A 72,089-nucleotide genomic window follows, 5' to 3' on the forward strand; every position below is an offset into this window, starting at 1 on the left:
TTGCTGACGGGCAGAAAATTTCTTGAGCGGAAACGGAAGAACTTCGTTCTGTAATTTCCATTTTGCCCTCTTGCTCTTGCCTCAGAGCTGTTACGTAATTTCATTCATTACTATGTCCGGCTTCGTGGCTAAATTGTTGGTATAAGGGGTGCCGGGTTCGTAGCCTTCGGTTCAGAGGAGCCTGGTCCCCCTGTGGGTATCCCCTGCCTGTCGTAAGAGGCGACTAAAAGGAGCCCCAGGGGCTCTGAAATTTGGAGTGTGGGTTGGCGACCACGGGGCCCTTAGCTGAGTCCTGGCATTCCTTCCACTTACTTGTGCCAGGCTCCTCACTTTTATCTATCCTATCCGACCTCCCTTGGTCAACTCTTGTTCTTTTCCGACCCCGACGCTATTAGGTTTGCGAGGGCTAGGGAGTCTTTCATTTCACGCCCTTCGTGGCCCTTGTCTTCCTTTGGCCGATATCTTCATTTTTCGAAGTGTCGGACCCCTTCCATTTTTCTCTCTGATTAGTGTTATATAGAGGATGGTTGCCCAGTTGTACTTCCTCTTAAAACAATAATCACCACCATCAGAGGAGCCTGGGTTCGATTTCCACCCGAGACGAGGATTTTACCTGCTTATAGTAAAATCCTCTAGCTCGGGGACTGGGTGTTTGTGTTCGTCTTGATATAATCTTAATTTACATAGAACACATCACATTACAGAAACACACAATAGTGAATACATCCCTCCACTTGTGACGTACCCACTCTGCCCACAGTTGTGTGACATAATTGTGACATGTTGGGTCACCTTAATGTTAATATAAATAAGTAATATATCATTGTTTCTCCATAAAAAATATCCCATGGGCGCCAGCTTCAAGCTTTTGGTTTGAAAACGAAAGTTGATAATTAATAATAATAATAACAACGCGTAATGAGACTAAAAACTCCCAGGGGTGGGGTGACGGAACACTAACCATTAAGTACACTAACTTGGAAGTTAAGGATCATTAATAATAATTTCATAAAATACAAATTAAAACAGCTATTTATTAGGATGAAAAACGTGACGTAACGGAGTATTAACGAAATCTGAACTTACGGAAAAAAAGAAAAATTGAATGAAATAAACTGTAAGAAAATCAACTGTTGCGCGAAGACTTGCAGTAATTTATGCCATTAGCTCACCATTTGTAGACTCTGTTATGTAGAAGCTTATGATTGATGGATCTCTCGTACAGGTGGCGTCATCTCTTGTGGATTCCAGTCCTACTTCTGCTTTGTGCATAGTACACTAGCTTACTATGGCTTTCCTGCCTTTAACACTTCCCACTGTACTCCTTACATAAAGTCGTAATGAGTCCTAATTTTAATAGCAAAACCACCATGGTTTCCGTTCATGGAGAGAATACACTTGTATTTTTCCGTATTACGGAAATGTAGCGTAACTAAATTCATAACAAAATCTCTACCTTGACTTTACCTCTCGTCGTTGAGACAACAGGTCCCAATGAGAGAAACTTTTGAGTAGTATACTACTCAGATGCGAAGTTAACTAAGTTAAAATCTTCTCCGATGTCAAGACGTACAGCCCTCCTCCGATGATAAATTAGAATCGTAGAATCGTCGTAAGAGCGTCTTTCAAGAGTACGAGTCTCTTCTTCTGTGAGTACGATTCAGAGTAAGAGAGTCTCTCCAGCCCTTGTCATTAATGCATATAGCCTACAAAATCTCCCTCCATCAACCACATCACATGGTCCAGTAAGATTTGAGGTCTTATCCCTTCTCCTATGTATTGCTGTGAATCCATCACGTTGCTTCATTACATCTATTAACATAGGCTGAACTTTCCCGCGGAAATAAAGCGTCAGGTAGCGAACTTCGAAAAGTAGGCGTTCATGAGGTTTCAACTGTCTCCTCAGAGTATGGAAGGGGTGCGGTCTCTCGTAAGCTTGATGACGTACATTTCCTGGTAATGGGCTGAAATTAGCCTGCTGACTCCGGACACCTCACTACGGCTATTGGAAAATTTACTGCAAACTATTAATACGAATGATGTTGAAATACTTTACACAATAAGTTGTTCGTTCAGAATACGTTATAGCCACGATACAAAGAAATGAAATGATGATGTGAAATGGATGATTAAAACCCTATATATATATATATATATATATATATATATATATAGTAATTTAAAAGTCCGACTCGTTGGCTGAATGGTCGGTTCTGAGGGTCCCGGGTTCGATTCCCGGCCGGGTCGGGGATTTTATCGGTTGTGATTAATTTTTCTGGCTCGGGGACTGGGTGTATGTGTTCGTCCCAACACTCTCCTCATCATATTCAGACAACATACTACACTACCAACCACCACAGAAACACGCAATAGCGATTACATCCCTCCATACAGGGTTGACGTCAGGAAGGGCATCCGGCCGTAAAACAGGGCCAAATCCACATGTGCGACCCAGTTCGCACCCGCGACCCCACAGGTGTGGAAAAAGCGGTAGAAAAAGAAGATATATAGTAATTTAAAAATGACCTACCAGTGATTAAATATATACATATTATCAATTAATTATATAGTTCAATAATGTAATACATGCAGTGATGTCCCAAACATCACACACTTAGGGTTGGCGTCAAGAAAGGCATCCGAGCGTAAAACTGGGTTAAATTCATATAACATGCCGACCCCAAGTAATTGGGAAAATGCTAGGAGGAAGAAGAAGAAAAACTGTATCCAAGAACTTGTTTATCGCCTTCCTTGTAACGATTTTAGATGCCAGTGTAGTAACATGCCACTGAATTATACGACCGAGCTCGATAGCTGCAGTCGCTTAAGTGCGGCCAGTATCCAGTATTCTGGAAATAGTGGGTTCGAACCCACTGCCGGCAGCCCTGAAGATGGTTTTCCGTGGTTTCCCATTTTCACAGTAGGCAAACGCCGGGGCTGTACCTTAATTAATGCCACGACCGCTTCCTTCCCACTCCTGACCTTTTCCTGTCACATCGTCGCCATAAGATTTGTCTGTGTCGGTGCGACGTAATCTGTTTCTATATATATAACTTATATATATATATATATATATATATATATTTTAGCTTTAGACCACGGGGCCCCTAGCTGAGTCCTGGCATTGCTTCCACTTACTTGTGCCAGGCTCCTCACTTTCATCTATCCTATCCGACCTCCCTTGGTCAACTCTTGTTCTTTTCCGACCCCGACGCTATTAGGTCTGCGAGGGCTAGGGAGTATTTCATTTTCACGCCCTTCGTGGCCCTTCTCTTTCTTTGGCCAATATCTTAATTTTTCGAAGTGTCGGATCCCTTCCATTCTTTCCGTATGATTAGTGTTATATAGAGGCTGGTTGCCTAGTTGTACTTCCTCTTAAAACAATAATCACCACCACCACCTTTTAGCTTTAGTTTCCTGAAAGTCCTCATTTTTACTGCTCTCCCCCAAATCAAGATGGCGGCACCATCTGCCAGACGAGGTAGAAAATTGAAATTTGGGAAAATGACAGGCTTTAGCCTGTAACCGACGGAAAAATTCCAAGATGTTTAATTCACTTTTTATCCCCCGCAAAATATCGAAATGTAGAAAAAATATTAAAGACGGTGCAGACCTTCGTTTCTAGAGATTTCGTGACTGAACGGTAAGTCGTATCATAAAACGGATGGCGCTATCTATGTTCAATTTAGAATAATCTACAACTTTGGTCCTACGCCTTTTTGTCCTATTTCTATCACGTGTGCGTTAGATTTGGCTGTATTTCTCGATCTACGTAAATTTTGCCGTTTTTATCACGTTTAATTCATAGTTTGACAGACTTATAGGAAAGACAGAATCGTCACATTAGGCACGAAAACTGGTCCTTTCAGTAGCCATATGTGAACCAAATTCTATGTTTCTAGCTGTCACATGTATCTGAAAAGTAACGCAGGGTGTGAAACACCCAAATTTCTCCCTATTCAACGTTTCTAACTCAATCCAACCCATAAATAGAGGAGACATGAGAAAATGTCATACGATCACCCATTTAGACTGCTAAAATAGGTGTCTTATGGTGCAATCCGTTTGTCCATATAACGTACCGTTGAGCAGCAGTTAATCTGTAAATGAAGGTTTGCAATATTGTAAACATGCATATACTTCGTATACCGTTCTACTGTATATATATTGATTGAAGTCAATTTGTTGTGTAGAAAGTGTGTGTCTGTCATTCTAATTAATACTTGACAAATCGATAGTGACTCTCAGCTGGACGTCTGGTATTTTAATCATTACTCTCCACATCGACATTGACTGGCAGTAGGAATGTAATCGTTCTCCAACTCATGTGTAACTGGCATTAGTAAGGAGGGCCTACCATGGTAATTAATAATTTCCTTCTCGATTTGACTGGCAGAAGGTAAGGGAGTATGAAATTTTCTTCGAAACTCCCCTACCCGACTGTGCCTGGAATTAGGAATGGGGGCCTGCCATTGTAACGAAAACTCCACAAATCGATTGTGACCGCACAGTAGGCAAGGAGGCCTTCTATTATAATGAAAACTTCCCAAGACGATTGCGAATGGCACTAGTCGAGTGAGCATGCCGTTATCATCACAACTCCGCAACTCGCACTTGATATTGGAAACGACGTATGGGGGCCTCTCCATGCTGTTTCTTGGATAACGTTAAGAGACATGCAATTTTTAAACATCTTATTCACTGATTTTGCAGTAATTTACTTCGATATCCGTATACAATGTAGAATACCGTAGCGAAGCACGGGCACATTTGCTAGTCTGTCTATATATATGTTACACTGAAGTCGATTTGTAGCTTTCTAGAAAGGGGTGTCTTCCACTATAATACAAACTCTACAAATCGAGAGTGACTATCAGTAGGAGGAGCGTCTGCAATTTTAATCATAACTCCCCACATCGACTGTGACTGGCGGTGGGAAAGGCGGTCTGCCATTATAACGGAAACTCCCTAACTCCGCTATACCTGGCATTAGTAACGAGGGCCTGCTGTTGTAATAAAAAAATCTCCTTTATTTGACTGGCAGAAGGGAAGGGAAGGGAGCATGCAATTTTGGTCAAAACTCCCCTACCCGATTGTGTCTGTCAGTAGGCAATGGTGCTCACCATTATAAACAAAATTCCCCAACTAGATTGTGACTGGCAGAAAGTAAAGTGGCTGCTATTATAATAGAAACTCCTCAACTCGATTGTGACTGGCAATAGGAAAGATGGCCCGCCGTTATAATGAGTAGTCTATTCCCCAACACGACTGTGACTGGCATCACGAAAAGGGGCCTGTCATTGTAATGATAACACAAAACTTAATTTTGACTAGCAGCAGGAAGATGCCTGCTATTATAATGAAAACTCCCCAACTCGATTGTAAATGGCAGTAGGCAAGTGAGCCTGCCGTTATAGTAGAAACTACCGAACTCGACTGTGAATGGCAGTAGGAAAGGGGGCCTGCCGTTATCATCACAACTCAACAAACGGCACCTTACATGGGAAACAACGTATGAGGACCTCGCCATGGTGTTTCTCGGTTAATGCTAAGAGACATGCAATATAATAAAATCTTACTTGCTGCGTGTACAGTAATTTACCTAGAAATCCGTATACAATGTAGAATACCGTAGCGAAGCACGGATACATTACTAGTAGAGGATAACACATGTACAACCTGATTGTTCAAAATATATTTTTCGAGATTCATGAATGCTAAAAAAACACAGCAAATTTGTACGCATTGTATAAAACAAGTTCGCAGGTACAAATAATAGTGTTAATAATTTTACGTCTCACTAAACGGTTTTTGGAGACACCGAGGTGCCGGAATTTTGTTCCATAGGAGTTGTTTAACGTACCAGTAAATCTATCGACACGAAGCTGACGCATTTGAGCACCTTCAAATACCACCGGACTGAGGATATATCGCTTGGGAGCATAGGGACCTTTCGGCGAAATATCCGCCGTTAATCGCCGATAGATTAAGCGACAACTAGGCTTTGCTACCCATGGACAAGAAAATGGAAGGGATTATCTGTTTCAAACAATACATGAGGTCTAAACAACGGAAGCAGCAGGATATAGGTCAAGTGTCCACAGAGTAATATTTTGCATGTTTTGTGAACTATACGTGTGACTCAACTATTTTTTTCCACTACTTTACGAAGAAGCGTACCGAGACTAGGGCTTGTCCAATTGAAATACTCAAGTTTATGACTCATTTTCCCCACTTTCTTAAAGAAACTGTTATCAAATGGATCGCATGCAATTACTTTTTTGGCGTCGTCTACAGTATAATGCTCGGACACTTCATTTATGACTACCAAAAATAATAAGCGCCGCTTAATCAAAATAATTAATGATTCTGTCCCCGCCTTTGAGGTCACTTTGGGTCAACAGGGTGACTAGATATCTGCAAGTTTAATTGAACTTCATTTTTATAAAAGGACCATCCGAACTCTTGCTCCATCAGTTTCAGGAACCCACCAAGATCCAAGATGCCAGTGCGAACGGTGAGTGTTTCATTTTCGATCTCAGTTTGAGTGAACAATGAATGATTGAATTTCAAGGGAAATTTATCTTTTTTTTTATCGTTTTACTTCTGTTTATAATGGTACTGGAATAGAATGGATAAAGAAAATATGTGTATTCAAAGAGCATGTACCAGTCAGCTAACTCTGTGAACATTAACCAATGTGTGTCCGTAAATGTCAGACTAGTGATATTGCTTCATTCTAAAGCAACGTACCGGGTACGTACTCTAGCTACCAGGCGAGTGCCACTTATCACATATTTTCTCTCATTGACTATTTGATGGAACAAACTCTCTTACACCGAGCTCGATAGCTGCAGTCGCTTAGGTGCGGCCAGTATCCAGTAATCGGGAGATAGTGGGTTCGAGCCCCACTGTCGGCAGCCCTGAAGATGGTTTTCCGTGGTTTCCCATTTTCACACCAGGCAAATGCCGGGGATGTACCTTAATTAAGGCCACGGCCGCTTCCTTTCCATTCCTAGGCCTTTCCTGTCCCATCGCCGCCATAAGACCTATCTGCGTCGGTGCGACGTAAAGCAAAAAAACAAAAAACAAAAACAAAACAAAAAGCAACGCTTCTGCCGGGCTGAGTGGCTCATACGGTTGAGGCACTGGCCTTCTGACTCCAACTTGGCAGGTTCGATCCTGACTCAGTCCGGCGGTATTTTAAGGTACTCAAATACGTCAAGGGGCCGTCTGGCCGAGGCGGTAAAGGCGTGTTCGGTTCACCCGGAATGACCTGGGTTCGATTCCGGAGGTGCACATAGCCCTGAGGTGCACTCAGCCTACACAAAAAATGAGTACTAGGTTAATTCCTGGGGGCAAAGGCAACCGGGCGTAGGGCTAACCACTCTGCCCCATCAAGTGCCGAGGTTACGGATAGTGGAAGCCTTTACCTTCCACCCCGCTATGGGCCTTCATGGCCTGTACGTAGAGACTGGACTTGACAAATACGTCAGCCTCGTGTCGATAGATTTACTGGCTCGTAAGACACCTCCTGCGCGACTAAATTTCGGCACCTCGGCGTCTCCGAAAAACCGTAAAAGTAGTTAGTGGGACGTAAATCAAATGGCGTTATTATAATTATTAGCATTGCTTCTACTTACTTGTGCCAGGCTCCTCATTTTCATCTATCCTATACGACCTCCATTGGTCAATTGTTGTCCTTTTCTGACCCCGACTCTATTAATGTAGAGCATTCGAGGCCTACGGAGTCTTTCATTTTCACGCCCATCGTGCCCCTTGTCTTAGGCCGATACCTTCATTCGTTGAAGTGTTGGCCCCCTTCCATTTCTTCTCTCTGATTAGTGTTATATAGAGGATGGTTGCCTAGTTTTGCTTCCTTTTAAATAATCATTACCACCACCACCACCACCACCACCACCACCACCACCAGTCTTATCGTAGTCAGTACGGTAAAACTGAATAAGACATAAATGATCGGAAATTCTATTCTCTATGACTTATGATATGTAGTACTTTTCGATAGGACCAATAATATACTGTAGGTAATTAAAACTTACATTTAGGCGCATTCCCCTAAAGTACCATTTCAACCAGAGTGGATAACATTATTTATAGCGTAGATCCCCTTTCCCCCGACTTTACATACCGATTTTCATTAATTTCTATCTACCCATTTTTTCGTGGCTCGGCGTTGATATGGATTTCGCAATGAAAATCCAAATTCATGAATATCTCTGTTATCATAGCCGGTACGGTAAAAATATAAAATACATAAATGATCGGAAATTTAATACTATACAACTATTGTTATGTAGTATTTATCGATAGGACCACTAATAACAAACATTTGAGAATTACATTTTAGGCCTTCTCCTAAACTACCATTCCACTCAGAGTGAATACAATTATTCATGGTCTAGATTTTAGCGACTTATTCCCCGACTTTATATACCGATTTTCTTTAAATTCTCTTCAGCCGTTTTCTCGTGATGCGCGTACAGACAGACAGACAGACAGACAGACAGACAGACAGACAGACAGACAGACAGACAGACATTACAGAAAATTAAAAAGTGCATTTCCTTGTTACTGTGGACACGACCGATACAGAAATACTAGCTTCAAAAATTCTGAGTAATGTACAGACAAAGTATTTAAACAGTTTGATTTGTTATCACTAAGAAAATGAATAACATGTACAAACTTTGTCATAATTTTAAGTTTAGTTATCATTATTTCATGTCTTTACATTAATAACTTAGGCAACTGAAATTTGCGTTTGAAGGAGGATTAGTTTTAAACTATAATTTTTACTATCAAGTAGAAATTTCAACAATTTAATTTCTTTAACTCGATGATACGTTTTTGCCCCTATATCAAAACCAATTCCTTTCCAAACTGTAAAAGCAACTATTAAAAGGTTTAGAAAGCAGCTCTGCATATTACTTACTTTGAAATGTCGGACCTCTTCCATTTTACTCTCTGATTAGTGTTATATAGAGGATAGTTGCTTAGTTGCACTTCCTCTTAAAACAATATTCTTCATCACCACCACCACCACCACCACCACCACCACCACCACCACCAGTCTCATCGTAGACAGTACGGTAAAACTGAATAAGACATAAATGATCGGAAATTTTTTTCTGTATGACATATTATGTACTACTTTTTGATAGGTCCAATAATATAGGTAATTAAAAATTACATTTTAGGCTCATAACTTTCAACGCATATTTAGATCACTATCAATTTTTTCTTCTTCTTCTTTTAATTCACATTTTCTCGTTGGTACGGTGTCTGTTTTCTGGATCTACAGTAACTGCGCCACGTAATACGGTCAACTGCATCGTCTGGTTGGAAATTGACCGTTTTCAGATCGTTATTTTCTGTACCCTGCCACCTTTGTTTACTGAGACGAAGAACTTCCCTTCTTTCCACACTGAGCAGCTCGCTAACATTTCCAACCCATTTCCTAAACTATACTTTCTTCAATGTCCTCCGGCAAAGAGCTCGTATCCCAACTGTCCCGACAGTGAGAGTAAGAACATAGGGAAACATAGGGAACATATTCTAATCCGTGATCGCTCGTGTCTTGCAGGACGTCCAGGCAGCGAAGCTGAAGAAGATCCTCGCTTCTGTCAAAGGAAGTGATCTCTACTGCGATCCAGACTTCCCGGCCACTAATGACTCTTTATTTCAAGATCCCGAAAATGAGCTGCCTCTCTTAGTTTGGAAACGACCGCATGTAAGTATTTAATAGTACTTTATTGTAATTCATTTTTTAATGAATCATAAAAAGACAAATCTCATGTTTTACCTGGAAGAATACATAAGGATTGATAAGATATCTATAGAAAAATATGCTATTTTGATCAAATTGTTTCAGAATCAGGAACAATAACACCTACTAGTCAAAGATGAGTAAATGTAACATTCAAATTATTTGGAGTATATATATAATTTCATTTTGTTTCGTGCGGCTGTTGCTAGCTTGGTTCATCCCTTGTAAGCCACGGTCTCAGACGAGGGGATGGGAAACAGTGTGTGTTTTGGTGGAGGACAGTGTTGTGGGTGGTGTATGAGTTTCAGGGATGATGGGAAAAGCACAAACACCCAGTCCCCGAATCGAGGGCATGTGGAGTGGCAGGGTTTCTTCAGTACATGATGTAGGGCACAGGTGTTGTATTCCTCCGAAATCTATGTTGAAGAATCTATTGAGAAGGCTTAGAAAAGTCCACTGTGATACTGAAGCAAATTACAAATTATATCCTCATAAATCAACAGTTATTTCATACTATAATGCAGTTGCCTTCTATCCGCACTCTTTTTAGTTTCATGCCAACGGCCGTAGCCGTGTTGAAACACCGGATTCCGTGAGATCTCCGAAGTTAAGCAACATTGGGCGTGGTCGAGAAGTGGATGGGTTGCCACGTGCTGTTGGTGGGGGTAGACCTGGGATTTTAGGCTCTAAAAAAATAGTTTTAGGCGCCGAAAATAGGCTTTTAAAAGAGAAAATAGGCACTTAAAACATGTTTTAAAAATGTGTGGATAGGCAGGAAATGGACGTTAAAATATTACAATATACACTTAAACTGTAACGTGATACATTTTTACTTTAACAAACGTGGTGTCCCTATTCTTAACCGAAATAATTGCAAAATTAAAACAGAATAAAAAAGACATTTATCAAAAATATAAAAAGTCATGTGTCAAAAAGAGTTATGGATTATATGATATGTCATTAACAGTACTGATCTAAAACCTTAATACCAAATTCACTGTACACAATTACAGCACTGTAGGCATCCAATAACGGTGTAAACGCGAAGGGAGTGTGTGTTTATTATTTGTGAGGAACAGTCCTACAGTACTTTCATTCGTAGTTTGCTTTACAGCACATAACAATAATCTTCTCCACATTTTCCACATTTAGGCTGTGTCTTTTGCCTGTTAAGATCATTTTGAAAGCAGAAGAAGAGCGCTCCACACTCACAGGTGTTAGAGGGGCATAGGAAAATTCACCTACATTTTTCAATGGAATTTCACTTGGTAAGTCTACCGTTTCCCCATCCATTACCTGATGTACCCTTTTCAGCACTGAATAACCTGGGTTCTTCTGCAGTACATTAGAACACTTGTCTCTTATTTTATCCCCTACCTTAACCCTAGCACTTGTCTGTTATTCTCAGCTTCCTCGATTACAGAAAATTGCTGTTTGAGACTATTTCTTTTTTTCCATCGTATTTGTAATGGTGACTGGAAGAAATGAAAAAATTGCCTGAATATACGCATGTCTCTCTGAATACTGGAGCAATCATTTAACAGCTCTTTGACAGACAACACACATGCAGATTTGTCCGTTAAAGGCAAATTGTCTATCACAGTCATGATTTCCTCAAGATGTTCTGCATAATACAGGGCAGCTTCCATTCAGGAACCCCAACGGGTGATGATTGGCTGTGGTGGAAGGGTATAGAGGGGAGTTTCTCTCGAAAGTTGGCTATTCTTGATGGAGCCTTACAGAACACTTTCTTCATTGTTGAAATGAAAGTATTTACTGCAGGAAACTCGGCCCTAACTGTTTCTGCGAGTCTATGCAATGCATGCGCCATGCAAGTACCATGAATTAAAGAAGAATAGACAGTTTTGAGGAGAGGTGCAGTGGCAATCATGTAGGAAGCAGCATTGGGGACAAGGAGAAGGACTTTAGAATCATCTACACTCCCAGGATACAACAGTTGCAACCCCTTGGTATGCAATGCTTAGACTATTGACTTTCTCAAGCTGTTTAGAGCAAAGAAGGTGAGCGGTAGATGCCTGATTGGGTTCCAGTTTTCCTACTATAAGGTTAGCAATGTACCTGCCCACAGAGTCGGTGGTTTCGTCCACACACAGCCATATGCAAGACTCAACAATATCCTCCCTGATTGACAAAATGACCTCATCGTAACAAATATCTAAGTAGTTTTTCTTTAATGTAGATGCTGATGGGATGTGCTGCTGGTGTATTTCTGTAAAAAAAATCTCTTAAAACCAGATTATGCACAGTATTCCAGGGTATATTTGGTGCAACTAGGACTCTACACATATCAGCATAGAAACCGTTATGGGTTATAGGAGATATAGTTTGTGTGAGCAGAGTCTGTCTAATATTACTTTTCATGGCTGCTTTCACTTTGTGACTGGCAGTATCTGCATGCTGCTGAAGGTGGCATTTTTTCTCGTGTGAAATCTAAAACACATTAAGTGATGTCAATTAGAGACTAAGATGAGGAATAGAAAAGGTGAGGCATTGAATAAAATTTGTAATTTTGAACTATTTAAATTAAGCCATTATTACTCTAAAGTTAATTAAGAACAAGAACACTACAGTCCCCAAAGGGCCTTGGCTTTCAATAACGGTTGCTGCCCAGCTCATGGCCTGCAGATATTGGGTGGCATGTGGTCAGCACGATACATCCCTCAGCCGTATTGCCTTGCCTCCGTGACCCCTGCCCACTGTAGCTTCTCAATTGTCCTCACGATGCTGGGTCAACACCGTTCCAGACCTCATAGATTTCTAAATTACTGCCGGTACTGAAAATCGAACCCAGGTCGCCTAGACTAGGTCTCTACAATTAATTAGAGGAGCCAATATCAAATCCTTCCTTTAAGATTAATATGAAATTTCAGATATATGCACATACCTGTTTATTGCAGTACTGGCAGAAAATAATCTTTCCAACAAAAGTCATCTGTGGAAATTGTACAAGCCATTGTTGTATAAGCGCACTCTTAGATGATTTCGTTTTAGGCATGATGAACTATATGTACTTATAAAGGTGTTCTTTCACTGGCGACTTGACACAGTATGTCCCTTCTTAATACCTGCTCATTGTTCTTCCTAGATAATCCTCCCCCTCACCCCGTCACTCGACACAGTACGTCCTTTACTACCTGCTCGTTGTTCTTCTGAGCTAATCCTCCACCTCCAAACTTCACTTAGTATTCCTTTGGTGACAGTTGTCTGGGAAGAGCACATTTCTGTGAAAAACCCACCCTCTGTTTTTCTGCTCGTTCCAGAGATGTCCATTGTGTGATTGTAAAAATTTCATAAGTTGAATTTTAAATGTAGAAAATAGGCAATTTTAGGCACTAAAATAGTAAAATAGGCTCTAAAGGTCCAAATAGGTATTTTAGGGCACTATAAAACTACATTAATTCTAAGGGATTTGTCATGAAACGTCAACATTTTTTTAAAACATCATGTTATCTCGTAAGGAACGAAATAGGCATTTGCCTTAAAATCCTAGGTCTAGTGGGGGGTAAGGGAATAGAGGAGCGGAAAGGAACTGGCCACTCTACCGTACGTAAACTCCGGCTCAGGCACAACTCTGCGGAGGTTCGGGCCTGCCTTCGGGCAGAACACACCCTCACCTTACCTTTAGTATCATGACACTTTACTACAGTGTAATTAGGCCTACTTGCTACACTCTTTTATTAGACATAGTTTTGGTTGGTTGAAATCCGCCTCACAGTAATATAAACACGGATAGAGTGAAAGAATATGCATTAGCGAACACCAAACCTCGTTGAAATTTTTCTCCGCCTGATTTGCAACACGATGTTTCCGTACCCATTTACACACGCCCCTGCCTGTCGTAAGAGGCGACTAAAAGGGGCCCCAGGGGCTCTAAACTTTGGAGCGTGGGTTGGCGACCACGGGGCCCTTAGCTGAGTTCTGGCATTGTTTTCCACTTACTTGTGCCAGGCTCCTCACATTCATCTATCCTATCCGACCTCCCTTGGTCAACTCTTCTTCTTTTCAGACCCCGACGCTATTAGGTTTGCCATGGCTAGGGAGTCTTTCATTTTCACGCCCTTCGTGGCCCTTCTCTTCCTTTGGCCGACATCTTCATTTTTCGAAGTGTCTGATCCCTTCCATTTTCCCCTCTGATTACTGTTATATAGAGGATGGTTGCCTAGTTGTATTTCCTCTTAAAACAATCACCACCACCACCACCACCAGGGACTCTGAACTTTGGAGCGTGGGTTGGCGACCACGGGGCCCTCAGCTGAGTCCTGGCATTGCTTCCACTTACTTGTGCCAGGCTCCTCACTTGCATCTATCCTGTCTGACCTCTCTTGGTCAACTCTTGTCCTTTTCCGACCCCGACGCTATTAGGTTTGTGAGGGCTAGGGAGTCTTTCATTTTCACGCCCTTCGTGGCCCTTGTCTTTCTTTGTCCGATATCTTCATTTTTCGAAGTGTCGGATCCCTTCCACTTTTCCCTCTGATTAGTGTTATATAGAGGATGGTTGCCTAGTTGTACTTCCTCTTAAAACAATAATCACCGCCACCACCACCCATTTACACAAAAATGGCGTCTTTGAATCGAATTGGTGAAAGGAGAACGATTTGACAAAATCTGACCAGAAGAGGAGAAGGAATGATAGGACTCATCTTAAGACACCCAGGACTTGTTCAGTTAATATATGAGGAAAGCGTAGGCGGTAAGAACACTAGGAGTAGAGCAAGGTATGAATATGACAAACAGATTAGAGTAGATGTAGGATGTTGTAGTTACGCAGAAATTAAAAGGTTAGCAGAGGATGGAAGGCACGGAGAGCTGTATCAAACCAGTCTATGGACTGATGACCCTAAAAACAACACCGATTTTGAACAGACCACTTCAACTATTTAGTATCTTTATTTTACAAAATGGTAGCAGAGTAAGCGAGATTAAATCATGGTGCGGCAAGAGCACCCAGTTTTGATGAACAGTATTCTTTAAGAAAAAAGTCAGCTCCTGGATGATATGCAGCTGTATAGAAATTGAAGTGATTCCAGTGCGAACCTATGTACATAGGTCAGACTGGAAGGAGTTTTATCACCTGGTATCAGGAATATATTAATGCCAAAAAGATTTACGCTATGAGTGTTCACAACAATAGATTTTGGCCATTCATTCTTGTCTTCAGATCAAGACGTTGTTATACACGTAGTTAATGACAGCACTCTTCTAAATACACTTCCTGGCAAAATATAAAAAATAAAAATTGAAGCACCAGAAATGATCGGATGTCAATGTAACTTCGTATACGTACACACTATCGGCGGGTATGTAATCTGCCGCCATAACAATCTTCACTAATGTATAGATTAATCCATTTAAGACATAATATCGCATACAGGATGAACCATGTAAGTTGAGACTGTACAATATCTCACAAACTAAGCGTTCTATAAAGAACTGTCTGGAGTAAAAAAATGCTTGATATTAAGGAGGAAAGAACATGCTATTTGTCGAGTTTTCTTTGGAGAACGTATGGATGGTCATTTGAGGGTCACTTGACTTTTTTGAAATGGGAAGCGATATTTTAATTTTATTTTCGCATTCCTCACACAAAACTAAACAGCTGTATAAGTACAGGGTTCTCTCGTTAATGCAGACAATGCAACATTTATGACAGTTAGGTACACAGAGTAATACTAGGTATTGCATACGCATCGGAGCTTAGCGTGATAAATGTTAAAATTGATGCCCTCCTACCTCAATGAATTTTTCAATTCTGTGATTGAACGATGTGTCTGTCAATACTGGCACGAGCATTTCGTCCAGAGTCGTTGGTTTTCCACAATCCACTCGATCCTTCAGGTAACCCTATAAGAAATTGTCCGGGGATGTAACGTCAGGAGACTGAACAGGCCCACTGACGGGACCTGCGTGACCTGTCCAACGACCATGGTTATTTAAAACATTTCGAGCAGTACGTGCATAGTCCGCAGGACATCCGTCGTGCTGATACCATATTTGGTTCCTAGTTTCTAATGGTATATCTTCCAACAAAATGGCAACACCTCCGTTAAAAAGTGTCTATACTTTGCACCTATTAAGTTGCCATCAATGAACTATGGCCCATTTATCTTGGCACTCAAAATTCCACACCACACATTAACCGACAAGGGTCTCCGATATTCCACTTCTCGTATCCAATGAGGATTGTCCACAGCCAAATAGCGCATATTGTGTCGATTTACTTCACCATGATCTGTGAACGTACCCTCGTGACTAAACAATACTACCTGAAAAAAGTTAATATTATTCCGCAGTCTATCCTGTTATCACTTACAGAACGTCAGTCTATTCACAAAATCATCACCCGTGCAGTTCTTCATGTAATGACATGGTAGGGATGGAATTTATGCCGTTTCAATATTCTGAGGACACTGTTTCTTGACATTCCTGCAATGGTATCTAATGCGCGAGAACTCACGTGGGGTCGTAATCCACTGTAACTAGCACCGCAACTGCCCTATTGTCGTCCGTAGCGCTTAGTCTGCGCCTCCTTTTCTTTGGCTGGACACTGCCTCCTTCGGTGAATTGTTTCATCACACGATAAAATGAAGCACTTAATGGAGTTCTTCTATCAGGAAACCTTCCCGCGTACACATCTCTCCGTTCCGCATCTCTCCTAGATTCCCTGTAAATGAGAACCATTTGCACTTTGTCTTGTTGTGAAAGTCGATCCATTTCAAAACACAGACAACTGGGTACGCTTCAAATGTTAAACGACTTGCCTGGAACTGATGGTTGTCACTCGGTGATCACTAATTGTAGTAAGTACGTACTACCAGATGATCCACCTCGCAGGAGGTTGCAAGTACAGTAATGACAGATACCAGGAAACAGTCCTACCTCAGAAAGTAAACAAAACAACGGACACAGTGTCTCATGGCATCCTCACCGTAGTGTTATGCTAAACTGTGTCGAATGAGTCCAACCATTCATTGCGCTCTTCAAACATATTAATGTAATTCGCTCATACTTTTCGTTGTTGTGTACGTTGGTGTACGGACAACTGGAAAGTGCTTTATACAAAAGCTGTTTGTTTTCGTATTCCTCACACAAAACTAAATTAAAAATGTTATCTCCCATTTTAAAAATCACGTGACCCTAAAATGACCACCCAAACGTTCTCCAAATAAAATACGACAAATAGCATGTTCTTCCCCACCTTAATACACTGAAGAAAATGGAAATTGCAACACCCAGAAGGAGTAGTGCTACATTGCTGCAATTAAACATGCAGGCCGAGTGTTCAGTTGTGCTTCGATGATTACTATTTAAGGTCCCTCTGACCACAAGTTCGAACAACAATCCATACAGGATCAGCCCACCACGAGCTGCTAGACATTGATGAATTCGTCGAGGCATGGAGTCAATAAAGCCCTGGATCGCTTCCTGAGGAATTGTGGCCCATGCTTGCTGCACTGCACGGGTCAGTTTCTCCAGAATTGTGGGTGGCTGAGCACGGTTGGCCAGTTGTTGACCCACACATGCTCAATAGGACTGAGGTCCGGGGATCTGGCGGGCCATTCTAAGGTTGTGATGTCGTGGAGAGCTTCTCTGGAGATGCGTGCAGTGTGAACCCGGGCATTGTCCTCTGAAACATCCCATTAGCAATGTTCGCCATCATAGGGACAACCACTGGATTGAGTACCCTTTCAACGTACTGTCGAGCAGTCATAGTGCCCTCAAACAAGCACTAATTGCGATTTCACATTAAAGCCAATAGCTCCCCAGACCATAATGCTTGGTGTTGGCCCTGTGTGCCTCTCGACAATAAGATCTGGGGCGGCCCCTCTCCCCGGTACGTCGGCGCACACGATTCCGACGATCACTGCGGGCAAGACAGAAGCGCGATTCATCACTAAAGACGACCCTATGCCATTCGTCGACCCACGTCGATCTTTCTCGACACCAGGCCAGCCTTACACGTCGCTGTTGTGGGGTCAATGGAACACCTTCTGCAGGGACACGGGCTCGTAAGCCAGATGCACGCAGGCGATTACCAACTGTTTGTTGTGTAACGTGGGGTGCCACAGCTGCTCGAATTTCCGCTGCTGTTGCATGGGGTTCCATCCAGGACATCCGAATGATGCGGCGATCCTCTCTCACAGCTGTCAGTCGCGCTGGGCCTGTGCCAGGTCTACGAGTGTGGGTACCTTCATTTGACCACTGCTGCCATACACGTTGTACCGTAGATGCCTGCCGGACAACATGTGCGGCGACAGTTCTTAGCGATAATCCAGCCCCTCACAGCCCAATTATCCGAGCCCTCTCAAACGGCGACAGTTGTTGATAGCGTGCTCTTCTCTATCGTCGAGGCATGCTTGACGGGGAACACTTCACTGCACAGACTGCAAGTCAACTACGCTTCACCAGAGTCCGTATACTGGAGTTGATTCCTCCGCGACCAATCACGTGAGGAGACCTGCAGCAACAATCGAATGGGTCTAAAACTTTGATCGTTTACATACCTACATGGCATCGTTCCATATTTTGAAAATCAACACAAACGACCAATGCCTTTATGGTGTTGCAATTTCCATTTTTTTAAGTGTATCAATCAGCTTTAATTCCGGACAGTTCTTCATAAAATAGTTTTTGAGATATTGTACAGTCTCAACTTACGTGGTCCATCCCGTATAACTCAGTGTATCATGAATTTCGCTAAACCTTCATTAATCCAGGACCGGAGGATCATGTTTACGACTCTGCTAGCTTAGGGGAATGTTCACTGCTTCAAATAATATTAATGCTGATGTTTTATTACCACTTAACTCCATGCAGCCTACACACCTCTCATATCTTTCATAGGAACACACAACAAAAGAATAAACGTCACTGCATGGGTGCCCCAGAGGCTCTGAACTTAGGAGCGTGGGTTGGCGACCACGGGGCCTTAGCTGAGTATTGGCATTGCTTCCACTTACTTGTGCCAGGCTCCTCACTTTCATCTATCCTATCCGACCTCACTTGGTCAACTCTTGTTCCTTTCCGACCCCGACGCTATTAGGTTTGCGAGGGCTAGGGTGTCTTTCATTTTCATGCCCTTCGTGGCCCTTGTCTTCCTTTGGCCGATATCTTCATTTTTCGAAGTGTCGGATCCCTTCCATTTTTCCGTCTGATTAGTGTTATATAGAGGATGGTTGCCTAGTTGTACTTCCTCTTAAAACAATAATCACCACCACCACCACCACCTCACTGCATGGGTCTAATGGCTAGACACCAAAGTTAATAAACATTGTTAACAAAACAAATTTAATAAACAATACTAATGAAAACATTTCTTAACTTAGTTAATAAGCTTTTGTTAACAAACTTCTTAAAAATTATATCCAAGCCATGAAAAGCTGTTTGTGAGTTTGTGATGCATTGCATCAGGAAGAAGAAAATAGACGCAGAGTGTGGCAAAGAAAAATATTGGAAAGGCGTTTAGAATTAAGTTTGAAGAGAAGACTTATGTCAGATCTTTTAATTCATGATTTTTCTTGAGAAAGTCCCCACATAATTTTCAGTTCGCGTTGACAGTAATTGGGCCTGAAATTGAGAGAAATGATACAGATTATCGTAAAGCAGGCTCCACTAATGACAGGCTGTGAATAACTTTAAGATTCCTAGAAAGTGGTGACTTGTACATTTCACTTATATATTTGTCTAGAGTATCAAACCAAGCAATTTCAGTTATTGTGCCTGAGGTGTTAGAAGCTTTATAGGGTCTACAACAATCAGAATGAATTGGTAAAGGTACGAAATAAATAAAATATTCATTTAACCTAGTTAGGATAGTACTATTTTATAATGAATGAAAACCTACAACCTGTTTTCCAGTCAGTGACCGGGTCAGGGATGGAATGAATGAATGATGAATGAAGCCCCCATCTTGCGGCGAGGATAGGAATTGTGCCAGCTGCCGAAGCCTTTCGCACTCCTCTGGGGCAATGATTAATGACTGATGAAATGAAATGATAGTGGAGAGTGTTGCTATGAAAGATGACGGGGAAAATCGGAGTACCCGGAGAAAATCCTGTCCCGCCTCCGCTTTGTCCAGCACAAATCTCACATGGAGTGACCGGGATTTGAACCACGGAACCCAGCGGTGAGAGGCCGTCGCGCTGCCGCCTCAGCCACGGAGGCTACTATTTCGATGATATCCAAGTGATTATGGAAGATTAGGTTAATCAGCGAGAAGCGAAGCTGGAAATGGAACTAAATTAGAACATAGCTAAAGGAATATCATACATTAAAAATACCATATTTCAGAATATTCGCTTGCGATTTTACAATTGATTTTTAGAAGAAATAAGAAAGCATCGTATTCGTCGCTATGAATTTGCGTGCTCTGATTGTGTGCTTGCGTATGTACGAACCGAAATGTTAACGAAAACACGAGAAGTTAATGAAAAGTTTCAGTCACAAAAGTCAAAGATTTGATGTATATCAACATGCAGGGAAAGTTTATGAACACTATATTTTGTTTACTAATAGTCAGCCCCAGGGGCTCTGAACTTTGGAGCGTGGGTTGGCGACCACGGGGCCCTCAGCTGAGTCCTGACATTGCTTCCACTTACTTGTGTCAGGCTCCTCACTTTCATCTATCCTACCCGACCTCCCTTGGTCAACTCTTGTTCTTTTCCGACCCCGACGCTATTAGGTTTGCGAGGGCTAGGGAGTCTTTCATTTTCACGCCCTTCGCGGCCCTTGTCTTCCTTTGGCCGATATCTTCATTTTTCGAAGTGTCGGACCCCTTCCGTTTTTCCCTCTGATTAGTGTTATATAGAGGATGGTTGCCTAGTTGTACTTCCTCTTAAAACAATAATCACCACCACCACCACCACTTTACTAATAGTCAAAGAATATTCATGAACGTTGTTGGTTAACCGTGTTCATTAACAAAGTTAACGAAAAGACATGTATGTGCGCGACTACGTGTCAAAATTATTTATAACGAAACATTTAATTTAAAATTTAAAAAAAATCACCATAGTGCGAAATAAAATACTGTACTCAATGGCCATTCGCAACGTTACTCGTTTCGAAATTCCGCGGCAACATCTCACTCGTAACGTAAATAACGATTATGGTTACGTTGTTTGATCGATTACATTTCTATAATGTTTATTACATGATGCTATACCTGCAACAGAAATATCTGTCGAAAGATCGACTAAATTTCCTTTATTATGCTTTAATGTACAAAATTAACTGTAAATATACACTGATCAGCCGGAACATTATGACCGCCTACATAATAGCTGGTCCGCCTTTGGCTCGGATAACAGCAGTGAAGCGTCTTGGTATGGAAGCAATGAGGCCTTGGTTGGTCGCTTGAGGGAGTTGGCACAACATCTGAACACACGTCACCTAACTCCCGTAAATTTCGGGGAGGGGGCGATGAGCTCTGACGCCATGTTCAATCACATTCCAGATGTGTTCGATCGGGTTAGGATCTTGTTGAATAATGCACCTGCCGTTGGGAAGCACGATCTTCATGAAGGGGTGTACGTGGTCTGCAACCAGGGCACGATATTTCTCGGCCGTCGTGGTGCCGTGCACGAGTTCCGCTGGACTTATGGGTGCCCACGCGAATGTTCCACAGAGCATAGTTGAGCCGCCGCCAGCTTGTCTCCGTCCTGCAGTACAGGTGTCAAGGAGCTGTTCCCCTGAAAGACGACGGATTCGCACCCTCCCATCGCGATGATGACGAAGGTATCGGGATTCATCAGACCATGCAATGCTCTGCCACTGCGCCAACGTCCAGTGGCAATGGTCACGTGCCCATTTCAGTCCTAGTAGCCGACGTCATGGTGTTAACATTGGCACATGCATGGGTCGTAGCCTACGGAGGTTCATCCTTACGAGCGTTCGGTGCACTGTGTGTTCAGACACACTTGTACTCTGCCTGTCCATTTTTACCAGTCTGCCCAGCGTACTACGTCCGACATCTGTAATGAGGGGTGGCCGCTAAACCCCTGGACGTCTGGATGTGGTTTTACCTAGGTTTCGCTACTTGTTGAAGACACGCATCACAGCACTCCTCGAACACCCGACAAGTCATGCAGTTTCCGAAATGCTCACGCCGAGCCTCCGAGCCATCATAATCTGCCGTCGGTCAAACTCAGATAGATCGCGCCTTCCCCATTCTATAGTAATTGCCACGTAAGGAAATACCCCAGAAAGTAAATGTCGCCGCCCGATGCTCTTCTTTTCTCTTTTTTGTAATGGCTGATCACTGCTGCCAACCTGCCTGGTTACATATTAAAATCATCAGACATAACCATAACAAACTAACCTCAATGTAAACACCGATAATGAATGTTTCCCTACCCTAGTAAATGATAAAAGATAAGATGAAATAAATCAAGATAATTGTGAATATCTCCTCAATGAGGAATTAAGGAAATAAACACACTTTCTCACTTAAATTATCTGTCTTTATTTTGATATACAGTAGGCGTACTATAACCATATTCTTGAAAAGAGGGGCGTGTTAAACGATGCAATTTATTTAATAAGTCTTTGCAGTGTGATTTTCGAAAGTTCCAGACATCCAATGACTTCCCTTTCTTTTGCGCGAATATTTCCTTCTCTCTTCAATACCGGTAACCAGTAAGGAGAGAGATTATTGGGCATATTTTCAGCCTGGAGGCTGGTTATATCTTCAAGCTTATCAGGAAACATATAGGAATACTAATGTGCCAAGCTCCGTGAACGGAATTTAGGTCAGCTTTCAAGTTCACTGCGGATTTGAAAATAATAATGTTATAAGTTCTACTGCCAAAATTTCGTCCCGCAAGAGTTATTTCATGTACCGGTAGATCTAGACATGAGACTGACGTATTTGAGCACTTTCATCATTTCACACAAACTATGTTATTAAATGCATTATCCGAACATGCCACAATCCTACTTACCTGGTATTAGCCAAATAGATTTACAATCCCACAGAAAAAGAAAATATGCTTTAAATATTCTCGCAAATGTATCACTACTGACTTTAACGGCGATGCGGTGGCAACACGCACTTCACGCTAGAGCAGTGATTGAACGTTGCCAACGTGCCAGATTAACGGTAAATGTAAGACGTCGTATCGGCAAGTAGGGTCCCTAAACTGTATGGTTACCGACACTGAAAAAGACCCAACAGCAAGAAAAGTAACCATAAATCAATATCTTAATATTACAGGGGAGAAAGGGTAAGGTTGCACCCTTAGGGTACGTCCTTACACGGAGAGGACTATACACACGGACAGCACGCACAATGATACTTCATGCACCGTGTGTGTGTCTAACGAGCAGTCACTCCTTGTCCGGTGACGCTGCTATCTTCTGGACGGGTTTATATCGATAGTAGGTAGGTGGTCATAATGTTCCGGCTGATTAGTGTATATTTAAAATGCAAGGAGCTCATTCTTTAAGCATCATAATGGATACTTATGAGGGTGATGTTATGTCCACAGGAAATTGTTTCCAAACCTCAGATGTTCGTTGATGGAGCAAATCGTACCGATGTGAAACAAGGAGCGCTTGGTGACTGTTGGTTTCTGTCAGCAGCTTCAGCAATAGCTTGCAGGCCGGAACTGATTCAAAAGGTGAGGTAATCTTATACACGAGTTCTAACAAGTAATGTTTAATTACATAAATTCATGCAACTTGGTTATATATTGTTATACCTTACAGTATTCAGTCTGCAAGTCTCTGTGATTTAACAAAAGGAGAAAGGATGCAATGTTAGTTACAAATAGGAGGTTGTAAATACGTGCATTACACAACAATCTACAATGAATATATATGTATGTCTATGTAAGTAAGGAAGCTGAATAATTAGCTGGAGATTTTAACATTTCCTCTATACACTTTAATAATAAATAGCAAATGTACCCGTGCTTATCTACAGTATTCTACATTGTATACGGATTTCTACGTAAATTACTCTACATGCACTGAATAAGATTATATTAAATTTCATGTCTCTTAGCGTTATGCGAGAAACACCACGTGGAGGACCCCATACGTTGTTTCTGATGTAAGGTGTGCATTGGGGAGTATTGATGATAACGGCAGGCCACGTTTCCTATTGGCATTCATAACTGAGTTCGGGAGTTCCTACTGTAATGGCAGGCTCATTTGTCTACTGTCGTTCAGAATGGAGATGTGGAGTTTTTATTACATAGACAGGCCCCTTTTCCTAATGCCAGTCACAATCGAGTTGGGCGGATTTCATTACAGTATAATAGAGAAATTCAGCTCTGTCTAACGTACACTGGTTCGAGATACGACAAAATGTCATAGGACCAGAGTTGTAGATCGTTCCAATTGAGTGGCGATTGTGCTGTCTGTTTTGCTATACGACTTACCGTTTAGCTACCTATTATCCCGAAACCGTCATTAAAATATTTCGATACTTTTTGGGGCCAAAATGTTCCACAATTAAACAGCTAGGAATTTTTCCTCAAAGGAAAGAGTGTCCAGTTTTCGCGATGTGCACTCGCGTAAATACGAAGGAATTAAGTAAGAAAGTAATACAGTTAAGAAAGTTACATTAACTGAAGATCGGGTAATAACCGAGGACAGCCGAAGAGGACAAATATGTAAATACCAAGTGGATGTATTGGAAAAATGAAACGACGCTAATTTAATTGTGATCATATGAGTTTGATAAGAATATGACTTATGGCGTTATTACTTAAGCCTAAAGAGGCAAAGCAGAAGCAAGAAATTAAAGTATAAAACGGATGTAGAAGAGAAATACAGTAAAAATTATAGCAAATGCCATAAAACACCTTACGGTGTGAAATAATGGGCTACACTCCGCGTACTATTGAAATATTAACAGCCACCCTTATTACTATTCCAAGATGATTGTAACTTCCAACGGCATTCCGCAGATATCCCGCAGAATGGCAGCTTGACGCCTCCCTCACCTCCTACCCAACGGACAACCACGAGTTTACAGGAATAATGACGAAAATGGCATTACGCTACTTCCCTGCTGGCAAGCAGCCATAGACGTTGCCATGGTAACCGGTAGTTTCGTTGCCGGTCTTCGCGGGTGTCCGTAACTCAGTGAATAGCATAAAACCCGCAAGATATCGTCATTTTCTCCGTCATTTGTGGAGTAAGCGAACTTATGTACGTAACGGAAGTTGTTTAAAATGAAGGGACGTTTCACATATAGTCTACAGATTTTACATAAAAGCAATAGTAAAAGAGAAAATTGAAAAAAAAAGCCTGTTCTGATCTTCCCACAAACTCCAATCTAGCCAGTGATTTTTAAATCAAATACATATCTAAACCTGATCCTGGATGAGTATACTCTGAATACGAAGTTTGGTTGAGATCTCTCCAACCGTTTCGCCGTGACGGTGGAACAGACGGACAAACATACACGAAAGTTAAAAACCTCTGATACGGTATTGAGTTGACCTAAAACGGATAAATAACTGAAAAATTAGCAAAATAAACGGAATTACAGGCGCGGACCCGCTACAACTTTATTTATATAGATTACTACAGCGAATAACTTTGTAATTTTTATAATCTTTTTTTAACCTTACTTCATACAACCCGCCAACGGCTGTAGCCGTGGTGAAACACCGGATCCCGTGAGATCTTCGAAGTTAAAGCAACACTGGGCGTGGTGATGATTTGGATGGGTTTCCACGCGCTGTTGGTGGGGGGTAAGGGAACGGAAGAGCGGAAAGGAACTGGCCACACTACCGTACGTAAACTCCGGTTCAGGCACACCTCTGCGGAGGTTCGGACCTGCCTACGGGCAGAATACACCCTTACCTTACCTTATCATACAACCCAGTCCGTAATTGCAACGGGAGAGACATCGACCTGGTGCTATGTAATCGGAATAATTCAAGCGTAACCGGATTTATTATGGAAACATTTAATTTCAAGAGGGCAAACTTTGAACGACTTTACTCTGGACATGGATACTGTATCCGGGAATCGGTTTATTAATGCTCTGATTTAGATAAAGCAGTAGATATATTTTATGATAATATTTTCTCTGTGTTACAAGAAGCAATACCGAAAAATAAGCCAAGTACAGGCACAAAATATCCTCTTTCGTTCTCTCCTGAAATAAAATAGGACCCTACCGCGAAAGCTTGCCCGTGTCAGTATTATCATCTCTGGCTAAAGTATTAGAGTTCATACTTGACAGTAAAATGTCTGCATTTCTCAGGACCACTCGTTACAGTAAACCAGGATGGATTTCTTCCTCGACGATCTACGGTTAAAATAGGGTTAACCTAACTCAAAAAGTTTCCGAAAAGCTATATGAAGGGGGTCAGAGGGACTTAGTATTCACTCATTTTCAAAAGAAATTTGACGAAATTGATTGCGATATACTTTTCAAAAATCTATGCCTTTTAGGATTATCCATTCCATTCCATTCCTTCAGTTTTGTTAGCATACAATTGAAATGCAGTACGTACCTTTTGTAACTTATCCACGATTTCTTGTCGTGAATACATTTTTAATTTTGGAATTTTACAGGGGAAAATTTCGGGAATCTTTAGTCCGGGAAGCGGTAAACTATGGCAAAGGAAAACGCGAGCAGGATTTAGAATTTATTTAAATATTGTTATACATTTTCTTCGTAACTAAGAGTTTCCCAGAAAGTTGCCTATTTAGATGTTACAGGACCAGGATGCTCGCACGTCAGTTTAAGGTGAACATCGTTATGTGTGTCTACTAGTGGTCCAAGTCAAACGATTGTTATACATTTTCACACTTACAGAGAAAGTTTGAGGTGTAAGTTGGGGGCAGCAGTAAAGAAAGAACTGGTCCAAGCCAAAGGAAATTTACGTTTGGGACCGTCTGTCAAGGGTGAGTAATGTTTCCTGTCTACGGTCTTTGACATGCTAACTGATATAGTGGCCGAGGGGAGAAATTAAATGTGTCAGACAGACTGATCAGAGGTGGACTGTTCCTTCTTGTTACCACCAATGCATAAATCTAATTCTGATTTCAACATTGGTGAGACCGAGCAAGTTGGCTACGCGGTTTGAGACACGTAACTGTGAACTTGCTTTCAGGAGATGGTGGGTTCGATCCCCACTCACAGCAGCGCTGAATATGATTTCCGTAGTTTCCCGTTTTCACACCTTGCAAATACTGAGTCTGTACCTTAATTAAGGCCGTAGTCACTTCCTTCCCAATCTTAAAACGTTCCTATCGCATCGCCACCATAAGACCCCTGTGTCGGTGCAACAAAAAATGATGGGGCTGCGGGTATTTCTTCTTCCTCCTGATCTTTCCCTAATGAATTGGAGTTGGCATTTGACGGCGATTTGGCTCAATTTTACAGCAACATACCCTTCATTGCTCCAATTCTCTGAAGGGAATGCATTCGCTGATGTGCGTTTCTGTGCTGGGTTGTGTGGTGTGTTGTGTGTTGATCAAGAAAAGTGCGTGACGATGAACATAATTACACAGTCCCCGAGCCAAACGAATCAACCATACGCAGTTATTTATTTATGTATTTAGCTTATCGCTAGTACATAACTCTACATACAAACATTCAAAAATAGGCATAACAAACAATATAACATTCCAAACAATCAACCAATCTCAAAAACAGTTCTCAAACTCAAATCTAAACTGTCCAACCTATGTACACCCCGCCAGAAGCACACACCGGAGTATGACCTTGGTACGGACTCTGTTGAGAAAAACCCAAGTTCTTCTGAGGAGATTAAAACCAGGTGGTGGATGTTGAAGACTAAAGATGGTCTGCCATTCATCTGGAGCTGTGTTGGTCCACTCCAATTGCCATTCATCAGAACCGTTATAGTTCCTATTGGTGAGTTCCCTTGAAGTCTGAACGGGCGGAGATCTTGATTTCAGACGTCCTCACCTAACAACCACGTCTTTATAAATGGGAAGACTTGGGTTAATTGTTACCTTCCTGAACTCGCGCATTAGGTTGTGTTGTCTGAGTATTCTTGGAGGTGTTATGTGGTTCAAAACTGGCAACCAAAAAAGAGAAGATCAGACTACGCCGCTTACAATGCGCATCGTATGATTCAGAACAACATCAATATTCTTAACATAAGGGCTATTCAGCCAAACAGAAGAACAATACTCGGCTGTAAAGTATACCAGTCCCAATGCTTACGACCTAAGAGTGAATGCTGATGCTCCCCATGTAGAACCTGCAAGTTTCTGAATTATATTATTCCTGGTCTGGAATAGAACCCGGGGCCGATGACCTTCGATGTTAGGCCCCTTAAAACAACAAGCAAGCAGGAATAGAACCCGGTACGCTGAGCATTCTGCCTAAGACCTGGACAACCGTGGGCACTGCTGGTAATAATTATAACCTAATGACCTCGGCTACTATGTGCATGCATTTTGATTTGGACGCTCCCTCTCTCACTACCAGGTGGCGGAGAAACTAGAACTCTGAACGGAGGCTAGCGGCTGAGTAGGAATTTAGTCAAGGAGACACCAAAATGAGTCACAATATATCTTTTATATACCAACATCATACCACATGGCTGCCTAATGGTATTTTTCTGTCCTTCAAACATCCAACTACCTCTGCGGTGGAAAAGCTAACAATTTGTTATTTGCCTTATAAATAAATAAATAAATAAATAAATAAATAAATAAATAAATAAATAAATAAATAAATAAATAAATAAATAAATAAATAAATAAATAAATACTTCAGTAGGGCAAATCAACTGACCATAGAAACAACCAGCATGTCTTTTTTTCAAGTATCTTCGTATTTTTCGTAAGTGTTGTCAGCCACTTGTTTTTTTTAAACTTTAATTGTCTTTCTTTCCAGGTGGTCCCTGAGGGACAGGTGCTGTATGGAGAAGGTTACAAGGGATTGGTCACCTTCCGTTTCTGGAGGATGGGAACATGGGTGACTATCAATATTGATGACAGACTACCTGTTGATGAAGATAATGATTTATACTATGGTAGATGTCAGGATCCCAATGAGTTCTGGTTGCCTCTTATGGAGAAAGCATTTGCTAAGTAAGTATTTTCCTCAAGCATAATGTCAACTTAATTTATGTTAAATTATTTAAGTTACATCAACATTAATAAAACGAAAATACTAAGCCAAATACCACTTAAAATGGGAAACCAATATATAGAAGCTGTCGATGAGTACATCTATCTTGGACACAAGATAAAACTTGGAAAAGACAACCAATGTGCAGAAATTCCTCGCAGAATAGGTATGAGTTGGACTGCATTCCGAAAACTAAGATTCATCCTCACCAACAAGGATGTTCCAATTAATCTGAAGACCAAGGTTTATAATACGTGCTCCCCCTGTGGGTGGGGGCGGTAGAATAACAACCACGGTATCCCCTGCCTGTCGTAAGAGGCGACTAAAAGGGGCCACAGGGGCTCTGAATTTTGGAGCGTGGGTTGGTAACCACTGGGCCCTTAGCTGAGTCTTGGCAATGCTTCCACTTACTTGTGCCAGGCTCCTCACTTTCATCTATATTATCCGACTTCTCTTGGTCAACACTTGTTCTTTTCCGACCCGACGCTATTAGGTTTGCGAGGGCTAGGGAGTCTTTCATATTCATGCCCTTCGTGGCTCTTGTCTTCCTTTGACCGATACCTTCATTTTTCGAAGTGTCGGATCCCTTCCATATTTTCCCTCTGATTAGTGTTATATAGAGGATAGTTGCCTAGTTGTACTTCCTCTTAAAACAATCACCACTACCACTCTAAATAACTCTGCAGTCAGTTCACTAACATCCACTCAGAGCCTGCGACAATGTTGTCACATCACATTCAGAAGTTTAACAAAAAATGTGGCCTTCCTGGAGTTGAAAATTTCATGAAGAAATCTTCCAACAATTTACCTAACGAAATCACTCAAAACCCTCCCATCTTTCTTCAAGCATTTACTTACTAGATGAGTAACTAAACTTTTGTTTTAAGTATATTTCATGTTATGGACTGCTCTGTATTATGTCTACGTTCCATTTAAACAGTGTCTAACGTCACAATCACCGTATTAATTGTAAACTGCACGGTATTGCCATTGTAATTGTACTGTCCCTTAATGTGAGAATTTGCTCTTTAAAATAAATAAATAAATAAATAAATAAATAAATAAATAAATAAATAAATAAATAAATAAAGAAAGAAAGAAAGAAAGAAAGAAAGAAAGAAAGAAAGAAAGAAAGAAAGAAAGAAAGAAAGAAAGATGTTGATATGTTTTTTTGAATATTTTCAGTAATTTGAATTAAAATTGGTCTAAAAGCTGCATGCATGAATGTAGATCAGAATAAATAAATACTATTTATTGGTGCTCATCCATGATTGGGAGAGCAGAGATCTCCATTGTATACTCAAGTATAATGAAAAAACATGTTCCTCTTTCTCAGATTTCACGGAAACTACAATAATATGAATGGCGGACAGCTGGCGGAAAGCTTCACTAGTCTGACAGGTTACATAACTGAGTCTGCTGGAATCGAGGATGTACCCGTTGATGAACTCTTCATACTGATCCGACAAGAGTTTAGGAATGGTTCGGTGATCACGTGTGGTCGTGGGGTAAGTTCAATCCTTGCCACTTACTAGAAGAAACAATTAGTCTGATCTAGTGGTTCAGATTTCAGACGTAATTTGCTCAGTGCTCTCCCCAGAAAATAAATTTATTTTTTTGTGTTTACTATTTGAAGAGAATATTGCATTTGTTTTGGGGAACATAAACCATTGACTTACGATTACTTCACTTCGAAAACCTCCTGAAATTGCACTTATTTCTTTAAAATGTAGATTAAGAAAACTAGAAATGTTTAAAGAAAGTATTGCAACAAATAATATTCAAGTAACTTTGCGTAATTTTGCCTTTCACTGAAGGCTGCTAGTATCGCGGTAGCCTTCCTGCGGGAGGTGATATTATTATTATTATTATTATTATTATTATTATTATTATTATTATTATTTTTATTATTTTATGTCCCACTAACTAATTTTACAGGGGTGCCTATCTGAGGATGAATGGGACTGAAGTATCGTGATAAAAAAAACAACGAGGTGAAGGCTGCAAGTTCCGATGTAGGACAGGTTATTTATGTGAAATTCAACTTGGATTCCAGCAAGATATAGCACGTGTTGTAGATTCAGGAGTACAAATGGACTGCATCGCTATTGACTTATCTAAGGCCTTTGATAGGGTGGATCATGGGAGACTACTGGGGAAAATGAGGGCTACTGGACTAGAGAAAAGAGTGACTGAATGGGTGCATAAGTTTATAGAAAACAGATCTCAGATAATTAGAGGAGGTGAAGCTTTCTCTGATCCTGTAATGCTAAGGTTGTACTACTGGACCTTTATGTTAAAGAACTGGAAAAATAGATAAGGATTTGTACAGATTATATTATACTGTATTGTACCCTTGGTTGCCTATTGTCAACTACTGCCTCTGGCTCTTGTAGATGTAGACTCTTCTGATTTCAGAGGCTTCAGATATTTTGTCACTTGGCATACAGTAGATCGACGGGTGACACAATGAAATATAACTCTTCCTTGAAATAAATTTCAATAAGTGGGCTAAGATGGATTTATTATCTCGAAAGGAACTAATGAAATAAATAGATGTGAAGCATCAAAATAAAAAATCCATTAAACACGGATGACAAAAATTTAGCATAAATATGAGTTAAGATACAGACTTCAATATAATAGCTTTATTTTATTAACTTAATATAACGTGAATTGCCATTGCTAGAAATGAAAATCAAGAGAGGAATGAAAAGGAGAAAAACCTGAAAATTATTATGGGATTGCAAGTAAAGCCACTGGTCGATTCACTTGATCTGTAAGGATTCGGTTTCCGTGACCGGACTTCGAACTGTTCTTTAATAAAGTTATCCACCGACTATAATATATTACGTAGGATATCATCTGCCACCGAATGGATTCTTAATCGAACTGAACCAACCTCTGATTATTATTGAATATATTTCACAGGTTAACTTGCTCCTTCGCAAGGCATTGTGCTCCAAAATTCAATGTTATCAATTCTTATATCTCAGTAAATCAAGTGCTCGCAACATAAAATGAACTTAAATTAATAATTGTTTAAATTAAATATTTAAATGCAATGCTCCTATGAACCACAATATTCAATAATAAAAAAACTTGAGTTTACATTTAAGTTAATACACAAAAAAACTTTCAAATTATGCTTCTTTATTATAAATAATATTGAATGAATAATGCAATAAGCACGGACATTTAAAATTAATCTTTCCATCTCTCCTCCCCCTGTGGGTAGGGGCGGTAGAATAACACCCACGGTATCCCCTGCCTGTCGTAAGAGGTGACTAAAAGGGGCCCCAAGTACTCTGAACTTTGGAGCGTGGGTTGGCGACCACGGGGCCCTCAGCTGAGTCCTGGCATTGCTTCCACTTACTTGTGCCAGGCTCCTTACTTTCATCTATCCTGTCTGACCTCTCTTGGTCAACTCTTGTTCTTTTCTGACCCCGATGTTATTAGGTTTGCGAGGGCTAGGGAGTCTTTCATTTTCATGCCCTCCGTGGCCCTTGTCTTCCTTTGGCCGATATCTTCATTTTTCGAAGTGTCGGACCCCTTCCATATTTTCCCTCTGATTAGTGTTAGATAGAGGATGGTTGCCTAGTTGTACTTCCTCTTAAAACAATAATCACCACCACCACCTCAGCTGAGTCCTGGCATTGCTTCCACTTACTTGTGCCCGGCTCCTTACTTTCATCTATCCTGTCTGACCTCTCTTGGTCAACTCTTGTTCTTTTCTGACCCCGCCGTTATTAGGTTTGCGAGGGCTAGGGAGTCTTTCATTTTCACACCCTTCGTGGCCCTTGTCTTTCTTTAACCCGATATCTTCATTTTTCGAAGTGTCGGACGCCTTCCATTTTTCTCTCTGATTAGTGTTATATAGAGGATGGTTGCCCAGTTGTACTTCCTCTTAAAACAATAATCGCCACCACCACCACCACCACCACCACCACCACCACCACCACCACCGTCGTGGGTTGGCGACCACGGGGCCCTCAGCTGAGTCCTGGCATTGCTTCCACTTACTTGTGCCAGGCTCCTTACTTTCATCTATCCTGTCTGACCTCTCTTGGTCAACTCTTGTTCTTTTCTGACTCCGACGTTATTAGGTTTGCGAGGGCTAGGGAGTCTTTCATTTTCACGCCCTTCGTGGCCCTAGTCTTTCTTTGACCGATACCTTCATTTTTCGAAGTGTCGGATCTCTTCCATTTTTTCCCTCTGATTAGTGTTATATAGAGGATGGTTGCCTAGTTGTACTTCCTCTTAAAACAATAATCACCACCACCACCACCATGCCAATGGGATTGTACTTGGACGACATACGGAATGTCAGTGTTAATCCCAACGACCCCGTAAAATATAGGTTCGAAAATAATATTGGTCGTTTTCAATTATTCTCACATGTCACCCTCTTCCATTCCCCACAGGGGTGATATCTCATATCCATAGTATTTTGTTTTTCCAGATAGTAAGTCAAATGTGTGCCATGTCAGGTTGAGAGCTATGCTGGAACACACAAACATCCATGATCTCGCCATTCAGGACATTCGTTTTCTTCTCAACCCCTATGCCTACGGGGACTGAAGTTTAACTTAAACGGTAAATGGAGTGTCACTAACATCTCAGCAACCTCGATAACTATCGATTCGATACTTTCGATTATTTTTACATTGAACTCCTACCCTTAGGAGCGCTAGGGGTCTCTAACCCCCACAGTATTTGTTTCCAGATAATAAATCACATCTGAACCACCGAGCTCGATAGCTGTAGTCGCTTAAGTGCGGCCAGTATCCAGTAATCGGGAGATAGTGGGTTCGAGCCCCACTGTCGGCAGCCCTGAAGATGGTTTTCCGTGGTTTCCCGTTTTCACACCAGGCAAATGCCAGGGCTGTACCTTAATTAAGGCCACGGCCGCTTCCTTCCAATCCCTAGGCCTTTCCTATCCCATCGTCGCCATAAGACCTATCTGTGTCGGTGCGACGTAAAAAAAAAATCTGAATCAAGTTCGGTTACGAACTATACCGGAACATTCCAATATACATTCATAATCTCGTTTATTTTTATTCTCATTTTCACCCCTTCTTAACCCCCATTCTCACTGCAATTGAAGTATGACTTACCGGGCATTCAGAGTGTCACTATTTTCAGCCACCCCCAAAACTATGGATTCGTTTCTAACATCGGTCGTTTTCGATTATCTTTACATTTCACCCCCTTCTCGTAGGAGCGCTAGGGATGTCATGCCTCCACAGTATTTTTTCCAGATAGTAACTCACATTTGTACCAATTTTAGTTGAGAGCTGTTGGAACATACACACGTACATGTCTATAATCTCGGTCATGTTTGGACATTTTATTTTTCACCCCTTCTCACCCCTATGACGATGGGGACTGAATTTGGACGTAAACGACATCCGGAATGTCACTGTTCGTCTCAGTGCCCCTGAAAACTACACATTCGATTATTTTTATATGCCATCTCTTACCCGTCCTCATCCCTAGGGCTTACCCCACAGTGTTTGTCTCCAGACAGTAAGTCGTACGTGTACCAAGCTTGGTTGAAATTGCTCCAGTGGTTTAGGAGAAGATGTTGAACTTATAACCTACATACTTTTATTTTTATATTATATTGTATAGACCCGCCTTTGCTTGTTGGGGGCTACGCCTCCAATCCCCCAGTTGCTCTTCGTTAGGAGTGGGTGATAACTCGTGTCATTCCACTGTTGATATTCCATTTCCACAGTTTCTTAAATATTTCTTCAAATATAATGTACAACTACATTCTTAAAATTTGGCAGACCTATCGAAGTCGGTCCTATAACATGACGTCTCGATCACGGCATGGTGGACGGCTATTTCAAAATAACACGCACGGTGTTGAACCTCCTAGCGCAAAAGGTACTGTAGTTTATAAAACATGGCGGCGTGTTCCCATCTTCCTACATACAACATTTATTACCGGACTATCATGATACAGCGTAAGCTGCTGTCGCCTAACGACAATCTGTTCATCAAGTCGATTCAATCTTCGTGAGGCTTTGCAATTAAATTAAATATATATATAAAATTACTCATAAAAATTACCCATCGGATTTCGTTCAAACCAATTTCTAAACCGTCGTTTAATATTATTTTCATATTTCACCCCCTTACACCCCCCGACCGCAGGGGTGTCTTACCCTACAGTTTTCTTTCCCAAACAGTAAGTCATATGTTTGGTTGAGAGCTGTGTTGGAATACACTGACTGAACAAATGTCATGGATTAGCGGAGCACTGATGCGCAGGTGTGTTGTCTGCGCACCACAAGCCCCCTGTGCCAGCGGCAGTTGTATAGGAGACCTTGTGAATAATGGCTGTGCATGTGACAGGTGTAACATGGGACGTCGTCGTGAGCTGACACCGTTCGAACGGGGTATGGTGGTCGGTGCCCGATGGATGGGAAGTGCGATTTCGGAAGTAGTGCGGGAATTCGGCTTCATACGATCAACCGTGTCCAGGGTGTATCGTGAATGGTTGAATGCGGGTGTCACCGTCCACAACAGACGAACGACCGGCCGTCCGTCCAGCCACCCTCGATGACCGTGACCGGCGACATCTGAGACGGATTGTCAATAGTGACAGACGGGCAACCGTACAACAAATCACGGTTCAAATCAACACAAGCCGTGATAGACACGTCTCCCAGTGGACAATCCATGGGAACACGGGTTCTATGGGGTATGAGAGCCGGCGCCGCACACGGGTGCTACTGTTAACCCAATGTCACCAGGCATAACGACGCGCATTTGTCGCCAGTCAGCAGGGATGGACGCTGGAACAATGGCGTAACGTGATATGGTCGGACGAATCACGATTTCAACTGCACCATGCCGATGGGAGGCACCGTGTATGGCGCAGACCACATGAAACGATGGATCCCGCTTGCCTCGAAGGGCCCCAGGGGCTCTGAACTTTGGAGCGTGGGTTGGCGACCACGGGGCCCTCAGCTGAGTCCTGGCATTGCTTCCACTTACTTGTGCCAGGCTCCTCACTTTCACCTATCCTATCCGACCTCCCTTGGTCAACTCTTGTTCTTTTCCGACCCCGACGCTATTAGGTTTGCAAGGGCTAGGGAGTCTTTCATTTTCACGCCCTTCGTGGCCCTTGTCTTTCTTTGACCGATATCTTCATTTTTCGAAGTGTCGGATCCCTTCCATTTTTCTCTGTGATTAGTGTTATATAGAGGATGGTTGCCTAGTTGTACTTCCTCTTAAAACAATAATCACCACCACCAGCTGCCTCGAAGGTGTGGTCCAGGGCGCTAGTGTCTCTGTTATGGTCTGGGGTGCATTTTCCTGGTATGGAATGGGCCTCCTAGTTGTTCGTGAAGAGACTTTGAATGGTACGCTGTATGATGAGCTGCTCGGAGACCATCTCCACCCATTTTTGGCCTTCCAGCGCCCAGACGGTTCTGCGGTGTTTCAAGATGATAACATCGCTCCCACGTCGCCCGGGAATAATTCCATAAACATACCGCGGAGGTCCAACGACTGCCATGGCCACCCAGGAACCCCGATATGAACCCTATCGAGCATATCTGGGATGTCCTGGAACGCAAACTCCGTGCCATGGATCTTGCACCCACGAACAGACCAGCATTGGCGGCCGCTCTGCAAACGATTTGGTGTCAGCTGCGTTCAGCTATTCTCCGCTATCCCATGATTTGTCGACTCACTTCCACGGCATCTCACTGCAGTTGGCAGGGCCAGAGGAGGCCCCACACGCTATTAGGTGATTATCCCATGACATTTGCTAAGTCAGTGTATGCACACGTACATCAATGACCTCGGTCAGTTTGTACATTTCTTTCATCCCTTCTAACCCCTATCCCGAATGGAAATGAACTTTGGCTCAAACGGCATCCAGAGTGTCACGCTTCATCTCAGCTACCCCAAAATCTATGAACTCGCCACTACTATAGGTCATTTTTCGGATTTTTACATTTCACTAAGGTGCTAGGGGTTTCTTGCCCCTACAGTAATTTTTCCAGATATTAAGTTGTATGTGTATCTAGTTTGCTTGAGTGCTATGCTGAAACATACAAACACATTCACCCGTAGTCTCTGTCATTTTCGACATTTTCTTTCATCACTCCTTCTCACCCCCTATGCCATGGGGACTGAACTTGAACCCCCTATGGGTGGGGGCGGTAGAATAAACCCACGGTATCCCCTGCCTGTCGTAAGAGGCGACTGAAAGGGGACCCAGGGGCTCTAAACTTTGGAGCGTAGGTTGGCGACCACGGGGCCCTTAGCTGAGTCCTGGCATTGCTTCCACTTACTTGTGCCAGGCGCCTCACTTTCATCTATTCTATCCGACCTCTCTTGGTCAACTCTTGTTTCTTTCCGACCCCGACGCTATTAGGTTTGCGAGGGCTAGGGAGTCTCATTTTCATGCCCTTCGTGGCCCTTGTCTTCCTTTGGCCGATATCTTCATTTTTCGAAGTGTCGGATCCCTTCCTGTTTTTTGCCCTCTGATTAGTGATATATAGAGGATGGTTGCCTAGTTGTACTTCCTCTTAAAACAATAATCACCACCACCACCACCACCACCTGAACTTGGACTTTTTATTTTCATAAACCGTTTACAGAAGATGAAAAAGAAAAAGAAGAAGATAAGTTGTAAGAAACAGGTCTAAATCTTACATACTTTTGGTTAGGCAACCCGCTGATCAGACTTGTCATGGGGTTTGCTTACCTTCCCCTATTTTTCACCCTTCTCACCCCCTATGCCGAACTACTAATCGGATTTCGTTCAAGCCACTTCCTAAACCCTCCCAGGGGTAACAAGAACAAATTGTGAAATTTTTACAGTGAATCAATTCGAGACATACATACAAACAAATATTCATTTTTAGGTATATAGATAACTTACATTCCAACATGATTTCTTTCAGTTATGGACTATTTTCAAGATTTTCGTTTATGTTATAAAATTACGACCATCTAATTATTGGAAACTTCATTCCATTTGCTCGAACATTGGGTTTGCACCAACAAGCGCGCACTTCAGACAGACACGTGCTGAGATATGCCGGCTTTAGCACTATCTTCCCTCGGTCAAGCCATTCACTTAATTACCGTTTTACCTAGTTCAGCAGTTTTATTAAATCACACTGTTAAGGTTTCTGTCCTGCACTCAGGCGAATGACTCGACTTTTTATCGCCCCATATTGCGCAATCTTGTTATCCGATAGGCCATACACACATAATTGGGGTCACCTTGTCAGAAAATTTCGGGCATCACAAATTTCCTGGCCCCATAATTTTATTTCACCTCTGACAGGTCTAAAATGCTGAAAACCCCCTGTGGGTGGGGGCGGTAGAATAACACCCACGGTATCCCCTGCCTGTCGTAAGAGGCGACTAAAAGGGGCTCCAGGGGCTCTGAACTTTGAAGCGTGGGTTGGCGACCACGGGGCCCTCAGCTGAGTCCTGGCATTGCTTCCACTTACTTGTGTCAGGCTCCTCACTTTCATCTATCCTGTCCGACCTCCCTTGGTCAACTCTTGTTCTTTTCCGACCCCGACGCTATTAGGTTTGCGAGGGCTAGGGAGTCTTTCATTTTCATGCCCTTCGCAGCCCTTGTCTTCCTTTGGCCGATACCTTCTTTTTTCAAAGTGTCGGACCCCTTCCATTTTTCCCTCTGATTAGTGTTATATAGAGGATGGTTGCCTAGTTGTACTTCCTCTTAAAACAATAATCACCACCACCTAAAATGCTGAAGCATGAGTTGAATGAATACGCTTTCCCCCACTTATGGTAGCCATGATATCGAGACGTCGCTTCCTCACAAGATTTCCACGGTCCGGCTAAACTCTTCCATCCCATGACAGAAGGTAACTGTTACCTTTATGATTACTGGTAAATTATTTGGTGTTCCACATTTCCAATGGAAATCTTAATTACAGCCTGATTCGTTCTCGGAAGTTTGGAAATGCTTGCGGGTATTCTCGAGTCCTTCCGAAGATTCTCCCCTAGGAACTTGTGAATCTCAATTCATTTACTGTTCAAGGAGATTGCAATCCAGTCCCAAAACTCTCACCTGGTGGACATGAAATATGAAGAAGGCACCGGGTGTTCATCAAGTGATCATATAAGAATTTTTTTAGTGGCTTTACGTCACACCGACACAGATAGGTCTTATGGTGACGATGGGGCCAGGAAAGGCCTAGGAGTGGGAAGGAAGCGGCCGAGACCTTAATTAAGGTACAGCCCCAGCATTTGCCTAGTGTGAAAATGGGAAACCACGGAAAACCGTCTTCAGGGCTGCCGACAGTGGGGCTCGAACTCACTATCTCCCCGATGCAAGCTCACAACTGCGCGCCCCTAACCGCACGGACAACTCGTCCGATAGGAACGATCATAATATGAAGAAAAAATTGGAAGTCAATGGGAAACATTTGGGTAAATATACATTTATAAGAAGAGGAGTTAGGGGTTGGAATACTATACCAAGGGAGACATTAGATACATTTATAACTTTTTTGAAATCATTTAAGAATATACTATGGGATGCCATTTGGGCGACAGCGCTAATTCCAGATCCGTGGTGACTGACCATCCTTAACGTCGGCACTAAGTGAAACGGATGGTTAACTCCATGCTCGGCCAACTTCGACCGCAGGAATTGAATAGGAACTCGTTTCTGGCGTAGGTCGAGTAAACGTCGGACCAGATGCTGCTACCGCGATTCCTATATATACCAAATCTTTCAATTTCCTGATGGGTAATTAGAATGATCCGAATGATCTGAGTCAACCTTTTTCCGTTTCGGCTAAGTAGTCCCTACTGTTAAACAACAAACTGATAATCTGTAATTATTCGGGTTTATTAGCCTTTAAGGTCCTTGAAAATTTCTATCCGAGGGGCTCAACAAGAATACGGTACATCAGGCACAGAACTTTAAACATTGTTTCATAAATAGATGGAAACGATACTAGGCTCCTAAATATTCGATAATAATAATAATAATAATAATAATAATAATAATAATAATAATAACAGGTCTAATAATAACAATAGTACGGCCTCAGCTACCAGGCCCCAGGGGCTCTGAACTTTGGAGCGTGGGTTGGCGACCACGGGGCCCTTAGCTGAGTCCTGGCATTGTTTCCATTTACTGGTGCCAGGCTCCTAACTTTCATCTATCCTATCCGACCTCTCTTTGTCAACACTTGTTCTTTTCCGACCCCGACGCTATTAGGTTTGCGAGGGCTAGGGAGGTTTTCATTTTCACGCCCTTCGTGGCCCTTGTCTTCCTTTGGTCGATATCTTCATTTTTCGAAGTGACGGACCCCTTCAATATTTTCCCTCTGATTAGTGTTATATAGAGGATGGTTGCCTAGTTGTACTTCCTCTTTAAACAATAATCATCATCACCACCACCACCACCACCACCACCACCACCACCACCACCTCAGCTACCATGTGCAGGAATTCGACGCTATCTGGCTGCATGCTCTTCAGTTTCGACCTTCCGTTTTGCTCTAGGCCTATTAGATGGCAGAGTAACAGAATCTCTCTTGGGCGTCCATGGCTGAGTTGAAAAATAATGGTTCTTTACCTCAAAAGCAAAGGAGGTTTTTATTTAGAAAGTATACACGCCAGTGGCTTGTAAAATCTAATGACCTGACAGGTAGTGAATGGAAAGATGCTGTTAAGATACCTGCCAACGTTTGCCCTGTGCGTGCTCAGGTCTCAGAATATCAGAACGGAATCCTATGTCGACACTGTCGGACTGAAAAAGAAGCCTTTCCACATATTTTGGGAACCTGTCTTTATGGAGAATTACCAAGATGCACCGTCACAATGGAATAATATCGGTAATAGCATCAGCCCTGCGTGACGGAAAGTATTAGGAATCGAAGACGGCCGTCTAGACGTATTGACATGATGCTATCCAGGAGGGCTAAACTAATGTTTTCTTTTACTTTACCGTCAGAGTGTAACCAATGAACATCATCGTGCAAAACTACATGAAGATAAGTGTCAAATCTACAACTCCTTCATGTCACACTATCGAGAAAAACATAAATTAACATCTATTGAATTAAATAGTTTAATGGTTATTGGTGCCAGAGGGAGAATACAAATGAGGTTTTTAAATTTTTCTGAACGGTGCGGCCTGGGACAGACTTCAGTCCCAGGGGCTCTGAACTTTGGAGCGTGGGTTGGCTACCACGGGGCCCTTAGCTGAGTCCTGGCATTGCTTCCACTTACTTGTGCCAGGCTCCTCACTTTCATCTATCCTATCCGACCTCCTTTGGTCAACTCTTGTTCTTTTCCGACCCCGACGCTATTAGGTTTGCGAGGGCTAGGGAGTCTTTCATTTTCACGCCCTTCGTGGCCCTTGTCTTCCTTTGGCCGATATCTTCATTTTTCGAAGTGTCGGACCCCTTCCGCCTTTCCCTCTGATTAGTGTTATATAGAGGATGGTTGCCTAGTTGTACTTCCTCTTAAAACAGTAATCACCACCACCTTAGGTTTGTGAGGGCTAGGGAGTCTTTCATTTTCACGCCCTTCGTGGCCCTTGTCTTCCTTTGGCTAACACCTTCATTTTTCGACGTGTCTGACCCCTTCAATTCCTGTTTTTTGCTAGGGGCTTTACGTCGCACCGACACAGATAGGTCTTATGGCGACGATGGAATAGGAAAGGCCTAGGAGATGGAAGGAAGCGGCCGTGGCCTTAATTAAGGTACAGCCCCAGCATTTGCCTGGTGTGAAAATGGGAAACCACGGAAAACCATCTTCAGGGCTGCCGATAGTGGGATTCGAACCTACTATCTCCCGGATGCATGCTCACAGCCGCGCGCCTCTACGCGCACGGCCAACTCGCCCGGTTTCAATTCCTTCCCTCTGATTAGTGTTATATAGAGGATGGTTGCCTAGTTGTACTTCCTCTTAAAACAATAATCACTACCACCACCTGAGACAGACTTCGATTAATTAAGTGCGCACATAGGCTGTGAAACGTTATCGTAGTATCCTTTCGAATATAATTTACTGTAGTTTTAATATAATTTGGGTACATTTAAAATAAACATTGTTTAAGGTTTTTATATTTAGTTGAAACTGCTCTATTTTTAAACTGTTTAAAATATCATTTTATATTTTAAACTAATGTTATTGTAAATTTTGTGCATCTTGTCAGCCAACAGTTATGTAGAAGACTGCATAAAGATAATTCGAGACGGAGATAAAAATTCCAGAGTTTCACCTTGTCTCTCATTCCGGGCACGATTCGTGGCAATTCTTGTCATTAATGAATCAAATAAATATCACATGTTGAACAACTAATTCGCATTCCGGATTCCTAGAACTCTGAAATATTCTTTTGTTACTTGGACGTAATATTATTTGATATACAGATAGTTTGAAAATCCTTGTTGATAAATCAATACCAAATTACTGAAGGCAGAAAAAATTATAATAGAGAACTAAGGTATCATAAGAGATGCCATCCCCATCATGAAGATATATAAAGTCTGAATAATTTGTTCTGTGTGGTATTATCACTATGTAATGGATACGGACGATGAAGATTATGGTTTGTATTACTTTCCAGGATATCGAGACAGCAGGATTGGTAACAAACCACGCTTACACCGTGACAGGAGCCAGAAGAGTCGAGCTCCCTGGTCAAGCTGTAGTCAAACTACTGCGCATACGCAATCCTTGGGGAAAAGTCGAATGGAGCGGAGAATGGGGTGACAGGTAAGTCTTTTAGCGCAAGCGCGAAGAGATGAATGAGGAACATCGAAAATGACTCAGGCAGCCTAAATGACGTCAGAACAAATCTCAAGGACACGGCAGCACGGTTTATACGATTATTATTATTATTATTATTATTATTATTATTATTATTATATGCGAATAAGCCCATTAGGACTACGCAAAGTACTTATAGCCTTACATTTGCCTTCCTTCGTTATGGCAACGATGGGATAGTAAAGGGCTATGAGTGGGAAGGAAGTGACCGTGGCCTTCATGTAGATACAGCCCCAGCATTTGCCTGGTGTGAAAATGGAAAACCACGGTAAACCATCTTCAGGGCTGGCGACAGTGGGGTTCGAACTCACTATCTCCCAATTACAAGCTGTTAGCTGCATGACCCAAACTTCACGGCTACTTGCTGGGTCCCTAGAAGCTAACAGCGCATGATTACTTAATTTAGAGTTATTTCGAAAGCACACGAAACACATAAATGTCTCCTTTAAGAAGCTTCTCCGCTCCTGTCCATGTACATGTATAATAGTCGTAATACTGCCTTACTATTTCAGGTCGTTCTTAAGTCATGCGGAACGGATCTGTCCAGGCCAATGTTGAGGTTTTTATGTGCCGTAGTTTACCTCTAATACTGTACAAGCCGAGCTGAGTGGCTCAGACGGTTGATGCGCTGGCCCTCTGACCCGAACTTGGCAGGTTCGATCCTGGCTCAGTCCGGTGGTATTTGAAGGTGCTCAAATACGTCAGCCTCGTGTCGGTAGATTTACTGGCACGTAAAAGAACTCATGATGGACTAAATTCCGGCACCTTGGTGTCTTCGTAAACCGTAACAGAGTGGTTAGTGGGACGTAAAGCAAATAGCATTATTATTATTATTAGATTCTGCACAAACCAAAAATGACCCCTGAACACTCTCCGTCCCCTTTAGTTCATCAAAATAATTTGCAACTTAGTTCCTTCCGCTTTTTGTCTTGAACTTAAATACTGAATTTCACAAACACGATATGTCAACCTTGTTGTCATAAGAGCAACACTGTTTTCTTAACATGGAATGAACTATAGCAAACGTGCAGGCTGTGATCGGAATTACTGATGGATGGCCATGACCGAGACACATAGCGAATGCTCTTTCATCATAATCTAGAGACGCGATGCTTTTCATTCGTAGTAGTTTGATAGGCCCTGAGTCAGTTTTCCCCTTTCGATGCAACGAATCCTACACTTGTCTCCAAATTCCATACAGATGGCTCTCGAAAATGCAAATAAATTAACCGTTATCGATTTGAGTTTCATTTCATGAAAGATGTATTAGTGATCACTCGTTCACGGGGGGAGACCTAGCTTAACGCGGAGAAAATAGGCCAATATTCATTCGATTGTTATATATGCTGCAAACGTTGTTGACAAATGCTGCACATATCCCAGGATTGCATGCTTCAGAGCAATCAGAAGCAACTTCAATAATGTCAAAATTCAAATTAAAACATTTAAAAATAAAATCTTCAAAATTTCCCGCCCTTTTAACAATATATCACGGTTTCCTTCATAACTGTCTTACTGTTTCACGGATAATTATGATTTTTTCAGAGTTTCCTCCCATAGTGTTGTACTACAATCTGAACCTCATTCACATCAATAGGATTTAAATTAGATTTTATGTAACATATTTATTTACAAAAATATTAATATTTTTTGGTGCTCGGAAGAAAAACCCGACAAAAAAATCCAAATCACAGTCTGTGTTAATGATTGAGGTTCATTTTGTAGCTGGAAGTTTGATACACACTTTAAAAAAGGAAAAGTACGTAAATTCTTATAAACTCGGAATTTATGAGGGAAACAGTGATGTATTGTTAAAAAGGTGGGAAATGTTGAAATTTTATTTTAAAATATTAAAATTTTTAAAATTCTGACATTATTGAAGTTGATTCTGGTTGCCAGGAAGTGTGCCAATACTGGGATATGTGCAACAATTGTCAATAAAAATTGTAGCTTATTTAACAATCGGATGAATATTAACCTATTTTTTCCCTTTGTTAAGCTTGATCTCCCCCCTTTAGGATATGTTTTCAATCACGTCACAGCGAAACATAAAAAAGAAGTTACAGTCCGGAAGAAAATAAAAACTACTAAAATAACCCCCGAAGAAGTGGACCTTCCCATTTTCCTCAAAAATCTAGGAATATTTATGAATATTTCCCTATAATACGAGTCTTACATGAAGAATCTGCAATCGACAAAAGGAATAACATTACTTAAAAACCCAAAATATAAATTTACATTTTGATGTTCAAAATCTATGTTTTATAGTATGCTGTCCTATTATCGTCAGTATCAAATTACGATAACTGAACATTTTCAGTGACTCTCGATGGAAGAAAGTGGCCGAGAGCGTGAGGAAAGAGATGGAGTACCACCCAGAGGACGATGGAGAGTTTTGGATTAACGTGACCGACTTCATCAAGGTGTTCCAGTATATTACCGTCGCCTGCAAGATTCCAGATAGAGAGTATGACAAGCCAGTTCCATTAAAAACCGTAAGTATCATATGTAGTAATATAACATGAATTCCTTAATGTGTCTAGAGAGAATCTGGAGCACGAGTTGTATCATTATGTTTTAATTAATTAATGATAATTCATCACGATAACATACTATCTTATATTTGCATTGCAACTCTTTGGGCGCAGTCCCCAAATATGTCGGTTGTCTGGTCAAATGTATTATTACAGATGTTTCAGTGCACTATTCCGAATAATTTATGTACAAAAAAAGTGCACATAGGTGCGGTGCAGTGGAAGTGATAGCACGAGAATGATAAAATTGAGGTGATGGACAGCTGTTGATCGTCTGAATTTCCAGATATTCCTGGATTGGCCCTCTAACCATGACTAAATAGTCTTTACAAAACGGGACACGTTACATCATCTTATATTTTCCTGTTTTACACACTAATAATAATGTTATTGGTTTTTACATCCTACTAACTACTTTTTGTACGGTTTTTGGAGGCGCCAGATTGACGAAATTTTGTCGTGCAGGAGTTATTTTTATGGGCCAGTACATCTACTGATACGAGGCTGACGTATATGAGCACCTTCAAATACCACCGGACTAAGCCAGGATCGAACCTGCCAAGTTGGCCTCAGAAGGCCAGCACTCTACCGTCTGAGTTTATCACACACTGAGGCTGCTTCCAATAACAGGGAACCTTCGAAAGTTCGAGATTCATTACGCGAATTTTCTGTTAATCGTAATTTATATTTCCCGAGTGCAATCCCTCTCCTTCCTGCAAGCGTTAGGCCCAGTGGCCAAACGAGTTGGCTCCGTGGTATGGGCCACGCAGCTGGTAGCTTATATTTGGGACAGGATGGGTTCGAACCCAAACATTGGCAGGTTTCAAAATTGTTTTCCGTGGTTTCCCCATTTTCACTACAGGTAAATTCTGGGACTGTACCTTAATTAAACTCTCAGATACTTCCTTCGCAGTAGTAGGGCCTAACCCTTTCCTATCTCACAGATACCAAAATCCCATACAGTTCGTGCGTCGTTAAACCATTACTAAAAGGATAAAAGGGCCCTTTGAGCTTTCAGTCTATAATTTCTTTGGTCTTCCTACGCTTTTGTTGCCGGAGGGGTGGTACTTTATGTGAAATTTTGACACATCTGCTCGGGTTCATACATTTCCATTCTACTCTGTGTGTAACTATTTACTTCAATAAATGGGACGTAAAGAAATCCTGCGGGACTAAATTCCGGCACCTAGGCGCCTCCGGAAACCGTAAAAGTAGTTAGTGGGACGTAAAGCCAATAACATTTATTATTATCACTTGTGTACTTTGACGTTTATGGATCTGCGAACTCTTGAGAAATCTACATTACACAGAGCTGTATTTATCCATGGATAAACACTGGAGACGCTTGTCGCACCCTTCTCGGGCAATAATTAATGACTGACAGATGAAATGAAATTATATTGGAGAATATTGCTGGAATGAAAGATGATCGGAGTACCCGGAGAAAAATCTGTCCCACCTCCGCTTTGTCCAGCACAAGTCTCACTGAAGTGACCGCTATTTGAAGCACGGCACCCAGCAGTGAGAGCCAGTGCGCTGCCGCCTGAGCCACGGGGGAACGACATTTTTCTACTTCTAGTAAAACATGTTTTCATTCCGTACCTTCTTAGGTGATGACGCCTCCCCTTAGGCCAAAGAGTTTTGGAACGGTGAAGGTGATGTTTGGAGAAGGTGAGAGGTTAGGCGGCCGTGGTCTATACTAAGAACTCTCCCAGCATTCGCAGGAGAATGGAACACCACGGAAGAAACCACGGTGGAGACCAACCCCTCTCCATCTCCCGAATGCAGAGGTGTAGAGCCGTTGCTACCTGTACTTTGCTCGGTTGGTTCATCGGAACGCACAGCTGTTGGACCACGGTCCAGGCGTGGCCGATTCCAAGCCGAGACCTCCTCTGTATTGCCTCGTCGCACTGTGAAAGGTCAATGTTCCATTCGTCCGTCACTCTTTTGTAGCTTTAATTGAAATCAAACCGAGCTCAACAGCTGCAGTCGCTTAAGTGCGGCCAGTATCCAGTATTCGGGAGATAGTAGGTTCGAACCCCACTATCGGCAGCCCTGAAGATAGTTTTCCGTGGTTTCCCATTTTCACACCAGCCAAATGCTGAGGCTGTACCGTAATTAAGGCCACGGCCACTTCCTTCACACTCCTAGCCCTTTCCTGTCCCATCGTCGCCGTAAGACCTATCTGTGTCGGTGCGACGTAAAACAACTAGCAAAAAAAAAAAAAATGAAATCAACTCGGTAATTAAAAGTATAATCTGCTAATTTGTTATCTGTTTACTGTAGTCAAGAGTACAGATAAACCGTAATCAGTATTTGTCTAAGAATCAGCAACTTCCACTACTCATTTTTCATTCATATCCCCCTGTGGGTGGGGGCGGTAGAATAGCACCCACGGTCTCCACTGCCTAAGAGGCAACTAAACGCGGCCCTATGGTCTCTTGGGAGCGTAGGTTAGCGACCACGGTGCCCTTAGCTGAGTCCTGGCATTGCTTTCATTTACTTGTGCTCCTCACTTTCATCTATCCCATCCAACCTCTCTTGGTCAGCACTTGTTCGTTTCCGACCTCGACCTTACTAGAGCAGGTCCCAAGGGCTCTGAACGTCGGAGCGTGGGTCGACGACGGGGCCCTTAGCTGAGTCCTAGCATTGCTTCCACTTACTTGCGCCAGGCTCCTCACTTTCATCTATCCTATCCGACCTCCCTTGGTCAACTCTTGTTCTTTTCCGACCCCGACGGTATTAGGTTCCCGAGGCCTAGGGAGTCTTTCATTTTCACGCCCTTCGTGGCCCTTGACTTTCTTTGGCCAATACCTTCATTTTCCGAAGTGTCGGATCCCTTCCATTTTCTCTCTCTGATTAGTGTTACATACAGGATGGTTGCCTAGTTGTACTTCCTCTTAAAACAATAATTACCACCACAACTTACCATCATATCCCTATGTATCTGTTCATTCCGAATTACGTGGCGTTTGATGGCTCTGCGGGTTGCTTTTCAAGTGAGTTGAGGTTTGATCCCTTAACTTCTTAAGAACATCTAATTTTAGGTGCTTGACTGCAGTTCTAATCATTGCCTTCAAGAACCCAAGTTTCACATCTAAAGATCAGAGACGGTACAGCGTACAGCCATTGCCTTATAAAACTTGAGGTGTGTTTCTTTCCTGGCTTCTTCTGATAGTTGAACACATTGCTTGATATTATGTGGCTATGGTAGAGTAAAATAGTATGTCCTGACGCAGGGGCTAATGACCAATATAGCTGCCTCTGTGGATCCGTGGTAGAGTGTCGGCCTCCGGATCCCAAGATAGCGGGTTCGAACCCGGCAGAGGTAGTCGGATTTTTGAAGGGCGGAAAAAAGTCCATTCGACACTCCATGTCGTACGATGTCGGCATGTAAAAGAACTCTGGTGATACATTTGGTATTTACCCGACAAAATTAATTAAATCTCAGCCATAGACGCCCAAGAGAGATCCGGTTTACTCTAGGTCCGCTAGATGGCAGACAGAGTAAACCGGAACGTCGAAATTGACGAGCAGACAGCCAGATGGCGTCAAATCGAAATGTCTGCAAACGGTAGCTGAGGCCATACGATTATTATTATTATGACCAATATGGTGGCTAGGCATGGTTTATATGAGAGTTTCTATAAGGAGCTGGGCCAGGGGCTAATGGTGGTACATAGTTCTTATAGGCATAACTCTACAGATCTACCTCAGGGATCCACAACTTGTAACCTATGACCTGTTTCTTTATTCAGCCTAAATTCCGGGAACGGAGGCAAGGGATGCAAGATGGCTGCTGTACTCTATTCGTATAAACCTAACCAGAGAGCAACCACAGAGGCTAACACTTGTAACTTAAGACCTATTAGCTTTATCAACCTAACTTTGGTGAATTGAGACAAGGGCTACTAGGCAAGATGGTTGCTGTACGTGGCCTTATTATTAACCCTGGGGAAACTGCATTAGGTTTCTTGAGGCAAGGCCCCAGGGGCTCTGAACTTTGGAGCGTGGGTTGGCGACCACGGGGCCCTCAGCTGAGTCCTGGCATTGCTTCCACTTACTTGTGCCAGGCTCCTCACTTTCATCTATCCTACCCGACCTCCCTTGGTCAACTCTTGTTCTTTTCAGACCCCGACGCTATTAGGTTTGCGAGGGCTAGGGAGTCTTTCACTTTCACGCCCTTCGTGGCCCTTGTCTTTCTTTGGCCGATATCCTCATTTTTCGAAGTGTCGGACCCCTTCCATTTCTTCTCTCTGATTAGTGTTAAATAGAGGATGGTTGCCTAGTTGTACTTCCTCTTAAAACAATAATCACCACCACCACCACCTCTTGAGGCAAGGTGGTTGCTACACATTGGTTATACATATAAGATTAATGGTGACAGTTCGGCTGCTACATCTTCCTAACAGGCTACCCTTCCCTACACCATACTGTTACAATCAACGCCCTCTATTTCGTAAACAATGCGTCCTAAAAAAAGGACTATTTTCATGCCCATAGCAGTACACAAGACCCTACCAGCAACTTCCTAGCTGTAGACTATGGCAAAGGAAAAATGTTAAAAGTTTAAAACGTCAAAAATTGAAAATCAAAAATCCAAATACAGACAGTAAATGCATACATACATTATCATTATAGACTGTTATGGCTTTCAGCGTTCAGTCTGCAAGCCTCTGTGAATTTACTAAACGTCGCCACAATCCTCGATTTGCAACTAGTGTTGTGGCCTCATTTAGTTTTATACCTCTTTAAATCGTTAGAAACCGAGTCTAACCATCGTCGTCTTGGTCTACCTCTATTTCTCTTACCTTCCATAACAGAGTCCATTATTCTCCCAGGTAACCTATCCTTCTCCATTCGCCTCACATGACCCCACCACCGAAGCCGGTTTATGCGTACAGCTTCATCCATCGAGCTCATTCCTAAATTAGCCTTTATCTCCTCATTCAGCATTCTTAAATATTTTCACAAATATCCTGAAGTTTTTCGTACGTTGCGGCAGTCTGTTATTTTACGCGATTTTGTTCAGCACTGAAGCCATCGTTTTGAATTTTTCTCACAATTTTCTTAATTCCGAAACGAGTTGGCATTCGCGCTCCAGGAAATTGTTCACTCTCACAGTAAACCGACCAATCACTACTATATATGAAGTAATCACTTCATACGCTGTGCGGAAGCTAATCGCAGACCTACTGAGTCCATGATATTACTGGGCGAACTATATCGGGTCCACCTCTGTGGTGTAGTGGTTAGCGTGATTAGCTGCCACCCCCGGAGGTCCGGGTTCGATTCCCGGCTCTGCCACGAAATTTGAAAAGTGGTACGAGGGCTGGAACGGGGTCCACTCAGCCTCGGGAGGTCAACTGAGTAGAGGTGGGTTCGATTCCCACCTCAGCCATCCTAGAAGTGGTTTTCCGTGGTTTCCCACTTCTCCTCCAGGCAAATGCCGGGATGGTACCTAACTGCAGGCCACGGCCGCTTCCTTCCCTCTTCCTTGCCTGTCCCATCCAATCTTCCCATCCCACCGCAAGGCCCCTGTTCAGCATAGCAGGTGAGGCCGCCTGGGCGAGGTACTGGTCATTCTCCCCAGTTTTATTTCCCGACCCAAAGTCTGAAGCTCCAGGACACTGCCCTTGAGGCGGTAGAGGTGGGATCCCACGCTTCGTCCGTGGGAAAAACCGACCCCGGAGGATAAACAGATTAAGAAGAAGAACTATATCGGTCAGGTGGCTGTTACATCAACTCGCCCAGATACGGCACAGGAAATAAGCGGCAACTCGACTAAGCCTCGCACTGTACTACAACTAATTTAAATAGACTGTACTTCATTCTGCAAAGAGGATATCATAAAAACTACCCGCTGGTTTTATCCTAATATTTGCTCTGTATTTTTCTTTACAGTTGCTCTCATTGCGAAATGCCTGGGTGAAAGGAAGAACTGCAGGAGGTTCCATAGGAGATGATATGAAGAAGTATGCTACTAACCCACAGTATCTGTTGACTGTCAAAGAAACAGGTAACCTCACAAACACATATGAACCGTTTATTCCCCCAAGTAGTCAAAGTTAATATTGGCAGTTTTGAAATATTGAAAGGTTTCGTATATTCGCACCATACAATCTAGGAAGCACGTAGTTAAACTTATCAAAATTTATACAGTTTTCATACTGAATGAAAAAACAATAATTTATGTGCAAAGCATTGATTTATAACTCGGAAAACAATATAATATTTGTAAAATAAAATTTCGTAGATAATATTTTGTTACTTTTTTACTCCAAATCAGCGACTAAATAGTTCCAGATTTATGTTTTAATATTTCTGGCCTTTTTTAAATTACATGTCAATTTCAGTAGGACAAAGTTTCAATACTGTAACAAGAGTAATAATCATTAATAAAACTATATAAAATACAACTGTATTTATTTTTACTGAATATACATAAAACTAGATTTCCTCAAAATGTAATTGGAAATTCTCGATGCTCTAAAATAGCAGCTAGATACAGTTAGCCCGATATAGGCTTCCCCGCACAACAGAAAAGCTGTACAAAAGGCAGTAAGTAAGGCCCATCTCAAAACGTTCCCTTTTATGCAGAGCCAAGTTCAGTTCTCTACATCTTTTTACGAAATATTACTGCACTGTACAAACCATATCCATCCCTATAGCTGTCGGGAGAGAACTGCAACCTGATTGGTCCAAGAGACCATTTTCTTTTGACAGAAAAGGACGGTCGCTTTATAATAGAAAATGGGCTAGGTTAGGACTAATTCTCCCCTGTGGGTGGGGGTGGTAGAAAAACAACCACGGTATCCCCTGCCTGTCGTAAGAGGCAACTAAAAGGGGCCCCAGGGGCTCTGAACTTTGGAGCGTGGGTTGGTGACCACGGGGCCCGTAGCTGAGTCCTGGCATTGCTTCCACTTAGTTGTGCTAGACTCCTCTCGTTCATCTATCCTATCCGACCTCCCTTGGTCAACTCTTGTTCTTTTCCGACCCCGACGCTATTAGGTTTGCGAGGGCTAGGGAGTCTTTTCATTTTCACGCCCCTCGTGGCTCTTGTCTTTCTTTGGCCGATACCTTCATTTTTCGAAGTGTTGGACCCCTTCCATTTTTTCTCTCTGATTAGTGTTATATAGAGAATGGTTGCCTAGTTGTACTTCCTCTTAAAACAATAATCACCACCACCATCACCAACACTACCTTAGGATTAATTTAAGACATGCCACTTCACCGCCATTTTGTATAGTCTCATCAAATCGAAACTTAAACGAGTTTTTCACAGTATTTTATAATTATGGCACGCAAATGCTGTACAGCCGATGTGATAGTTTAGGCCATATACTGTCGTTACTAGTTTGAGCGTTTCCCGATGCTCCCCTCACTTCAGTTTTATGCAGAAATATTATTATATTCTACGTGATAATTAATAACCTCCTGATTCTACCCACTTCTGTTCCAGACGACGATGATGTCTGTCAACCAGGAGAGGCACCAGATCAACATGCTCATCATAAGCACACCTGCAATGTAATTGTCGAGTTGGTACAAGAACACAATCGCAAGAAATTCCAAGAGTTCTACTATATTGGCTTCTATGTTTATCCATATAAGGTAACTATGGCGCTAGTCTGCAAAAACATGAATAAGATTTGTGGAGAGGAAAAGGTGAAGGGAACAGGGGATAGGCTATAGTGGATTGCCAAATTATTCCGGGAATTGAGTTTCATAATCAGTCTCAACCTGTCACTTTCTGTAATTCATAAGTAACAATACATTGTACTAAGCTCTTAGAATTTAGTGAGTGACTTGTCTTAAAAAACTAACAGTAGCTTATTGAAATGAAAAGGATATCGAAGGAACGGTTGATAACTAAAGAGAGAGTTAGGGAACCCCGGACCGGAAATATCTTAGTCTCTGGGTATAAACCAATCTTGTTTTGGGATATGTATAAACGTGAGATTAAAATACTTAATAATCTTTGTGTGGAGATATAATACCTTTATTTACCTGCACTGTACACACATGTTATGTCCGACTCCTTGGATGAATGGTCAGCGTACTGGCCTTCGGTTCAGAGGGTTCCGGGTTCGATTCCCGGCCGGTTCGGAGATTTTAATCGCTTCTTATTAATTCTTATGGCTCGGAGACTGGGTGTATGTGTTCGTCCCAACACTCTCCTCATCATATTCTAACAACACATTACACCACCAACCACGACAGAAACATGCAATAGTGATTACATCCCTTCATATAGTGTTGTTGTCAGGAAGTGCATCCGGCCTTAAAACAGGGCCAGATCCACATGTGTGACTCAGTTCGCACCCGTGACACCACAGGTGTGGGAAAAAGTGGTAACAAAAGAAGAAGAAAGGCTGTATGCACACGCTATGAAGAAATGTAGAACAGTGTTCCCCAGCTTCGATGAAGGAATGACTACGTCGCCGTAAGTTCTGCGCATCCTCTCAAACATATCTGGCGTCATTATAACCATGTTACTAGCAGTGAGAATTGTTGCCAGGACCTATTTTCAGTCTCAAGTGGGATCAGATCAGGAGGACGAGGTTGCCAGCCTGCAGGATCCCCCTCTTCCTTTCTACTTTTACGGGGACATCTGATTAAAATGGCCATGACTAGCACGTGAAAAGTAGCACGTGTTGAATTCACATGCGTTGACAAACCTGCTACCTACAAAAAAACGGCGCCGGCGTATAAGATGCGACAGACGTTTCTAGACCGGTGTTCCCTATCTCAAATTGGTGCATGTGCCTTTATCCAGCATTCATGAAATTATGTATCATAATCAGGAGGTAAGAACCACGTATAGAAAAGGGTTAGTTGAGTTTCTGTGTAATTGTACACAGCAAAGATCCAAACCACATTGTTATGACCACTATTGATGTACGCCTATTCTAAATACAAGAGTGACTGTAAAAAAACATATGGGCTGGACCTTAATGAACTACATGTCTGTTTCTAAACTTCATGTCCCTGAGAATTTCTTCTAAACATATTTCGTAATTCCAATATTCTCAGATAATATGACTCATTTTGGGTTATAAATTCCTGCACTGATTACTATTCTGCAAATTAATTCTCTGTGATTTTCCATTACAGAAACCAAAGCCTGCTAAAAGGCTGTCTGCTGGTGACTTGAAGGAGTTTCAACCGGTTGGATTTGCCGAGCACATGCCAATAAGTTCTGCAGTGGGCAGATTTGATTTAGAGCCGGGATCATATGTCATCATCCCCTGTACCGACGAACCCGATTTGAGTCGGGACTTTTTGCTCCGTGTGTACTGCCACAAGCCCATCACTTTTAAAGAGCTCTGTTAATTGTTCCCACATGAATCTGAGTACCAGAAAGGTTGTAAACATTTTATTCATGACTTACCAAAGAATTAGTTAATACCAAAGAGCATATTATATTAGCTAAATAAATCATTATTACTTGTAAGATTTTGCTGGTGAGACCTGGTGCTTACAGTGCACTATGCCTTCTGGTATGGGCTAGAGCAATTTTATTACTTTCATTGATCTGTCATACTCTTAACCTTGGCTTTGCTAATATGAAAGTGACTGATGTATGAGCGATGTTTGTAATGTCATTCCTTATGAAACCAGTCCCTGCTATGAATGACGTGAATGTGTTTCTCGTAGAGCTTGTTGGTGCATGCATTTCAATGGGCTTGCAGACTGATATGGCTGAGTGTGGAAAGGACTCATTCCTTATTTCCTATTACTCCCCTTCGGTGGTGCCAAGGCCATCTATGGCAGATAATGGTGGAACTGCTGAGCATCCAGCCAGCCTTCGGGCTGAGGACTGGAAAGTAGGGGAATTAGTCTGTATACAAACCCAGCGAATTTCCGTGACAAACTTGATGCATAACGCAAACATTGAACTGATTATGTATCTTAAACGGGAATTATTGAACTTTAATATTAATATAGTACTTTTACTGGCAGAGGATCAGATATATTTGGTTGGTTGAAAATATGAATTTTTTTCTTCTTAATTCCCGCTTGTTATGGTAATGAAGCGCAGAGGTTGGGTGATGGTATGCATCAAATGCATTTTTCACAAATACAGACGGAACTCATACATTCATGTATTTAATTATGTATTTACTCATTCTGAATTAATGGATTAAAATAATAACAAAAAACTCAAAATGGTGCAACTTATTGCTTTATTCAAAGAGAGAAGCTTCTATTAACACCTCTCCTGAATTGAATATGTTAATCCTATTCAGGCTAGTTCCCTGTGGGACCCTCAGTGACATTTCTGGATAATCAGCATCTCCTGAAGCCTCCTGGTGTTAGATCATAAAAGAAGGCTAGCATACGAATACAAGATGGTTCGGGGTAGGACACTGAACGAAAGTCAAAGGCTGGGACTGAGGCTGTGGAAATGGTTGTGTTACGGCGGAGAATGAGAGCTAGCTACCAATTTAAATCGGCTGACGAATGAGTATGTAAGCACATAGATGGCTGCGGAAAGAATTTGTTTCGGATGGGATCGGTGCTCGAGAACTGAGATGGTACGGACACGTACAACGAATGGAGGAACAGCGGTGGTCACAGTGTTTGCTCAACTGGAGAAGTCAGGGGAGTGCAAGGACAATCTGGAGCTAAACCCAGGTGGGGTAGCCAAGGGTGAGGGTTAGAACCCCTCCCCTCACAATGGGTATTTTACGAAAAGAAAATCAATAGAAACTGACAATAAACAATAAACTAAACAAACATTCGGTGTCATAATTGTAGATCTAACAGATCTGTTTAATATATTTTGTAAGAAGCCTCGAAATTTGGATATTAGATTGTAAGCAGGACATACCATTCGCTGTAAAATGATTGACCTTGATCGTATTGTTCTTGTTCTGTGCTGTATTTTAATGTAAGATGTTTTAGTGTACTGGAATCTGAATATCAACAGTGGCCTTATAATGAATGACAAGTCTTGTTTGCGCGCACCACACACGCACAAGCGCCTTCATTGTGTTCTATCATCTTTCTGTAACTATAACCCCCCCCTCCCCCCACAATCCCTCTATCGGCCAATCCTGGCTACTCTACTGGCTAAAGCCATGGGAAGGAGAGGTATATCCGAAGAAGACTGACAAGATGGGAATATATGGTATCTGAGAACAGGCACCTGGTGAAAAGTACAAAGTAAAGTGAGTAAATAAGAATACAATTCTTCACTTCGCTTTCAATTTGATAATGGAGTTGGTTTACGACTTAGACTAATCTACTAGTGCTCAGTTAAATTCACCTGTTTCCTCAAAGTCGACATAAAAATACCTAAACTTTTGCCTACCTCCTATATTCCTATCATAGCTCCTAGGGTATTATATAAGGTTTCGTCCAAGAACGAATTCATTTCCATTTTTCTTTGGTAATTACGTGGTATCATTCTTAGCACATAAACGGAAAACTGTTGTATTAGCATCCGTTCAAATTTAGTAGCATAATAATCCCGTTACCGAGCTCGATAGCTGCAGACGCTTAAGTGCGGCCAGTATCCAGTAATCGGGAGATAGTGGGTTCGAACCCCACTGTCGGCAGCCCTGAAGATGGTTTTCTGTGGTTTCCGATTTTCACACCAGGCAAATGCTGGGGCTGTACCTTAATTCAGGCCACGGCCGCTTCCTTCCCATTCCTAGGCCTTTCCCATCCCATCGTCGCCATAAGACCTATCTGTGTCGGTGCGACGTAAAGCAAATGGCAAAAAAAAAAAAAAAATCCCCTTCGTTTTTAAACCTCTATTTCTACCAGGTAAGATTATAAATCAGTATCAGTAACTTCCACATGTAGGCACACACTATATATCTCAATGTAATAGCCCCAGGGGCTCTGAACTTTGGAGCGTGGGTTGGCGACCACGGGGTCCTCAGCTGGGTCCTGGCATTGCTTCCACTTACTTGTGCCAGGCTCCTCACTTTCATCTATCCTATCCGACCTCCCTTGGTCAACTCTTGCTCTTTTCAGACCCCGACGCTATTAGGTTTGCGAGGGCTAGGGAGTCTTTCATTTTCACGCCCTTCGTGGCCCTTTTCTTTCTTTGACCGATATCTTCATTTTTCGAAGTGTCGGATCCCTTCTATTTTTCCTTCTGATTAGTGTTATATAGAGGATGGTTGCCTAGTTGTACTTCCTCTTAAAACAATAATCACCACCACCACCTCTCAATGTAATAATCTATATATCTATGTATATAAATAGACGTGTGTGTTCGTGTATTTCACCTTGCATCCACCCACCGCAGACCACTGGTTATTTTTTTTTGTTGGTATTATCCTGGAGTCTCCTATCGTGCAATTTAGTGGTTCTGTGTCGGTAGCTGTGGTAGTGTGGGAAATATGGGAGTTAAAATTGGCCGACTATATATAAAAATAAACGTGTGTGTTCGTATATTTTACTTTGAAGCCACAACTGTCCATCGCAGACCACTGGTTTTTGTGTGTGGTAGTAGGCTCGAGTCTCCCATCGTGTACTATAGTACTTGTGTGTATGTATCCGTGATGGTGTGGCAGATATAGGGGTTGAAATTGGCCGACTATACACAAAATTAGTCGTGTGTGTGTGTGTGTGTGTGTGTGTGTGTGTGTGTGTGTGTGTGTGTGTGTGTATTTCACCTTGCAGCCACAACTACCCTTCTCAGACCACTAGGGATTGTGGGTGGTAGTAGCCTCGAGTCTCCCATCACGCACTGTTGTGATTGCCTGTCGGTGGCTGTGGAGGTATGGGAGATGTGGGACTCGAAAATGGCCAACAACACATAAAATACCTCCGTGTGTTCGTATATTTTATCCTGGAGCTTCAAATTCCCACCGAAGACCACTGGTGTTTGTGTGTGGTAGTAGCCTCGAGTTCCCCATCGTGCACAATGGTGGTTGCGTGTAGGTAGCTGTGGTGGTATGGTAGATATGAGGGTAGAAAGTGACCAAATACATATAAAAATAGACGGGTGTGTTCGTATATTTCACCTTGCAGCCACAACTACGAGACTCAGATCACTGGCGATTATGTGCGGTGGTAGCCTCAGGTCTCCCATAACGCACTTTGATGATTGCGTGTCGGTGGCTGTGGTGGTATGGAAGATGTGAGGGTTAAAATGGCCGATGATACATAAAAATAGGCGCGTGAGTTTGTATATTTCACCTTGGAGCCACAAATACCCACCGCAGACCACGGGTGTTGGTGTGTGATAGTAGCCTCGAGTCTGCAATCGTGCACTATAGTAGTTGCGTGTCGGTAGCTATGATGGTGTGGGAGATGTGGGGGTTGAAAGTGACCGACCATATAAAAATAAACGCGTGTTCCTATATTTCACCTGGCCTCAGGGGCTCTGAACTTTGGAGCGTGGGTTGGCAACCACGGGGCCCTCAGCTGAGTCCTGGCATTGCTTCCACTTACTTGTGCCAGGCTCCTCACTTTCAGCTATCCTATCTGACCTCTCTTGGTCAACTCGTGTTCTTTTCGGACCCCGACGCTATTAGGTTTGCGAGGGCTAGGGAGTCTTTCATTTTCACGCCCTTCGTGGCCCTTGTCTTTCTTTGGCCGATACCTTCATTTTTCGAAGTGTCGGATCCCTTCCAATTTTCTCTCTCTGATTAGTGTTATATAGAGGATGGTTGCCTAGTTGTACTTCCTCTTAAAACAATAATCGCCGGGCTGAGTGGCTCAGACGGTTAAGGCGCTGGCCTTCTAACCCCAACTTGGCAGGTTCGATCCTGGCTCAGTCCGGTGGTATTTGAAGGTGCTCAAATACGACAGCCCCGTGTCGGTAGATTTACTGGCACGTAAAAGAACTCCTGCGGGACTAAATTCCGGCACCTCGGCGTCTCCGAAGACCTTAAAAAGTAGTTAGTGGGACGTAAAGCAAATAACATTATTATTATAAAACAATAATCACCACCACCACCACCATCTGCCACGAAATTTGAAAAGTGGTACGAGGGCTGTAACAGGGTACACTCAACTTCGGGAGGTCAACTGAGTAGAGGTGGGTTCGATTCCCACCTCAGTCATCCTCTAAGTGGTTTCCGTGGTTTCCCACTTCTCATCCAGACATATGCTGGGATGGACCTGACTTAAGGCCAGGGCCGCTTCCTTTCTTCTTCCTTGTCTGTCCCCTCTAATCTTCCCACCCCACCTCACAAGCAGAAATCCCCCTGTGGGAGGAGGCGGTAGAATAAAACCCACGGTATCCCCTGCCTGTCGTAAGAGGCGAATAAAAGGGGCCTCAGGGGCTGTGAACTTTGGAGCATGGGTTGGCGACCACGGGGCCCTCAGCTGAGTCCTGGCATTGCTTCCACTTACTTGTGCCAGGCTCTTCACTTTCATCTATCCTATCCGACCTCCCTTTGCCAACTCTTGTTCTTTTCAGACCCCGACGGTATTACATATGGGGGCCTAGGAAGTCTTTCATTTTCATGCCCTTCGTGGCCCTTGTCTTCATTTGGCCGATACCTTCATTTTTCGAGGAGTTAGACCCCTTCCATTTTTCCTCTCTGATTAGTATTATATATAGAGGGTGGTTGCCTAGTGGTAATTCCTCTTAAAACTATAATCACCATCACCACAAGCAGAAAAGGCCACCTGGTCGAGTTACTGGTCCTCCTTCCCTATTGTATCCCCCGACCCAAAGTCTCACGCTCCAGGACGCTGCCGTTGAGGCGGTAGAGGTGGGATCCCTCGCTGAGTCCGAGGGAAAAACCGAACCTGGAAGGTAAACTGATTAAGAAAGAAAGAAAGAAAGAAAGAAAGAAAGAAAGAAAGAAAGAAAGAAGGAAAGAAGATACTTAAAGAAACAGCTCCTTAACAATATCAATGAGGCAGTCATCCTAAACGGCAAAGAAATAGGATCCCCCTGTGGGTGGGGGCTGTAGAATAACACCCACGGTATCCCTTGCCTGTCGTAAGAGGCGACTAAAAGGGGCCTCAGGGGCTCTGGACTTTGGAGCGTGGGTTGGCGTCTACGAGGCCCTAAGCTGAGTCCTGGCATTGCTTCCACTTACTTGTGCCAGGCTCCTCACTTTCATCTATCCTATCCGACCTCTCTTGTTTAATTCTTGTTCTTTTCCGACCCCGACGCTATTAGGTTTGCGAGGGCTAGGGAGTCTTTCATTTTCACGCCCTTCGTGGCCCTTGTCTTCCTTTTTCCGATACCTTCATTTTTCGAAGTGTCGGACCCCTTCCATTTTTTTCTCTCTGGTTAGTGTTATATAGAGGATGGTTGCCAAGTTGTACTTCCTCTTAAAACAATAATCCCCACCACCACCGCAAAGAAATAGGAAAATCGATTTTCATACCAAGGCTTCAATTGTTCTCAAACGATTACAATTTCCAGTGAGATAAGCTTATAGTATGACTATCAATAACGCTCGAGGTCAATTGCGGAGTTAATTTGAAGGATTCCTGTTTCACACATGGTCACCTCTACGTTGCTTTCTCCCGTGTCGGACAAGCAGAGAATCTGTTTGTGCCTGCGGTAGATAACAAGACATCGAATGTAGTGTATAAGAACGTATTTTTATGAAATGACTTAGAATGTAAGATTTTTATGTACCCGGAAAAGAGAATAAAAAGAAAGGAATAAACAGAAAAAGAGTGGTCCAGCTAGTTCCATATAAAACGCAGGCAAGTCAATAAGTATCTGCAATTTTGCTCTGTTTGTCTTTAGGTTACCTCTATGGAGTTGTGTGCTCACCAGCCGCTAGATGGCACCGCTGTCTACGTCTGTGGTAGGTTTCAGCATTATTAGATCGGTACAGCTTGCGCTGTTGTGATGTAAAGATGGCCGCACCACTCTCTGTTTGCACCAAAGAAGAACAGCGTTCCGTAATCAGTTTTTTTGTGGTCTAAGAACCATGGCTGACGTGCATATGGTTTGCCATGTTATCAATAGCCACTCGTCCGTGTTTCAGCATCATATCACGCATTTGTTCAACATTGGCATCAGTTACATCTGCAGATGGACGCCCGGATCTTTCCTCATTCTTTACGCTCGTGCAACCCCTTTCGAACTGTTCAATCCACTGGTAAACACTTCGCTGTGGCAAAACATTGTCCCCGTATTGTGCTGAAAGTCTTCTATGAATTTACGCTCCTGGTATACCTTCAGACCAGAAATATACCTCGTATCAACATATTGCCTATATGAACCATAACGGCAAGGCTATCGGTCTTCAAAGTGCCAAAATGTTAACTTCTAAACAATTGAAACTACACCCCACATCAAGGTGTCGTCCAAGGTTAGAAAGAACGGAAATTAGTGTGAGTCCCGCAGGTTAAGCTTGTACTCTCAGGCTTCGAACTAGGATCTGTACTGTTAACGGCCTTAGCTCTGGGGTCGAACCTGAAGTCTATAAGGTTATGTCTGAACAATGAGCCAGCGTAAGGTCATGTGAGGTTAAGAGCGTATGTATTAAACCTTACACCACCTTCCTAGTCCCGTATCACCATCTTGTTCCAAGTTCAGCTCTAAGCTCTATACCATAGTACATTCCCTTTTCTCCTTTGTCCTATTGCCCTTTTGCCTTTTTGACATTTTGACATTTTGCTCTTTTGCCCGTTTACTCTTTTGCCCTTTCCCTTTCTACACTTTAGTCCTTTTACCTTTTAGCCCTTTTTCCCTTTGGTCCTTTAGCTATTTAGCCGTCTGCCCTTTCAACATTTAGCCCTTTTTGCCCTTTTGCTATTTCTGCGGTCGGTCTGCTCCAAGACCTAAGGTCGCCTTTCAGCGTTAAGCCCCCTACGAATAACGCATATATACTAAGTCTTACACCATCTCCCTAGTTCTATTTGTACCCACTATCTTGTTCCGAGTTCAGCTTCCAGCGTTACGGCCCCTATGAATAAAGCACATGTGTTGTACCTTACACAATCACCCTAGTCCCATGTGTAGCCGCCATCTTTTTCCGAGTTCAGCTTCCAGCGTTATGCCCCCTATGAATGAAGGACATGTATTAAGCCTTTCACCATTTCACTAGTCCTCTCAGTACAATGTGTGTAGTCGCCATCTTGTATGTAGCCGCTATCTTGTTCAAGAATCCAAGTTCAGCTCCAAGCCCCCTGAGGCTGCCTTCCACCTTACGCCACTATGAATGAAGCACATTCATTAGGTCATATTTTACACCATCTCCCTAGTCCCATTAGTACAACTTGTAGCCGCTAAGCTCGTGTAGGGATGGGCAATCGTTAGGTTAACGCATGGTTAGCATGCAGTTAAGCCTAAGAAGTAAAGTTATATCCGAGCTGGTGTAGGGAAGGACAGTCAGCCAAAGTTCAAACGTATGCATATTTTTTCACATGCAGACCGGATAATAACATGTATGAATACCTGCACAAAAAGCTACATTCAAACATTTGTGCTAGGTTAGTAAACATTGCTCTTTGCAGAAACAATTCTGCTGAGACGTGACATTGTACGCTTCACAATACTTTTTCAGCATTCCTTTTTCCTGTAGTGGATTGAGCAGTTAGGTGACACTAGTCTTTGGGTCAAGAAAAAATCTAGTGTTCGATTTCCTGGTTATGTTATGCTTCAGTCTATGAGAGTTCCAATGGCATAATTGCGATACTGATTTAATTACCTTTTCTATTGAGTATTCAGTACGAAGATGGGATGGATCGTCTAAATTGTTATTAGGGTGCGTGACTGTGCATAAGTCGCAAACGTGTGGAAACAATGAACTTTTTATTCTCTGTCTCAGCAAATACTTCCAAGTCTAATCACCTTGCTCGTGCAGTTAATTTTTTGCTAAAATGCATATCCTGCCACATCACTTTAGCAACATTCTCACTCCGTTCACAATTAATCTTCAAGGATTTTTCGTTATACACTTAAGCTCTATAGTTCTGAGTCCAGGTGAGCTCCTGGTTCGAATCCTAGTCGGGGTGGGGATTTTCCACACCTCAAATTAAGTGTTTCGTATTAAACAATAGCACTTGAGCTGTGTGTACATCCAAGTAAGCTCCAGGTTCCAAACTCAATTCGGTCAGCGATTTTTTGCGCTAAAGCTTTTAACGTACAGTCATGCTTGTTTACAGCCCACGTAGAGGAGTCTCAGATTCGATTCCCAGTCAGATCGGCGATTTTTTGTATTTCGAATGTTGGGTGTCTTTTTTGAATTTTACTCGCAATCATTTGTGATACTCAGCAGTCCACGGGAAAGAGTGCTGTGTTCGATTTTCTCGTCATGTTAGCGCGAACATTTTTTTCGGTTCTGAACACAAAGTTTTAATCTCTTAGTGATATCAACATTACAATAGGCAATTGAAAGTCTCTAGAGTTCAAATCTATAAGCACGAAATGTTCAAGTTAAAAAATTCAGTGTTCCAAACACTAAAAACCAATAGCGCGTTACGCATCAGTTCAGTATTGGACTCCGCAGTCGCTTAACTTCGAGCCTCAAAGATGCTTTCCAGTATTACGCCCCCATATGTATAAAAGAAATGTAATAAACCTAACATCAACTCCCTAGCCCCGTGCTACCATCTTGTTCCAAGTTCAGTTCAAGCCCCTGAGGTTGCCTTCCAATCTTTCACCCTCTGAATAAAGCATTTGTACTAAGTCTTACATCATCTCACTAGTCCTATTAGTGCAACGTGTAGTCACTAACCTAGAGTAGGGAAGGGCAACCGGTTAAGTTATCCCCCTGGTCAGCGTAAGGATATGCCTGCACTTTTTGCCAGGGTGTAGTGAAGGGCAACCAGTTATGTTAACGCCTAGTCAGGGCAAGGCTATGCGTGCATTTTTAGCTATTAACATCATATAAAGTTTGGTCTACTTACTCAGCTCCAAAAGCCCTTGGACCATGTCTCATTGTGTCTAGTTAGCTTAAGCCTGGGATCGAATCTCAAATTTCAGACCTTAACACCCAGGTAATTTTAAGCCTTGCATCATATGCGTGCCTCTTAGGTTAAGCTAGCACTCTTGTGCATAATCTCATTGGCAGTTAGGTTAAGCTGGCATTCTTGGGTATCAAACTTGGGACTGTAAATATAACGCCCTTAATCCTAGGGTCGAATCCAGGACCTGTGAGTTTAAGCTTGTAGTCGAATCCGTACGTGTTAGGTTAAGCTTTACAAATACTATTTGTTCGGGGCGTCGATCTATAGAGTCACCTCAAAAAATTTTACTCTTGATCACAATAAATTTAAACACTTTCCCAATTTAAATCTTTTTAAATTACTCAGTCCGAACGAAGTATTCTTGGTTATGTTGGACATATCTCAGTATAAAAATGCAGTCGTGCAAAAGATCATGATCTGTACTTACAGTCTTCCAACCTATACATAAGATATGATAAGGCAAGCCGCAATCAAACTAGAAATCGGCGACAAATTCAACCAGGATCGAATATCTCCAAGGTTTCTCCTCTCTTTTCTCTTTTGGTTGTGTTTTAAATTGCTATCTGCGACCAGCCACAACGAGTCTTCTTCGACAGTTCTCAACAACTACAAACAAACAAGCATCAAAAAACATTGTCCCCCACGATCGATACAGCCACTGGCGAATCTGTAGTGCATTGTACGCACCTAGATGGCAACACAGTGTAGCTCAGAAGGAACACACCGATTGATAATTATCGCACAGTGCCAGTCGTCCGAACTACTAAGAGCAGATTAGCTCTTCAGATGAAACACATCCTTACGATGCGTCGATAAATGCAGTTCCATACCAAACTGCATTTTGATAGCAATTTCAAGTTACACATCCTACAAATTACGTAATAAACACGTCATAGCCTCCCCCTACCCGGCTTCAATACGGGTGAGGAACACAGCTCACCAGAGTACTGTTTCAAACAGAAGGTTATCACATGAAAAATTTTCATTAGAAGATTTAACTTAATTTGATACCCTTACTTGACACATAGTAGCAGTTACAGACACCGTTGACATAATCTGGGAGAGATCCAGTCGGTTACCAATAGTTTATCCTCGATTTAGTCTATGATGTATCACTGTCGATTCATGGCAACACATCTCCAACTAGTCACTTTACCACAGAACTGCAACAGTTAGTTTTCATACCGGTAGCACATCAATGAAAACGTTTTCGAAATTTACGTTGCACCAAGCTTCAAGAGAAAGAGACTTACTGATAATCGGGGCTCAACAGTAATTATCTAGACAAAAATTGTACACAATTGACACAGGTTCGAGACTCCCAAGCTAGAGAAGTCAGGGTTACCTCACTTCATGACACACAAGGAAAGAAAGATTACATAGACCCCAGGAAAAAAATAAGAAGGGAATGAAAGCGGACGGGTAAAAAATTGAATGAGTCAGTGCACCGATGTAAATAAATAAATAAATAAATAAATAAATAAATAAATACAATCGAATCCCTTCATCAACATATCAGGCAACATCACCATCAATCATCCAGAATAATGAGTAAACGCATCCAGGTACGACTTTCAGAAAGCATACCATTAAAATAACATTACAGACTCAGAACATAAGAAATCAAAATTCAAAACCAAAATCAAATTAGAACATTAGAGCCTCAGAACTACAAATCAGTGAGTAGATTCAAAATACCCTAAAATATATAACCAAGTCATGTAATTTATTTCCAGCTGGACTTGTTCACATCTCATACGTACGCAATACACAACCATGAAGAAGAACAATAAAGGTAGGAATTCATCACACTGGCAGAATAATAACAGAGTAGTAACACCCTAAATTCATGTCTTTTAAAATAAAAACACGCCAAGCAAGGAGAAACCTGATGAACCCATTTGGAAACCTCGAGCTCAATTAGATGGAGGGTACGCTTTAGGTTTGTCATCGACAACAGATTCACCAAATAACACCAAGCAAAGCATAACACAAAGACAGAAGAGGCAATAACTCAATACAAGATAACCATAAACATCATGGGAGGGACAGGACAGAAGTATTTTGGAACAGTACACATGAGCGTAAAATGATATGAAATCATCTGATTACCCAAATCCATAGATACACCCCAAAATATATATCCGCGATGGGCACCTAATTAGATGCTTTTTTTGCTAAGGGCTTTACGTCGCACCGACACAGATAGGTCTTATGGCGACGATGGGATAGGAAAGGCCTAGGAGTTGGAAGGAAGCGGCCGTGGCCTTAATTAAGGTACAGCCCCAGCATTTGCCTGATGTGAAAATGGGAAACCACGAAAACCATTTTCAGGGCTGCCGATAGTGGGATTCGAACATACTATCTCCCGGATGCAAGCTCACAGCCGCGCGCCTCTACGCGCACGGCCAACTCGCCCGGTCCTAATTAGATGAAAAGGTAAGGAAATTTACCTCAAACTAGATGACCACAGGAAAACAAGGGTGCAGTAGCCTACATCACACACCACTAATAAACCTCTAATGGCAGGTAAAGAAATAGATTGATAACCAATGCTCAATAGGACTATGAAGACTGGAAAACACAGCACTACAAGACCCTCTAATCAATTGCAGGTCGATGACTTCAGTACGAACTTAGAATTGATCAGAATAACCTATACTTGTCTAGCAAGAACTCAACACGGTAAGACGAGAATAATATCTCAGAGATCAACTTCCCTGATACCATACCAAGGATAGGTAGGTCAACAGCCAGAAGTATTATAACATACTATAAGAATTTCATGATGACGTCAGAAAAATGGTTTATACAAACAAACCTAAGGATAGGAACAAGACATTACACTAGGAACCAGAAAATTGCATTTAACAATTAATATGCTCTCAGATGAGTTGCAGACATCAATAAATGAATCACAGCTAGTACTTCCATAACACAGAGGTAACATGAATAAAGGCAATGGCCCGCCTCATCAAGTGTTTAACCAATTAATAAATACCAACATCACAACCACAGCTTTACATAACTCTACATAAATGATTTTTCCAGAGAACATGTGCCATTCCCTGGAGGTTAAAGAAAAATTTACACTCCACGACACATGCCATCAAATCACTATGTAATTACAATAAACTGCACGAACAATTCCACGATATCGTCACACACATTATTCCCAACAAAGGATCAAAACCATATCAACAAAATTAAGAGGAGATAACTCCTCAGGTTAAGAATCCTTACTCGCTAGATAATCAATGAACAACTCAATTTCACACACTCGTCAGATAAATCACATACACAAATTGGTCAATGGTAATACTTACTCGTAATCAACAGGAATGTACCCACGGAAAGAAAATTTTAAATAGTCAACCACCATTACAACTTATCTCGCTCATTGAAATAGAGACTAAAGGTAGATAAGCAACTTCACAATCAAACGAATAACACCTGATCGCAATACGAAAATCCATCAAGATAACCTTTAACTGTTTACTCAATTCTAGATTACTACGGTTGAGACGATCAGCACAGTTCAACCAAAATACAGAAAATTCCCTACATCAACACACATGCATCATTCAAAATTCTATGCCCCACACCACATGTTCATTAATTCCATGAACAATATCGTTAGTGATATCCCAAATTTAAAGACGATCATGTTTAATCGAAACGATAATTGGGCAATTACCCTCAAGATGCCAAATTTAGAATTAACCTATACCAAACACAACAATTATACGGGAATTCAAGCAGTTCTCACTTGAGAGAGGTGGACTCTTCTTATCCTTTTGGCAATAGGATCACTTACCAGCGTAGATACTGGACTTGAAAAATGCAAGATGGTACAAGGACCTTGGGATCTAGGAGCTAACTTAGAAGAGAATTTATTAATAGCTTTGCTAATAGGGTAACACTTAACAAAGACTTGATCTCCAACCGTCAGCTTAGTGAATTTTCGCCCCTTGTTTTTCCGTACCTTCTCGTATGACACGGCTAACTTGGCCTTGGCTTCATCCCACACCTTACGAACATTACAAGGAGTAGATAGGTCTGGTAACAGTTCCTTAATATGAAGGAGCAGTGTTCTCCCCAGAAATTTTTGTCAGCCGGGTGGCAGGAATAAGTAGCCGGGTGGGGGAATACTACTTCAAAAATGAGTGATATAATTTCAATAAATAAATTGTTTATTCCCCTCCGGTTGATATAGGTGGGGCACATGCTTGGATTGACAATAATATCAGAGAGGTAAACATAAACTGAAAATTGTTTTCACTGTTACCACCAACAAGACAAAATAAGATATATCTCTTTCTACCATTAAAAAATTGAAATTTACTTTTAGCATGACATTTTATATGTTGTTTCTTCTTTTCTTCTTTGAGGCCCAGTTGTCTGCAGCTCTTATATAATTGAATTCTGTTGAGTCTGGTCCCTCTAGTGAAATCAGCATCAAATTGTTGAGTGTGCTCTGCTTCATGCGATTCTTCAAAGAGATTTTAACTCTCTTCAAAGCCGAAAATCCCCTTTCACATTCAGCTGTGCTCACAGGTCTGGACAGTCCAATAGCAGCTAGTCTTGCTAAATTTGGAAAAGATTCCTGAAGCTAGCATATTGTTGCAAACTTCATCATTATTTGTTTAGGTCTTAATCCAATGTAGGACTCTCCTTGGAACATTTTTGATGCAACAGACCATTCCAGTTTAGCGCTATTGTAATTTATGACTGGAGGGCTTCCCATTTTAGAGTAGAAATCAAGAAGCAACTCAGAAGCTTCATTCTGATCTTGACTTTTTGCATTAAACACTCTTGAAAAGCAGGAAATGATGGGCATATCTGAAAATCTGTGTTCTAGATGCTGGATAACAGTATCTATGTACTTGTTATAAATTGTTGTCTTGAAGGTCACAACATCGACATCTGAATAAGTGATGTGGAAGTCTGACCATTCACCAGCAAGATGGTGACAGAGACTATGAAAATGATTTCCTGGAGTCTCTTTCAATTGTAAGATGCTGAGTTTTGTGGCTTCTAAGATTGGTTCAATTTCTGTCAAGTCAATATCTTGCGTTTGCCAAGCTCTAGACAATGTGAATAGAAGAGGCAAGATATCTGAAAGCATCATAATTGCAGCTAAGAAATTGTATGTGTTCATGTACTTGCTTAAGCCTTCAGCTGTAATATCATTCCTTTCAGTGGCCTCTCTTTCAAGTGCAGCAACAACACTCACCATAGACCTTCTTAGAGACTGTACAGCAGAGTCATGAGACAACCATCTAGTATCACTGGCCAATTTTAGTTTAATTTGAGGGCTATTCATGATATTCTGGATTTCAGTTAAACCAGCCATCCTGACTAAGGAATTTCGAAAAAAGAAAAAGAGTTGTCTTAAAATGTCATTAAACTTCACTAAATAAAGCATTTCAGCTGCTGCCTGGGCACTAGCAAGTGCCAATCTGTGGTTAATGCAGTGACAGTTCACCCTGAGTCAATTTGTTTCCTCTCTTAGCAGTGTTGCTACTCCCTTTTGCTTACCAATCATGACAGCTGCCCCATCAGATCCTAGACCTACCAAATTACAAGTTTTTAACCCTAAATTTTCAAGGATTTCAGTTAGTTTATTTGTTATGGTCTCAGCTTTACCATCAATGATGTTGCAGGTTGACACAAAACTAACATTAACCTCTTTTTCAAGTTGGCTGACATATTTTATGTACACAATAAGTTATTTCAGTACAGAAATATCTGCAGTTTCATCACACAGAACACTGAAATAATCTGCTGAATGTATGTTGTTTAATATTTTACATCTAATTTCTGAAGCTATAACATCAAGTAACTCCTGCATTATTCTTTCTGAAGTATAATTAGCATTATCACCAATATTAAGATGCTTTAGATATGTACAACCCATAGCCTCACAGGGTTTGAGCAATTTTCCGTATAGTGTAGTGTGTGGTAGCTCATTTTTTGCCAACCAATACATTGATCTTAGGGCTCCGAGAAAAGCATCTTTCTGTAAATTGTTTAAAATAGAAACTGATTTTTCTATTTGCCCAAATCCAGTTTCTTCGAATGCACGTCTTTCACGTAAGTTTGAACAGGAATTGGTATGCAGCTTGCTTTGTTCATGGTCAACTAAACTCTCCTTTAGAAGTCTTGCACACGGTATAGTCACCCAAGTCGCTTCCTTCTTTGTCGGTTTCTTCAATGAACATTTTATACATGTGGAAAAAAACATACCATGTTCTTTCACAATTAACCACGTAAATTGCTTAAACCAGTCATTACTGATGCCCGATAAGTGGTGTTTAGAAGAATGTTTCACTTGTGGTTTTTCATTTTGAATAATTTCCACTTCACCAGATGAGGCGGCCTCAGAAATGTCCTTTTCGGAAATCTCTCCTGGTGTTGAATTATTACTTTTACTAGGTTCTTTCTTAAAGGAACTTGGAAGAGTAGATGTTTGACGAGATTTCCTGCTGATTTTGAGAACACAGAATTTGGCGTCAAAAACACAAAGAAATGAAACGGGCAGTTCATTTAGGTAATTCCCGCCAAGAGATTGAAAATAATACCAATATTCGTGATGAATTAGAAAGTAAAGCACAAATGGAAAAAACTGACAACAATAGTTAAAATGTAATTAAATCGGAACTATAATTCAACTGAAGTCCATTGTTAGCAGTAGTAAATGTTAAAGAAACCAAAAGACCACCGAACAAAAAGATTTGCTTCGAAAACAACTAAGTTGGTGACACTGAACACTAACACATACTCTATCGATTCGTATATTTCATATTCGATTGTAGATCGATATTTTCCGTCAAAATGGCTGCCATAGCAAATGCGCAATACCAAATATTGTATTGAAGGATTTGGTAAAATACTGCGATAAGCTAGCGATGGAGTGGAGTCGAGAAAGTCTGTATCGAGTTGAGTTCTATGCCTGGAAATGGACACTGCGCCGGAATCGAGTCCATAGGAATACGCATCGGTATCTCTGACCGTTCGTAAAATTGCTTGTAACAACGAAACTAGCGGGAATGAAATCGTGATGTAACGAAGGAAGTATGTTTAAAATAACACTTAATGACTCCAAGGCAATGACATGATTCAATATATGCGAAGTACATATATTTCAAATCAAGAATAAAATAATGAACAAAACCCCAAACTCGGTTAAATCGTAACTTAGCATAATCTCAAATATTAGTGTGGTACCGGTATTCGCGTTACCACCTCATGAAATTAAGTATGGAAGGACTCAATGTCAGTAATTTCTATGTAGTTGCTAGTGATATTGTTGCCCGGCCGATCGGCTCAGACTTGTGGAGCTGGCCTTCTGACCCCAACTTGGCAGGTTCGATCCTGGCTCAGTCCGGTAGTACTTGAATCTGCTCAAATATGTCAGCCTCGGTAGATTTACTGGCACGTAAAAGAACTCCTACGGGACACAATTCCGGCACCTAGGCGTCTCCGAAAACCGTCAAAAGTAGTTACTGGTACGAAAAGACAACATTATTATTATCAGTATAACACTGTTAATTAATTCACCAAGGTGACTGGGAGGAAGCCGGTACCAAGCATCACATTGGGATGCATGACTTTAATAATGCTGCTGCAACATAATCCTCTCCAATTGATTCGTAAATGAATTTCTATATTGAGAGAATGTAGTTAGAATTTTGTGTTTTAGAACACTACTAATATATCACAATCACCATCTCGTTCTTATAATGGTCTCTAACGATCCTGGCCAATGTTATACGGTGTACTTCTTCCATTTGTATTGCATGGAATTTGTTCTAATCGTTACTAATTCAAGTATTGACAGAGAATTTTGAACTTCTGGTGTTCTACCGCTCGTTCATAATCGTGTATCATCGTGCTTGCCACTCCGTTGCTGTGGAGTGCCGTGCGGGTTTGTGACGTCATACGGAATCGAGACAAGTGCTCGGAAGCGATTCTACATATTCTCCTTGATTCTACGCTGATC

At 41.9% G+C, this 72,089-nt stretch overlaps 1 protein-coding gene across 1 annotated transcript; it reads left to right on the top strand.

Annotated features, from left to right (window-relative positions):
- The first annotated feature begins 6,474 nt into the window (after positions 1-6,474).
- Positions 6,475-55,387, top strand: LOC136879246 (calpain-9). The gene is made up of 10 exons (XM_068229000.1): positions 6,475-6,517; positions 9,605-9,751; positions 23,293-23,424; positions 28,647-28,843; positions 30,220-30,391; positions 42,487-42,635; positions 45,010-45,184; positions 51,128-51,242; positions 52,686-52,837; positions 54,341-55,387. The coding sequence occupies exons 1-10, from the start codon at positions 6,503-6,505 to the stop codon at positions 54,557-54,559; spliced, it is 1,473 nt and encodes a 490-aa protein (XP_068085101.1). The 5' UTR covers positions 6,475-6,502; the 3' UTR covers positions 54,560-55,387.
- Positions 55,388-72,089: the final 16,702 nt, after the last annotated feature.

This window comes from Anabrus simplex, chromosome 8 (genome assembly GCF_040414725.1).
Source record: "Anabrus simplex isolate iqAnaSimp1 chromosome 8, ASM4041472v1, whole genome shotgun sequence".
Lineage (NCBI taxonomy): Eukaryota > Metazoa > Arthropoda > Insecta > Orthoptera > Tettigoniidae > Anabrus > Anabrus simplex.

Excerpts from the sequence above, each read along its gene's own strand:
- LOC136879246 (XM_068229000.1), top strand. Across the intron at positions 9,752-23,292 it reads TAGTTTGGAAACGACCGCAT|GAAATTGTTTCCAAACCTCA; the intron begins GTAAGTATTTAA and ends TTATGTCCACAG. Across the intron at positions 30,392-42,486 it reads TGATCACGTGTGGTCGTGGG|GATATCGAGACAGCAGGATT; the intron begins GTAAGTTCAATC and ends ATTACTTTCCAG.